Source organism: Amblyomma maculatum, chromosome 3, assembly GCF_055883805.1.
Source record: "Amblyomma maculatum isolate TAMU_Amacu chromosome 3, ASM5588380v1, whole genome shotgun sequence".
In the NCBI taxonomy this organism is placed as follows: Eukaryota; Metazoa; Arthropoda; class Arachnida; order Ixodida; family Ixodidae; genus Amblyomma; species Amblyomma maculatum.
In genome coordinates, this window is record NC_139346.1 from 28,497,995 (window position 1) to 28,570,083 (window position 72,089).

General features: G+C 46.1%; 1 protein-coding gene across 1 annotated transcript; it reads right to left on the reverse strand.

The window, feature by feature from the left end:
- Positions 1-29,611: 29,611 nt before the first annotated feature.
- LOC146194411 (uncharacterized) lies at positions 29,612-57,706 on the reverse strand. The gene is made up of 3 exons (XM_084597403.1): positions 57,223-57,706; positions 30,798-31,276; positions 29,612-30,166 (listed from the first exon to the last, which is right to left on the reverse strand). The coding sequence occupies exons 1-3, from the start codon at positions 57,239-57,241 to the stop codon at positions 29,696-29,698; spliced, it is 969 nt and encodes a 322-aa protein (XP_084453529.1). The 5' UTR covers positions 57,242-57,706; the 3' UTR covers positions 29,612-29,695.
- Between the last annotated feature and the right edge of the window lie 14,383 nt (positions 57,707-72,089).

The following is a 72,089-nucleotide window of genomic DNA, read 5'->3' on the forward strand; positions in this document are numbered from 1 at the left end:
AGGAGTAAGTCGCATTAGAGACCTGGGATAGGCAACAGCGTCGCGAATTTTGAAACGGATACCTAAGCGTCATCGCCGGTGTTACGTGGAGAGGCGAAACTAAATAGACCACAAGTGGCCCCTCTGCTCGGTCTGACGGCTACCAAATATCCGTCCGTGGCGAGGAGGAAAGGCGGGTCGACGCCGACGGAAAATGCTGTGCAAAAATTCTTGACGCTTATCGCACTACGGCCGCATTCGCGCTTTCGCAAAAGTTGCATGTGTTCGTGGTCGGGGTGTCTGGGCCGGCCCGCCCGAGACAAATATACCTTGGCCCGGGCCTGGCCCGAGCCCGAGCTAAAGGGCTTTCTAGCGAGCCCGTGCACAGCCCTATGTGGAGGTCGTAGCAATATAAGTTCGCGCGTGCGCTCAGATTACCGAGGGCAATGCGCTGCCAATTTAACTGCTTTTTAGCTAGATCTAGCTACTAATAAACCTTATTAGCTACCAAAAACTTAGATTAGCTACAAGTAACTGTTTTAGAAGCTTTCTTACAAATCTAGCTTCTAATCTAGCTATTTTAGTGATGCCTTGCATAAATCTGGCCACATTTTAGAATCACTATTCTGGTGTGAAAAGAACTTGCCACTCACTTGCTACAGATGATGGAACTGACGTCAGACATATAGCGATATCTAGTAGTTTTTAAATATGACGCAAGGCATGCCAAGATATACTGCGGGAAAGAAGCAAACACTTGAAAAGAGAGAGGAAGATGCAATACAAAGCAGACTGCCAACGGGTGTGCCCAGCGCCATTTAGGTGGTGTTGGTATGCCTCGATGCCTCTGCCTCAGCAGGCAAAAGAAAACAGCTCACAATGAAAAGCGAGGCGATGCGGCGGCGCAGCTTCTGACGCGTATCGCACTGCGCGGGGGCTCCGATGAGCTTTGAATTGGCGCTTTTGTACAGTGTGTACGCATGTGTCGGCATTCCTATTAATACTCACTTAACGTTCCCTGCTTGGCGACCCTAAGGCGACGGAAAACGTTTGAGGAATACTTGTTGTTGGGCTAGTTGTTAATTAGATTCCATGCTTGCAGGACTCGGCGCAGAAGTACAAGTACTCGATGGACGACAAAACGAAGCGCTTCTTAGTGTTTATGTGCTTCGTTTGTGTGCTCTGAATCGTGCAATTGCAGCGTGGAAAATGCTGCATACGAACTGCGCGTCCTTAGGTTACGTCACCATTTTGTTTGCCTGGCGCGAAAGATTGCACTCTGCTTCATTTTTCCATTGTAGTACTTACTAACAAGTACTTTGACCTTTTTGCATGTGTATAGTTAAATGTCAGTTAATAAAATCAACGTCCGAAACGCTTCTAAGTGACTTAGTAATGTTGTGTTCATCTCTCACAACCAGGCCAATGGCCATTAACCACGCCACTGCATGGTAATTTGCAAACAGGGCAACAAAATACATTATAAAAATGATAGCAATGGTTGGCGTAATGCCACAGAATAGGCACGAAAAATTACGTGCTAAACATCTTAGTTTTCGTGAGCTCTGCGATGTCAGCGCACGTTAAAGATCCCAAGGTGGTTGAAATTACTCCATAGCCCTCCACTACGGCCCACCTTTAAATCTTTCTACTTTCACTCCCACCTTCTTCCCTTCCCTTACGGCGTGGTTCAGGTGTCCACAGAGAAAGTCTGACGACATTGCGTTTTTCCCTTCCTGTGAACCAATTATTATTATTATTATTATTATTGTTATTGTCTCAGTTTCGATCTCATAGACCTCTGTGTACGCGCAAAAAAGGAGGTAATTCTTTACAGGTGGCGTCGCCTAGAACAGACGGCGGAACATCGAGCTCCGGAATTTACCGTCTTTTTGCCAGACCATCAACCCTGGGACCTCCATCGCCCAACTCACGTCATTCGGCAAGTACCTGGGATCATTCTGACTCCTCATGTGCTGAATTTGATAGCTTTTTGGCTAAGAACCGACCATATATAGGTTCCGATGATGCCCGAGGCTCGCTAAGCCTTGCCACGGATCTCGATTGTGTTACCATGGCAACGGCACCGCCGCCGCCACGTGCCGTCGATGAATTTCCTGGAGAAACACGTGGCCACGCTGCCGAAGCACGCGCCAATGCCTCAGACGCCAGAGAAGAACGCGCTCATACCTCTGAAGATTTCGATGCGTCTGACTGGATTACCGCAAAGAGGAAAGGCAAACAAAAGATTCCGGCGACCCATTTCTCAACGCTGAAAACTGTCGTAATCAGGGCACCAAGTACGCTCAATACCTCCCAGGTTAAATCCTACGAAATTCTTCAAGAAATTTCCTCAGCAGCAGACTTGACGCCACATGAGCGACAGGCTCTGACTCTACAAATCAAATACCACCAGAATGTCATCCTTCTGAAGACCACCAACGAATTGACCGCCCGAAAGGTAGCAGCACTTTCCTCGTTATCCATCCGAGTCAAAACTCATAACCTCCAATCTTACATGCCGGGGCGTAATTCATGGAATCGAGAAAGGTCTTTCAGAAACCGAACTTTTAGAAAGCCTTGAATTGTGGCATGCGACGATCCTGTCCGCTCGTATGATGGGACAGACCGAGTCTGTATTAATAACTTTTGAAGGCACCCATGTACCTCGACAAATTCTGTTCCGCCGCGTCTTGTACAGATGCAAGCCTGAAAGACCAAATGCTTTGAAGTGCAGCAGGTGCCGTGAATATGGTCATCGGCTGCTGAACTGCCCTCACTCTCCGACATATCAACGCTGCCCCACCTGCTCAGCCCAGCTCAGCCAACAAGAGGAACCACATCGTTGCTCCGCCTATTGCTTCCACTGTGGTGGAACCCACCCAACTTTTGACCTCACCTGCCCTGTACAGAAACAACAAGACCAAAAGAGCCACAAGGCTGCATATGACCGAAGGAAGAGTCTCAGGGAACAGCTGGAACCTTCTCTCCAAGAACAGAAAAAGCCATCTAATTCCCAGCGTCCCACTACAAAGCGACTATTGACTACGCGACAAAAAATGTCTAGTCACCCTGGAAAGAAGAATACGCCACCCCATCATCCTCCGACTCGCGAGGACTTCCCCCCTCTGTCACATGCAAATCAAGAGACGGCACCACCCCCTCGGACCTATGTCTGGCATCAAGAAGTCCATGAACTGCCAGCTGCCCCACGTCGCTTCTCAAGCCAGCTACGCTCTCACCACCGGGTAAGCCGAGCCTGCCACTTCCCATTTCCCCTCCCAAACCTTTCGATTGTACATCTTCCGATTCCACAGCAGTTATCACATCTAAGAATTATATGCGCCACATAAAAGATCGAAATGACCCTATTATCTGGTACCTTGCAGAAGAAATTTCCGCCATTCGCCAAGCATTCGAACTCATGCATACCCTACAATCTCCTGCAGGATGACGAACGCATGGATTTCCTAAATCATTCTCTTAAACGGCCCCGTCCTACTACATCCCCTGAAGCAACTGCTGCATCCTCTTCTGTCCCTCCCGAGAAGCGCGCTAACGTAGCTTAAGAATGGCAGGGAACAATCACATACACATTGTACAGTGGAATAGCAGAAACCTGCGTACCAATCGAACACTCTTTATCCAATGGCTCCTGACTTTACCCTCGCAGCCCCACGTCATTCTCATTCAAGAATCGCGTGCTCTTAAATGTATTCCGGGCTACCGTGCCCTGCATGCAGCGCATGACAGCGACTGTGCCCCATTAGTGATTAGTGAGCACTTATATTCGTCGGCACATCCAATTTGAGGCCATTGAAGTCCCCAGTCGTCTTGAACGTCACCTTATTGAATTTACACTGTATTCTGATCACTTATCTCGCCCTTTATCCATTCTAAATTTTTATAACCCTCCTACAGAGTACACGCTTTTCAAACCGCTAATGCACTTTACTTCAAGATTGTTTCGAGACTCCGACTTCTTGATAGGTGGGGATTTTAATGCCCCGCACGTTATCTGGGGTTACCCACACACCTTCCGACCTGGCCGTATACTCAACGACGCATTAAACGGAGCTCAATTAACTGTTTATAACACCCCAAACTCCATTACCCGGGAAGGTTACAGGAACCAACAATCCACCATGCCAGACCTCACAGTGGGCCGCGGACTGCGAGAGGTCACCTGGCAAGTTACAGATTAAAAATCGCTCAGCGACCATTACATTATTAACATCACTGTCCCTAGCCGTACCCGTCCGGGTAAACGTAAAATTTCCCACACAAACTGGAATACCTTTCGCACTATACGCGACACCTCTCATACTACTGGCTGTCTTCAGAGCTGGACAAAAGCACTCAAACATGCTCAGAAACAAGCTACGCAGGAGAGTTCCACTTCAGCCCCGTCAGATAATCCGGACCCTTACCTTGTACGCATCTGGAAGAGGCGGAAACGACTCTTGCGCACTCTTCGCACTCAGCCCAACAATGCTCGCCTCTTCGACTGAGTCACCGAATTGACGCGACAGGTTAAAGAACACTGCGTTACACTTGACATCAATCAATGGAACAAAATTTGTAACACCATTAACGGCACACTAAATCAAAAAAGAACCTGGCATTCACTCAGAGAACTACTCGGGCCTCAACCGGCGCCTGTTCCCTCTCTCGAGAAGCACTATTCTCAACTAGGCGCGGATGCCTTAACGGCCCAACTCCGCGATCTCTACATTCCTCCTCCCCTACCCAGCCTTTATACTCCGTACACTGGTGCTTCCAATGTAGAACTCGATCAGCCGTTTACCCTCTGGGATCTCGACTGGGCGCTAGAACAGCTAAAGCGGAAGTCAGTCCCAGGTGAAGACCAGATTACATACTCACTCATTCGAAATCTCTCTGACAAGGACAAAGAACATTTTCTGAGCATTATAAACTTACATTGGGAAGAAAGCACACTCCCAGCATCTTAGAAACAATCACTTATAACCCTACTTCCAAAGCCAGGCAAAAAACCTGCGCTTCAAAACCTCCGCCCAGTTTCTTTAACATCATGCCTGGGAAAAACCATGGAGCGGAAGGTGCTCAATCGGCTCGAGACTCATCTTGAATCCATAGATTTCTTTCCCCCTCAACAAATTGGCTTCCGAAAAGGTGTGTCTACTCAGGACCTATTTTTTCTCCTCATGCACGAATTTGACCCTCCGCCCACTTCCAAGATCCAAGCCATAGTGGCCCTTGATGTGCGAAAAGCTTTTGATAACCTTGCCCACGATCCTCTATTAAACATCCTTGCCTCTACTGGCTGTGGTCCAAAGATGTATGGCTAACTCACAGCATTTCTCCGCGACCGTACGGCCAAGTTCCGTCTCCCCGATTCGATATCTGATCCTTTCCCCCTCACACGTGGTACTCCTCAGGGCGCTATTCTGTCACCCACCCTTTTTAAACTTGCAATGGCTCCCCTATCTCGTACTTTAGCGTCTATCTCAAGCCTAAAACACACATTCTATGCAGACGACCTTACTCTTTGGTGCACTTCTGGGTCTCCTGGAGACCCAAAAGACCCTTCCGGGAGACCCTACAGCAAGGTAACGATGCAGTCGTTAGTTACCTTGATAAAGTAGGGCTATCTCCCGCACCTGAAAAATTCGAATTGCTGCTGATTGCAAAAACTCGCTATCAACGCCAACATAACCAGCTGATCAATCTCACAATGGCAGGTCACCCCATCCCTCGTGTATCATCCTGCCGGATCCTCGGACTTCATATCCATGAGTCAACCAATCAGGCCAATGTATCTACAACCGTTAAAGTTTGCAATCAGCTTACGGATCTAGTTCGCCGCATAATCAATAAGCACGCCGGGCTACGCGAGGGTCAAGTCAGGCAGCCTGTCCACGCACTAGTACTTAGCAAAATTTTATATACGATTCCTTACCTTACACTAACTTGTCGCCAAAGACATCAGGTTGAGGTTGCGCTTCACATATTGTACAAGGCCGCCCTTAACGTCCCTGTACATACGTCCACGGAGCGCCTATACTCTACGGGGCTGTTCTTGCCCCTGGGAGACCTCATACAACAACATCGCGACCGGCAAATGGCACGTCTTTCTAGCACCAAACAAGGACATTGGATACTACAGCAGGGTGCACTCAAACCTATAGACCTCCCTATAATTACCCTTCCTTCTTCGCTCCCGGATAAGCTCAGAATAATCCCCATTCCAAAAAACGTTGCACCCGACACTAACACAGGCAGACGTTCCGCTCGCGTTTCCAACCATGTTCACCCAAAAGATTCCACGATCATCTACACAGATGCATCACGAACTAACGTCGGAGCGGCTGCTTACTCAATTCAGAGCTGTAGCCATGTAGTGACGCATATCCTCGGTCCTTACGTAGATCCTCCTCCTACAGCGACTCTCGAGACCCTACCAATAGTTACCAGTATTCAAGACCTCGCACAAGCACCCCCTAACCGTTCAGGATATACCTTATACACTGATTCAATACAAGCTATACGCGCCATTCACACGGGTCGCATTCATGAAGAACTACACGATGATCTACACAGAGCTCTTACCAAACTACGTCCCCACACTGTAACACTGAGGTGGATTCCTGGCCACGCTGTAATCCCAGGCAATGAGGTAGTGCATATCGCCTCGCCCGCGAACTTCAACACCGGGCGCCTGGGATTCCCTGGCCTTATCCACCAACGTGGGACACTACTCTTCACTACAAAAAAGAAATCAACGTTCACTACGACAACATTAGAGAAACTCTCCGTACACTTCCTCTTCCTGATAAATCTCTCACTACCACGCAAATCCGCATTCTTAGACGCATACAACTAAATACACTGCTTACTCCTGCCCGATCTTTTCTATACAGAATCATACATTCCCCTGCATGCCCAAATTGCCCAGAACACTATGCAAACTTGGAGCATTGCATCTTTTCATGCCCTGTCGCCCTCCAATCTCCTCACTTTCCACACCCTCCTCCCCCAACGTGGCGGGCTTGGTTAGCCTCTGACCAGCTGCAAGATCAGTTGGCGTTGGTGACCCTGGCCCAGGACATTCTTAACGCTTAATGTAATGCGTTGTATAAAGTTGTTTCCTCCTCCTCCTCCTCCTCCTCCTCCTCCTCCTCTACACAGCAGTGATGCATTCGCAGCTCGTCTTTTCTTAGCGCGAAAGCCTTGGCGCTTTGCGAAAACTACGCCTGCCTTAATTATTTGAATAAAAAACTGAGCACATTTATCATTCGTTATTGGTTAACACTTGTTATGCGCAGTTGCTTCCAGGAAAACATGTCTTGATAGCTGTGTGTACTGTTTACGATAATACAGCTGGCAATAAATTGCGTTATATAGCCAAAATATAGAATAAATATTGTTACGCGAAGACGAAGACGAAGTGTTTTCCTCCCTTGCTTCACGGCAACATAGATGACGACGAAGTGGGACTGTTTTTCTGTGGTGCTGCTTGCTGCTATGCCAGTTGCAATCTTATAGATATACATTCTAAACAGCGCAAAAGAACAGGGAGCGCTGTTTTAGAATATATACATACCAACTCGCCCAGGCGTCTATTTTGGCTTATAGATATACTATGAATAGATTGTCTTCACGTAACATCTTGGTGGAGGTGCGGCAGTTGATCCTGGCGTCAGCCTCCGCACGACTCCACAGCGGCCGCCTGATTTCCTACCGGACGATGCCCCAGGGTACCGTCCCCACACCACCGGAGGCCTTGCCGTCGATTATCCTCACCCACCCGCGCGATCCTGGTTGTTGTACTGGTACGGGCACTGCTGACGTGGAAGAATGGATACGCAAGTATGAGCGTGTCAGCAAATATAATCGCTGGGACCCCACTCTCATGCTAGCCAATGTTTTTTACCTTAAGGGCACTGCGCTATCCTGGTACGAGACACACGAGCACGAAGAGCAGTTGACAAGTTGGGATGCTTACAAAGAGAAGCTCCGTGAACTCTGTGGAAAACTCCTTGGCTTAGAGCACAACGCACAGAGAACCCTTGAGACCCATGTCCAGACATCTATTGAATCGTACACGTGGCCTACATTCAGAATGTGCTCGCCCTCTGCCAGAAAATTGATCACAACATATTGGAGTCCAAAAACGTTGGTCATGACTTGAAGGGCATCGCAGACGATGCATTCAACTCGCTTGTATACAAAACCTGCCCCACAGTTGGTATCATCATAAAAGAATGCCGCCGTTTTGAAGGCGCCAAAAGCCATCGCATCGCACCGTCATTTGCTCGCCTTCCTATTACTGCTCGGACATCTTCGTGTCAAGATTTGCCACCCCAACACTTGCTCACGTCACCGAAAATGTGACCCGTATTGTCAGCCGCAAACTCGAGGCCATCTATCCCGCTACGTTGCCGCCACATTGCGCCGACGGCCATCACTCGGACGTTCCCCTAAATTAGGCCCACTGCCGCCGACTTTCAGGCCATTTATCGTGGTCGACCTACTTATGACGCCGACGTTTGCGCAGTTTATTCTGGCCGACCTGCCTATGTCGCCGCGCGGCGGCGTAATCCAGACCAATGGAGGACATCTGATAACCGGCCTATTTGTTTTGCTTGCTCCTGTGTCGGTCATATCGCCCCTTATTGCCGAAATCGATGGTTCCAGACACAAAGGTGCCGCCTGCAACCTTCTTTTATCTAAGATGACCGCTCTCGTCCCTTCTCACCTCGTTACGACCATTCAAGCACTGCTGTTGAACCTAAGCCCTCCCGCCTCAACCGATCGCTTTCCCCACACCGCCGTCAGTCGCGGTCGCCCCAAAGCCGCCGCCTTTTATCTCCCAATCACTATGGCCGTTTCCCGACAGAAAACTAGGTGCTGCAGTATCTAGAGATGAGGCTGCAGTAGAGACCACGACCACAAATCCTCGTCTAGCTCTTTGCGCGCGCCGTACCTTGCTCACTGTGCTCGTTGATGGAGCAGCCTTTCAAGTCTTGATTGGTACCTGTGCGCAAGTTTCTGTCATGAGCCGTGAACTGCGCGGTCGCTTGCGAATGTGCTGACCCCTGCCCCTATACAGATTGTGCGTGTCAAAAATGGCGCAACGTCAAAGGTCGTAGGCTTGTGCTCTGCCCGCATAACGATATCTGGCTGCTACAACACAGTCTTGTTCCCAGTTCTGCAGCGTTGCCCTCACGACGTCATTCTTGGGCTCGACTTCCGACCATGCAGCCATCATAGACTATGCTACAAGCACTGTTGATTTTAGTCTTTCCTCTCCTTTCGACCCACCCTCTTCTATTGTGCACCGCCTTTGCAGTGTTGACTTTGTCTGCCTGCCACCTAAAGCCGCAAATTACTTCGCCTTCTGCTTTATACCCCCTATTTCCGATGGACTCTATATCGTTACCCCAACCCTTGATGCTCCCCTAGCACGAAGTGTTGCTTACTCATACCGTCGTGACTACGATCGCGAACCAAACATACCTCCCTGTTCTGAACTTTGCGTTGCAAGGCCAGCCTCTCCCTCAAGGCACCACTCTGTGTTCTATAAATGAATGTGATCTTTCTCTTGTGATAATCGGTTTACCACCCTCTTCTGACTGCCCAATCTCTGATGTGTCTAGTCTCCAATATTGTGCTAAGATGATTGCTAGAGATCTTTCTCCTCCCCAAGCTCAAGCACTTTGCCATCTGCTGGTATCTTTCAGTGGCATTTTTGATTTTGATCAGTGCCCTTTGACTCGAACCGCTGTTGTGCAGCACCGCATACACACCGGCAACGCCGCTCTTATTTATCGCCGTCCTTATCGCACATCCGGTGCTGAACGCCAGGTGATCCAAAAGGAGGTTGACAAGATGCTCGCACAAGATATCATCGAACCCTCGACGAGCCTGTGGGCGTCCCCAGTAGTTTTGGTTAAAAATAAAAACGACAGCTGGCGCATCTGTTTCTATTACCGCCATCTCAACAGCATCGCTAAAGAAGCCGTGTACCCTTTTACCAGAATCGATGAAGCCATAGATTGCCTCGACGGAGCTAAATACGTTTCTTCCATCGATTTACGGTCAGGGTAATGGCAGATCGCTGTTGCCGAGCAGGACCGTGAAAAAGAGCTTTGTCACACCAGAAGGCTTGTACCAATTTAAAGTCATGCCGTTCGGCCTCTGCAATGCCTCAGCGACTTTTGAACGAATGATGGACTCCCTTTTTCGCGGATTTAAATGGATAACCTGTTTGTGCTACCTTGACGACGTCATAGCTTTCTCGCCGACCTTTGCACCTTGAACGCCTCACCAGTATGCGTACCGTGTTCCGTATCCAGATCAATTCATTTAAATGCCGTTTTGGTCGCCGTCAACTCATCATTCTTGGGCACATGTTTGACGCCTTCGTAGCACGAATCGGATCCGGCTAAAATTCAAGCCGTCAAAGACTTCTGCGTCCCCAGTCTTCGGAGGATGTGCTCAGCTTTGTTGGCCTCTGCTCCTATTTTCGCCGCTTTATCAAATGTTTTGCATGTGTCGCTCGTCTTCTGACGGATCTACTTAATACCGACACCATTTTCGCGTGGGGACCTGACTAGCAAGGAGCATTTCCAAAGCTTATCAGCTTACTGACGTCTCGCCCGGTCTTGGCTCATTTCGATCCCTCAGCTTCTACTGAAGTTCGAACAGATGCCTGCGAATATATGATCGATGCAGTGCTGGCCCAACAACACAACGGCGAAGACCGCGTCATCGCCTATGCTAGCCGCTCTCTCTCTAACGCCGAACGCAATTATTCAATTACTGAGCGCGAGTGTCTCGCCCTTGTATGTGCTGTCGCTATATTCCGGCATTTTTATTCGGCCATTATTTCTCAGTTGCAACTGACCATCACGCGCTTTGTTGGTGGTCATCCTTGAGAGATCCGTCCGGCAGCCTTGCTCGCTGGGCACTGGGCGTTTAAGAATACTCGTACAACGTGGTGCACAAGTCGGGGCGCCTTCAACAAGATGACTGTTTGTCTCGATATCCTGTAGAGCCCTTGATCTTGGTGACACAGATGTATCCCCTGCATATTCGCCCTCTCCATTCTCGCCAACATAGGAGATGAACATGCATTGGCCCATCTTTAAAACCAATCATTGAAAGCCTGACACCTGGAAGATCGGATTCTTCCCTCCAGCTTTTTGTTGTATAGGATGGTGTCCTCTATCCCCGTAACATTCATAATGACGATTCTCCAATACTGTTGGTGATTCCCAAACAGCTCCGCTCCTCTGTTATTAAAGAACTCCACGACCAGCCCACAGCTCTCCACCTCGGTGTGTCTCGCGCTTAAGACCGCGTCGCTTTTTTGACCTGGACTATACCGCACCATCCTGCGCTACATCGCAGCCTGTGACACGTTTCAGCATAAGAAAAAACCATCGATGCCATCAGCTGGCCTTCTCCAACATATTGACGTGCCCGTGGAACCGTTCTATCGTGTTGGGCTTGACCTTCTTGGCCCATTTTAAACCGTTAACAACTCGCCCAGTCGTCAACTTTCTTGGTCCGTTCCCGACGTCGATGTCAGGTCATAAATGGATCGCAGTGGCAACCGATTATGCGACATGCTACGCCATCACACAAGCTTTACCCACGAGCTGCGCTACGGATGTCGCTGATTTTATTTTACACAGCGTCATTCTGCATAACGGCCCACTTCGCCAATTAATCGCCGACCGCAGTCGCTACTTTTTGTCCCGAGGTATCGAAGACATCCTCCGTTTATGTTCTACGAAGCATACGCTTGCGACCGCTTACCATCCCCAAACCAACGGCCTTACCGAGCGTTTCAACCGGACACTCAAGGACATGTTATCTATGTATGTCTCGCCTAATCATCACGAATGGGACCTCGCGCTGCCATATGGGACCTCTGCCTATAATTCTTCCAGGCACGATACGACGGGTTATTCATCCTTCTTTCTGCTCTTTGGCAGGAACCAAGCCTTACCTTTGGACACGCTGATCCCGCCTGCTGGCCGCCCCATAGCCACTCGTTAATGACTGCGACATTGCAACTAGCGTGGAAAAACACAAAGGACAGCTACAAAAGGTGCTGACGGTTTGGACGCCCGTCTTGGCTGCGGAAGGTGGTCAGTTCGAAACCCGCCGCCGGACACCCACCGGTAAAATGGGTACAAGCATCCCCCGTCTCGGCGCCCGGCTCTCTCAGGGGTGTGCGTTTGGAAGACGCTCTGCTAACCTTGCTGTGCTCCTTCGAGGGCTTAAAGTTTCGAACAAACTAATGACCTGCAAAGGTCAGGACTTCCCAGAAGTTTGTCTAAGATAGGCGACATCGCCACGTATCTTATGACACTGGGCCCTTGGTTCTTCTATGGTCTCCTGCACGCCGCGCTGGCCTCTCGAAGAAACTTTGGTCCCCCTACAGTAGCCCTTATCGTGTGGTGCGCCAAGTCACCGAGGTGACGTACGAACTTGCTCCTCTTCCGGGTAGCCGTCGAGCCCCCGGAACACTGGGCATACGACGAGCGCCTGCAAAATTACGGGGAAATCATCGACCATTATAAATGGGACGTAGACTGGTGCCCCCCCCCCCCCCCCCCCCAAATGATAGCCTAAATAATAGAGAAGCTGTCGCGTGGAGGCGGCTACAAACTAATACGTTCATGAACCCAGTCTGGGCGTTTCACGCGCTACCAGACCTTAGGGACAATGATCTGTGCAAACACTGTGGGGCGAGAGGGACCCTCGACCACATAATTTAGCAGTGCCCACAATCTCCAGGGATTGGACAAAATATTACTAGTAGAGTAGCCTGGGATATCCTGCTGCGAAGCGCGGACCCTGCGATCCAGCACCGCACCGTCCACCTGGCAGAAGAGGCCGCAACAAGCCAAGGGCTACCTGCTAGCCTCTAATCCGCGGGTGCACGACTCCCCGTCTTCCCCGGCACGCGTGCCGAGGGCGGGCAAGATGACGCCCATTTCCGATGGAATTAAAAGTTTTACAACCAACCAGGCAAATCTTGTTCTGCGTCCATAGCCACCTCGCACGTGACGCCATTGCTAAAGCCAATGAAGAGCGCCAAGTAGTCCGTCTTCGGCTCCTCGCCTCTCAGATTTCCCTGAAGTTCGTCTAAGAAAGGCGACATCGCCACGTATCTTACGACCCTGGGTACTTGGTTCTTCTGTGGTCTCCTGCACGCCGCGTTTGCCTCTCGAAGAAACTTTGGTCCCCCTACAGTAGCCTTTTCGCGTGGTGCGCCAAGTCACCGATGGGACGTACGAACTTGCTCCTCTTGTGCAGCGTCCTCCTCCTTTCGCCCCGCTACTGACATTGTACATGTTTCCCGGCTTAAGCCATACCAACTCATCCCTTCGTTGGCAGTTTAGCGCCGGGAAGGCGCTTACACCGCCTGGGGTCACGTTACGCGAAGACGAAATGTTTTCCCCCCTTACCTCGCGGCAAGATAGATGACGATGAAGTGGGACTGTTTTTCCGTGGTGCTGCTCGCTGCTATGCAAGTTGCAATTTTGTAAATATACTGTAAATAGATTGAGGCTTCACGTAACAATATGTTCTGAAAATGTAGCTACTTTAGCTCCTTGCTGGATTTTTTAGCTACTTTCTCGCTGCCATCTAGCTATTTTTCCTTACCGACATTTGGCAACAGAGTTCAGAAGTTGAAGCCTTCAGGGCATCAGTAAATCCGTCAGGTGCACCAGAGGCACGCGGCACCAGGAGACCGGACTGAAACTCGCTGTAGACGAGGTAATTGAAGAGCCTAAAGCTTCGGGTTATGAAAACAGTGGTTCTAACGCGTAAAAAATAAGCAACGCGGCCGAATAGCGGCACTAGGCGCGATCCCGAATGGCGAGCAAGGCGACATCGCTGACGGTTTATTGACCGCAACCGCGCAAGTTAAGACCACCCGAACGAAACACAATATATTGAGTGCAAAAAATGTTATTGGCAGGACAGATATTTCAGTCACGATCGCGAACAGCGAGGAGAGAGCTGCGAGCGGAGCTGAATTAACTATCGTATGCGAACAGGACCCCGTGGAACAGGCGAAGTAACGAGCGCCTCATTCGAAGATGAGCTTTTAGCATGCTGCATATGTGGAAACCTACACAAGTCGTGTGCGACGCACCTGCTTAGCTCTAGCGAGTGTCGAGATCACACTGATTCGCCACTTAAGCCTGAGCAGCGTTGCGCCGGTGGGCGAGAGCCATCCAACTCGCCTGCGCGTGAAAGTGTGTGTGCTTGTTCGCAGAGAGTGAGGAGCGAAGTGTACAAAGAACCTTTTCCGGACAACGCGATCATGACGTGTGATGTATGCAGAACTTCGGGAACTGGGAACTGTCGCGAAAGTTGCGCACGCTGTGCAGGGAGTGGGTACAAGAAATGTGCATGTGAACATTGTGTAACAAGAACTGTGACCTGCTGTGAATGACCTGCATGTCCCGTTGTGTCCACGAAAAAGGATGGTGCATGTAGACTGCGTGGTAGCGGAAGAAAGGCTGCTTCCTCTACTCAGTGTTCGGCTTGCCTGGGCAGAAAAGCCCAGAAATCCTCTTATGGTGGGGCGTGTAAGGCCGCGATGGTGGTCTGTTTCCAAACATATCGGCGAGCATGCTGGAGAAGGCGGCCCAAATGAAAGGGCCCAGTAGCCACCAGATGGATGCGCGGCCGATTGCGCAATGCAGGCCACCGCGCTGCTCCCACGCATACATCCCACTGCGCGAACCTGGTCCTCCTCACTTCGTGTCCTTGAGGAGGCCACGCGTGCATTCCAAGAGTTCGAAAAATTTCCGGACTTTCACTAGTGAGCCGGAGGTGGAGCGCTCCGTCTGGCAGCGCTTCGCTGTTGGCGCTCCTTCTCGTCTAGAATATTCGGCGGCGGTGATTTGAGCGCGCGTCGCGCAGTACTATTCACAGCTTGTTTAGAGGAAGTATTCAGAGACTTGGAATGGGAGCAGTTAGGGATAAGGGTAGATGGAGAATACCTCAGTAATCTGCGATTTGCTGATGACATTGCCTTGCTAAGCAACTCGGGGGATGAACTGCAAATAATGATTGATGACCTAGACAGAAAAAGTAGAAAGGTAGGCTTGAAAATCAATATGCAGAAGACTAAGGTAATGTTCAGCAGCCTCGGGAAGGAACAGCAGTTTACATTAGGTAGCGAAATACTGGAAGTAGTAGGCGAATATGTCTACTTAGGACAGGTAGTAACCGCAGATCCGGACCGCGAAAGCGAAATAACAAGAAGAATAAGATTGGGATGGAGCGCATTTGGCAAGCACTCGCAGATTATGACAAGCAGCTTACCGGTATCGCTCAAGAGGAAAGTATATAACAGTTGCATCTTGCCTGTACTCACCTATGGGGCTGAAACGTGGAGGCTAACCAAGAGAGTTCTACTTAAGTTGAGCACAACCCAGAGGGCTATGGAACGAAAAATGGTAGGGGTAACATTAAGAGATAGAAAGCGTGCAGAGTGGGTCAGAGAAATAACTTAAGTTATCGACATTCTAGTAGAAATTAAGAAGAAGAAATGGAGATGGGCAGGACATGTAGTGCGAAGAGAGGATAACGGATGGTCGCTGAGGGTAACAAATTGGATTCCAAGGGAAGGAAAGCGTAGCAGGGGACGGCAGAAAGTTAGGTGGGCGGATGAGATTAAGAAGTTCGCAGGGGTCAAGTGGATGCAGCTAGCACAGAACCGGGTTAAGAGGAGAAATATGGGAGAGGCCTTCGCCCTGCAGTGGGTATAATCAGGCTGATGACGATGATGATGATGATGATTTGAGCGCGCGTCGCGCAGCGATCGCCGGTTCTGGTCTTCGACGAAGCTACAATAGCGGTAGCAGGCAGGCCCGGGCTTATAAGTCCTGAAAGCTATGGGCTCATGTTGCAGTTAGCTTTCCAGCTCGGTGAGCTGCACTTAGTTTTCGTTCAGTCTTTTGTCAAGTGTAGCCTCACTATCTTCTGTAAATAACGCTTCTGTACTTTGTGTTCTTACTGTTATATAAAGTTAAGTTTCGTCTCGTTTCTGCAAGTTAGTCGTCCTTCGTCTGTCTTTGTGTTTGTGAACTACACGTCACCTGCGAAATCGACGAACCCTTTGAAGAGGTGCGGAAGGACCGTAAAAGAAAACAACGAACCTGGGTTTTACTGAGCTTGCGACAGAAAAACAACCTTCCGACTGGAGGACAGCTGTTGTTTCTACTGTGAGAAGGAAGAAAATAAAATGGACGAGCCTGCGAACTGGCTTTATAGCTGAGTCACCACGACTGCCTCGTGCGTACGAAGAACTGAGAGAGATGAGACAGAAAAGAAAGCAAGAAAAAAAAACACGTGCGTCTAACGGTCCCAGTCCGTCACCGAAGCGGCTACGAGTGCAATGACGGCACGCACAGCAGATGCAGACCAATGGTGGCAAGAAGCTCCGCCGCAAAGGGCGAAAGTTCCTGATTTTCAGCCCCAGGCCTAGATGGCCGGGAGCAACCACCTGGCGTTGTGCCTGTGGCCAAAAAGGGCGACATGGCACATGCTGCTGAATATCGTCCCATTTCACGCAGTTACACGTGTTGTACATTGATTAGCATATTTTAGCTAATAATTTAATCAAATTTCTCCATGAGGATGATGTACTTTACTCTGTTCAACATTGTTTTGGGAAGGGTTTAATGACGCAACAAACAATCTGCTACTGTCAGCATTGCAACAGTCCTTAACCTTTAAGGGTAGGTAGATGACATTTTTTGTTTAGAGTTTCAAAACGCTTTTGATGCTTTATCACATTCTATAATAATATATAAATTTGAGTTATTTGTTCTTCCAAATTTGTAGTCAAATGGGTTTCGTCATACTGACTAACCGTTATTGTTAGCTAACACTGATGGTTTTCATTTAAATCTATTACCGGTTACTTCAGGTGTTCCACACGAAAATAGGCCTTTGGTTATTTCTAATACGTACCGTTACTGTTACATCTGAGCCTGTCCAATTTCGGCTGTTTGCTAGAGATTGCGTTTTATTCAACGAAATCAACAACCGTAGAAACAAAATTCACTGTAACTCCAACCTGCATAAAACTGACACCTGTTTCCATACACTCTCCCATCGCGAATTCCTGTAGAAGGTAAAAAATATAAATACCTCGGTGTTACCATATCTAACAGTCTACATAGGAGCACCCATATTGCCAATGCATGATTATCCTTCTATACAAAACTTGGTCATCTTCGCCACAAACTTAAAATATTTTTTCACGGTAAAGCAGTTAGTATACAACCACCAGATGAAACCTAATCTAGAGTTTGTTTGCGTGAGCTGGGACCATCTCACCAGGAGGAATAATGAGGCAATGGAGAGCATCCTGTGAAACGCGTGCGCTTGATCTTTCCAAAATATTGCCATTTTTGTCGCGAATTTAATGATAGAAAATTCTGCTCAATAACTACAAACAAGACGGAAAATCTAGAGACTTCAATTTCTACGTCTGCTAGAAAAAAATATAGAACAAACTGCGGCCGACATTACCACTGTGTTTGGTTTCATATTAGCACTTTCTGTTTCGTATCCTTCGTCGCATTCAATTTCATCTTCCACCTGCTCGTAAAACCTTCCTTTATGAATCAGCCAAAGCCACAATTATCTTCTAATATTTCAGTTAAAGAAAGCAAACACAATGAAAGACAGTCCTGAGATTTAAGAATAGGTCACATCCCTGACAATGAAGCAAGCATAATGCTATCGCTACGGCTTCTAATCTGTAATTTCGGCTCATAAAACGGCCCTTCCTCCGGGCAGCGGCGTAGTTGAATGATTGAAGCCACTACTTTCATTTTGTGCACGTCCAAAGAGGCACAGAGGTCTCGTTTGAGGGTCTCGTTTTCCACACCGCTCCCAGAAGTACGACAAACAGAAGTGCTCGCTACGCAGCACGAATTTGCCAAGAGAGTTTGTCGACCGGAACCTGTCGCAACCGCTGTCTGGTGCCTACAGCGTGAAATTATCAAGGGAAAATTATGAAAACGCCGCACGATTGCTGCGACGAAGCACTCGAAATGTATCGCACAAACAGTGGCGCGCACCCCGTTCGTTGTTGGACTAGCTGTCGGCACTGCCGAAGCGTGGCGTCGATTTTGTGAAACCTTCAAATACATTATACGGTATCATGCATATAATAAAGAATGCCGCTTCTTCGGCCCGCGTTTAGCTCCTTATATGTCTGTCATAGTTTCGCATCCTTTTTAATTTCACGTTCACCAGCTCGTAAAAACTTATGAAATGTACCCTTAACCTACACTCCTCAAATACCTCCCTTCTCTATGGCGAGTTCAGACATTCTCTTTGGTAGCTCTCAATTCTTTCGAGTCACCTGCAGAAAGTAGCATCTCTCTGGCGCACGTTGAAAGCCTGAAAAAGCAGGCATAGCAGAAATAAAATGCTGTATACCTTGTGGTACCTCGTATGCAAAATCAAAATTTCACCGGGTAAATCTAAAAAACGGTAGGTATGCGTGAAGTCTCGTCTTTTGACCTTCACCAGTCGATCTGAAGACCACATGAGAGAGCCGAATTGACAGGCTCGCCTCGCATTTCAGGTGCCAGGGAATGCAATCATCCAGGACAAGTGAACCCCACACTCTGCCCTTGGTTCGAACAGTTTGGTTATAAAGCAGGGCTTTGTATCTAAATCGGTCCTACCAACCGACCTCACCTGGACGGGCAGCAGGGACTTGTAGGGCGACAGAGACGATATATAACTGCAGTTGGGAACGGTGTTCTTTACCTGTCGTTTAGTGTTCTTTATTTTTCCGTCCTGCCTTACTAAATACGTACTGGTTAGTTTTCTGGTCCTTTTGTGCCACTGTGCGTCAATACACTTTCGGTATAAGTATTTAAACACTTAAGCCGTCCACCTGTTACAGCCCATTTTCCGGCAGGTGTTTTTGAACAATATTTTGCCCTGATACTCTCGTGCCGGAAATACTCCCAGCCAGCGTCTCCTCGTACGGCTCAGGTCGTATATTTGCCATGGGCTCCAATGCTAACCTTCCCACAAATCTCTGGTTTATTTATAACCCTAATTGAACTTTTGCCCTGAAGTACACATCCGCGTTTGCAAAGATATCGCTTTGTGCCACCATTACACCTTTCCAAATACCTTTAAGTACTTCTTATCTGTTGTACTTCCATAATGCCCTGTGCTTCATTATCGTGACATCTCTTCGTCTCTTTGTCCTGGTGGCCTGTTCATGTTTTTCTATGCACACTTTTCCTTCGTTTATCCATACCCCGAGATGTTTATATTCTGCCAGTTTGATATCTCACTCCTTTTTATTGTAAGCTTTTTGTCATTGAAATCATTGAATACCATCAGATCCATGTTAATTGCATAGAAGATAAAGCCTATTGCACCTCCCTCATATCCACATATATTAACCTGTGCTTGTAAATACTCCTGGATAAATTGGCTAATAGAACAATGTAGTCCGCATAGAGTAACCCTAGAAGCCTTTGTTCTACGCCCGTCCTACCTACCTTATTTGAGAAATTAAAACCAAAGCTGCTTTCTTGCAGACTCTTTGCATATTCTTCATATAAATGATGAAAAGTGGTGATAGCGGACATCCTTGCCTTAGTCCTTTGCGTACCTTGACAGTAAACATAACTCTTAACCCCTCCCATGCAATCTCAACTTTATTAGCTCTGCATGTTTCCTTTAGTAATTGAATTACTTCTCGACAGATGCTTTCATATTTGAGTCTGTTCCTCAGAAGTTACTTTTTTACGCTACTGTATGCACCGCCTATGTTCAGAAAGGCTAGATACAGCTATGGGTTCCACCCCGACTATTTCGGTGTATTGAGGTATTACGAAAATGACCCTTTCCAAACCCGTTCTGTGTTTCGCCCTCTACACCATTATTTTCTATCCATGCCTGCATTTTTGGTGTCACTGCATGCATTGCTAGCCTGTACGTAACTGTCGTTATTGTGACCGGTAATAAATTATTTGATGTTCTCGCTCGCCGCCGGCTATGAAGACCAATCTGCGGAATTCGAGCGCCATCGCCACCGAGTGGAACTATTCACCTCGAATCCGACACAGAAGAAGCCGCTTTCCTGTACTGTGCGATCAGCGGCTTTCTGTCAAATATAGAACCACCCCAAAGACATCTACCTTATCGCTATTAAGGCGTCCTAAGCGCCTCCTAGAAATGTATTGTACTTACACATTCCTAGCTATGCGTAAAGACATTGGGAAAGAATTGGAAGTATGGCCGGACATTTTACGTAAAGAATGGCTAAAATACAGCTTACAGGAACATTGCTTTGCAACGGCGGGTTTTTTAGAAGCGAGTAAGACGATTTGCTTCTTGTCTTCCAAACTGTGCTTGGGTTTGAAGCAAATATTGACGCCCCCCCCCCCCCCCCCATAGTGCGTTCTAAAAATATATCATAAAACAGCACAGGCACACGGGATTAAGACGCAGAAAAGACATTCTGCACTGAACTTGCAACTGCATTTATCTGAAATAACACACTGCGTTTTAAAGCAAGGCCTCAAGTATGTGCGCATGTATTTTGTCAGAAGTGCACTTGTCATGTAGTTCAATGATGTTCGCATGTGTGAACATCGACGTTCACCCCTGTTTAACATGCCTATTTCATTAGTTGATAAGGCTACTGACTGCGGGCTGACACATTGGTTTTACATTTATGTGATATGATATGCCGCGGCTACATCTTATGTAAATCAAAGAGTTTAGCGCGGGAACGAAAATGGGGACGATGAAAAGACAGGAAAAGCGCTATCAGACAGCCACGTGCTACGCCAAGAATCAAGCTCCTTGCTTGGCAGTGCAACAGACGCCTTGCTGAAACATTTATCTTCTGCTCAAGCTATCTCCAGTGCTTCCATTATCTCCCTTGTCAGCTCGTTACGATGTCGATACACGATGATTGTCGTTTCAAACAAGGGATGACAAGGTGGTTTCACATCACACCTTCTGCAGTGCGCAGCCAGACGGCCGTCTGTAGCAATGCTGCCAACTTTTTTATTGTGCTCCAGAAGACGCACGTTTAAACATCTGCCAGTCTGGCCGACGTAGTATTTTCCACATGAAAGTGGAATTTTATAAACAACCCCCTTCCTGCAGGGCACGCAAGGATGTCTGTGTTTAATTGGACACTCAGGCTTCCGCGTTCGCATAGGACATGTTTTTCTGCACACATTCAAAAGCTTTTTTGGTGCAGTAAACAGGACCTTCACATCAGAACGTTGCCCCACCTTCCTTAGGTTATGAGAAACCTTATGCAGGTAGGAAATGACTACCTTTTCTTTCTTCCTTCTTTCCTCCTCCCTTTTCATCTCTTCCGCTCGCTGTTATTCGCTCGTCAAATGTGTTAGCAAGGCGTCTGTTGCACTATCAAGCAAAGAGCTTGAATTCTTGGCGTAGCACTTGGCTGTCTGATAGTTAGCGCTTGTCCTGTCTTGTAATCGTCCTCGTTTTTGTTCCCGCGCTATGCTCTTTGATTTACAATGTCTAACGAACACGCCCAGTCTTATTCGCTTATGAAGTACATCTCATATACCACGATCCTTATGAGTGGTCAAAACTTACACTGACGCTCGACACAATGCTTAGACAAGTTTGTTGAACGCTTCGCTAAATCTTTTTGGGGCTCCAAAAGCCGTAAGTTGAGGTATCGGCCTGTCTGGCCGATCTACGTAAGCCCACAGTCTAGAGGAATTTGGTAAACCACAGACCCCAACAACCTTACACGGGAAGAACGTGTTTTCAAAAGTAATTTTACAACATGGTTTCTTGCCTATTCCATCTTCCTTCATTTTTACCGCTGCTCCAATCTTGCCGACCTTATTCGGAGCCGAGAACACAACGTTGACACCATATTTGGCCCCCGATTTCTTAAATCTCTATGAAAAAGAATGAACATATGGCATCACAGGTGTATTTTTGCTTCTTTCATTTGGACTGACGCGCTGCTGCGAGTCACGTTCAGAGGGTTCCATTTTTTAAAAAGATTTTTCCAACAGTACGGTTAACGGCGTGTACTGTCCGCGCTCTGGAAGAAAATACAGCTAGCCGTATTGCGTTGCGTACTGATCATTCAAAAGGCACTTGCCAATAAGCCAATGAACAAAGATATTGTGAGCTCTCCACGGATCTTGTTTCATTTTTGCATACCATGATCTTCTTCCTCTTGTACATACCATCATCATCGTCCCGCGGTGCCGGCTCCGGCGCGCGCTTGGGTTTTCGTCGCGTGCAACATCTTCGCCACTTCGACCAGCAACAACTGTTCCTGTCCGTAATTCGGAAAACTAAGCGATGCAGTTTACGGAGGTGAAACTGCACTTCGAGAACTTACAAAAAGTCCTCCTCATCGCCCGTATAATATGATTTCCGTTTTAGCTGAAGGATTACCGGTCGAAGCTTTCATTGACACAGGAGCTGCACTTTCTGTTATTCATGCTGATTTGTGCCACCGTTTGCGGAAAGTAACGACACCATATGATGGACCTGAACTTCGTGGAGCAAATGGCATCCCTCTGCACCCTTCAGCAAAGTGTACAGTTCGAGTTGTTATAGACGGCGTCCGCCACCATGTGCAGTTTGCTGTGCTTTCACCGTGTGCGCATTTGATGATTTTTGAATGGGATTTTTTGTCAACCACTTCAGCGTTAATTTCTTGTGGCGACCGTGTCATCCATATGACAGACAGTGATTTTTCATCTGACATTTCTGCAAGGCATCATTCTCTCATTGCCGCAGCTGATACTGTATTGCCTCCACAGTGCGAAACACTTATTACCGTTAGCTAGAATAGCAGCTTGGGCATGTTGGTTATGCATCTTGAGGTAAAAGCGCGGAACACAGGACGGGAGCACAAGATTAGAGGACGACACAACGAGCGCTGACTTTCAACAACGTTTATTTTGGAAAACCCTTAACTTCTTATACCCTAACGCCACAGATCGCGTACAAATGACTTGCACATTTCAGCATAGTTATAATAAAAAAAACAAAAACAAAACAAAACATAATAATAGATAAATAAATACACGTGCCGCATAACCTTCTCTTGCACACAGCGTGGTGCACTCTTTGAACGCTCATGGAGAAGATTGCACATTCAGCAGTTCGATTTATTTTTGTGTTAGCAGCAGGGAAGGTTTGCTTAAACATCGTTCCTGCAGTCTAGCTATCTCAGCGGCTTCAATTATCTCACGAACCGGCGGCTCATTATGTTTTGCTAGCACTTTACATTGTGTGAATTGCACAGAGCAAGGTTTTGACGCGCAGTCTCTTACATGGATCCCCAAATGCCTGCTTTTTTGTTCGACGTTGTTTTTGTGTTCTTTCAGCCTGTCATTTGTGCACCTTCCAGTCTGTCCTACGTATTCCTTCCCACACTTCAAGAATATGGAATAAACAACGCCTTCCGCGCACTCCACAAATCGACTCTTGTGGTTTGTTACGCACCCCGTCTGCCTTTGCGATCCATCAGCGTTTACACGTCGGCAGATGCTTTTCAATTTATCAGGAGCAGTAAGCACAACATTAACGCCTGCTCTACGACCGATCTTTTTTAAGCGATGGAAAATGTTGTGCACATATGGTATGGCCACAATCCTGCGCTTGTTTGTTGTCTCCCTGTTCTCGTCACCTAGTTGGGCACCGACACGCTCGAGTCTTAACTTCTTGTTCAAATGTTCCGCAACAGAAACAAGCAAATGTGATGGGTACCCAGCTCCTGTAAGGCGGTCAACCTGGCGATGAAAACTGGCCTCCATAGTGTGAGTGCATGACTTCTTGAGAGCATTTGACAAACAAAGGTTTGCAACTGCTCTTTTCACAAGTTTGGAATGAGCCGAGTAGAAAGGGAGTGGCGCCTTGTCACCTCTGGGTTCATAAGCCCAGCAGACCTTCCCCTGCCCGAAATCAAGTTTGAGATCTAGAAATCTCATAGACCCCTGTACCGGGACTTCGTGGGTAATCGTGAGCGGCTGAAGAACGTGGTTAAAGCACGCCACTACTTCCTGAGCTGCGTCTTGGGTGTTGTGCCGCGGCCATCACAGAGCGGAAGGTATTCATCGACGTACCTAAACACTTTGCGGACGTTTGTGCCGGTGAGGGCGTTCAGAAGGATTCTGTCTTTCTGGGCGAGGTGCAAGTCACTGAGGATTGTTGCAATACAAGAACCTATGCTCATGCCGCTTTTTTGGAGATACATGTTACCCTCCCAGAGGAAATGGGTAGACTTCAAATAGACAGCCAGCAGCTCCAAGAACCCACCTGTCGACACACCGCAGGCATTTTGGAAAGTGATTGCACCGTACGTATCTATGCAAGTTTCCACACAATCTAGGAGATCATCTTGGGGAATCGAATAGTACAGATCTTTTACATCTACCGAGCATGCTGCAAAGTCAGTGCTAGAATTGTCATTTAAAAACATTATTACATCGTCTGATGATTTCACCTGGAAAGGGTCACCTGGGTGGTCAAGTTTAATGTTTTTGCATAGCTTCTTAGCATTTGACTTCGCTTTTCTTAGCACCATTTAAGTTCTGTTTTTAATAGACACGCAATGTCGGTGCTAAAAAAAGCGAAGTCAAATGCTAAGAAGCTATGCAAAAACCTTAAACTTGACCACCTAGTGCGCAGCATTGTAACCAGTAAAAAATCGTCTCTTGACATGTTTTTCACTGTGAAAATGCGCAAACCTGACTGGCCCCTAAGGGTTATAGTTTCTGAGAATTGGACCTGGCAAAAAATGATCGCCAAGTTCTTACAGGAAAAACTAAAATTACTAGACTGTGACGACCCTTTCCAGGTGAAATCATCAGACGATTTAATAATGTTTTTAAATGACAATTCTAGCACTGACTTTGCCGCATGCTCGGTAGATGTAAAAGATCTGTACTATTCGATTCCCCAAGATGATCTCCTAGATTGTGTGGAAACTTGCATAGATACGTACGGTGCAATCACTTTCCAAAATGCCTGCGGTGTGTCGACAGGTGGGTTCTTGGAGCTGCTGGCTGTCTATTTGAAGTCTACTCATTTCCTCTGGGAGGGTAACATGTATCTCCAAAAAAGCGGCATGAGCATAGGTTCTTGTATTGCAACAATCCTCAGTGATTGTTGCAATCACTGAGGATTGCACCAACAAGCCCATGGTCCTCCCCAATAGTATTAGTTAAAAAAAAGGACGGATCGGTACGATTTTGTGTTGATTATCGCGCACTCATCAAAATTACCGGCAAAGACGTCTACCCAATGCTGCGTTTTGATGACGCCCTTGACTCTCTCCAAGGTGCCGAATATTTCTCGACCTTGGACTTCCGCTCAGGTTATTGGTAAATACCTATGCACGAGGACGACAAAGAAAAAACCGCTTTCGCAACTCCCGACGGACTTTACGAGTTTAATGTTATGCCCTTCGGCCTTTGTGACGCACCCGCAACATTTGAAAGAATGATCGATACTGTACTTCGTGGCCTGAAAGGGAGAACTTGTTTATGTTACTTGGATGACATTGTTATCTTTTCGTCAACTTTTACCGACCATCTCACGCGCCTGAATGAAGTCCTCGCGTGTCTTGCTTCAGCAGGCCTTCAGCTCAATACCAAGAAGTGCCACTTTGCAGAGAAGGAAATTAAAATATTGGGACATCTGGTTAGCCATGACGGCATTCGCCCAGGCCCTGAAAAAATAATCGCGGTCTTGAACTTTCCTCGTCCGCAACGGACTACAGATTTTCGCAGTTTCCTCGGCCTGGCGTCCTATTTCCGGCGATTTATAAGACATTTTGCAACTATTGCTGCGCCACTTCATGAACTGCTTAAAGCGCGCAGCCCTTTCGTGTGGACTGAACAGTGCAACACTGCTTTTAACGACCTAAAGCACTCCCTCACATCAGATCCAGTTCTTGGCTACTTCAGCGACAGCGCTCTTATCATCCTGCACACTGATGCCAGTGGTCACGCTCTTGGCGCTGTACTTCTGCAGCGCTATGCAACTTCACGTGAGAAAGTGATTGCCTTCGCCAGTCGGACCATGACTCCAGCTGAGAAAAACTACACCATTACCGAATAGGAATGTCTTGCCGTCGTCTGGGCTGTTCAAAAGTTTCGCCCTTACCTATATCGTCGGCATTTCACAGTTATGATCGATCACCATGCTCTTTGCTGGTTATCTTCCCTGAAAAATTTGGCAGGCGGACTTGGCTGTTGGATTCTACGCCTGCAAGAATACCATTTCGACGTCGTTTATAAATCGGGTCGCCAACTCCAAGACGCCGACGCTCTTTCTCGCTGCCCGGTTTCGGAATCAGCCTGCTGTTATTCTTCACAGTGCATTTCCACCTCTGACCACAGCCGATCATCGCTTCCACCGTCGCATATCACTGCAGTTTCTTTTGACGGCTCTGAGAACAAGCACGCTCTCCGCTCACAGCAATTAGCTGATGCCTACTGTCGGCCCATCATCGACCGCCTTATCGGCGCTTCGATCCAGCCCAACGCTAGGCTTCGCCGACAGCTTCGAAATTTCAAGCTTGAAGATGGCATACTACGCCGCTACGTGTATTATTCTGATGGAACTCGCTGGCTCCCAGTCGTACCGCGTGTGCTTCGCCCACGTATACTAGCGGCTTTCCACGATGACGCTACTGCAGGTCACCTTGGTTTTAACAAAACATACGACCGCGTGAAAAGACGATTCTTTTGGCCTGGCCTGTCTACCACCGTAGCTAAATACGTTGCTTCCTGCCACCTGTGCCAACGTCGCAAGCGGCCGACTTCTTCCCCCGCTGGTCTCCTGCAGCCCCTTCCCTGTCCCGCCACACCATTCGACGTAGCCGGCATCGACGTATATGGTCCCCTACCTCTCTCCAATGGGGGTAACCATTGGATTATAACAGCTGTCGACCACCTTACACGCTATGCTGAGACGGCCCCTGTACCGACTGGTTCCACTGAAGAGGTAGCTAATTTCTTTTTGCGGTCAATTGTATTGCGTCATGGCGCTCCTCGGGTGCGTCTAAGTGACCTCGGGACGGCCTTCTTATCGACAGTCGTATCTTCGTGCGTCATTCACCCTCCATAAGACAACCTCAAGCTACCATCCCCAGACTAACGGTCTGACTGAGCGATTTCACCGCACCCTATCGGACATGATATCCATGTACATCACACCGGATCATCTAAATTGGGATACTGTTCTACCATTCGTCACATTCGCCTATAATACTGCAGTACAGCGAACTACCGGTTACTAACCATCTTTCCTCGTTTTCGGCCGTCCTCCCACTACAATCCTCGACACTTCCTTCTTCTCGACGCCCGACTACTGCTCATCTTTACCAGCCCAGTTCTTATCCCGTGTGGCCAGATGGCGTCATCTTGCCCGCCTCAACACAGAAGCGTGCCAGCAAGACCGCAAGAGTCGCTACGATTCAAAGCATCGCGTGGTCTCTTTTCGTCCTGGTGACGAACTAGTGCTCTATACACCACTGCGCACCCCTGGACTTAGTGATCAATTTCAGCGCCGCTATCTTGGTCCCTACAAGGTAATCAACCAAACTTCCCCAGTAAACTATCAAGTCACACCTGTTAATCCCCCAGCTGACCGACGCCACCGTGGAACTGAAATTGTTCATGTATCTCGCTTGAAGCCGTTTGTGCGCCGCGGTACATCGGTTGGTTAGGAGCGGCCAGGCTGGCCGCTTCCGACCCCCCTGGCAGATTGTGTGAGCCCTCCACGGATCTTCTTTCATTTGTACATACCATGATCTTTTTCTTCCTCTTGTACATTCCATCATCATCGTCCCGCGGCGCCGGCTCCGGCAGGCGCTTGGGATTTCTCCATCAGATTAAACGCTGACATGGCATACCTTGCCTTGCCTTCACGACCTTGCCTTTTGGACGTGGCCTTCTTTCACAATATTCATATCCCCTTCCGTGGAACTATGCTTAAACAAGAGAAGCAAAAAGTTTTGGGAGTATGGTTCCAGGAAAACTTGTCTTGGAAGACCAACATTGACAGTCTCGCTCTAGAACTAAGTAGAACTCTCGGGTGCCTATATAGAATAGGTTCACTTATACCTTTGTGGCTGAAAATCTGCCTCTATTATACTCTCTTTTATTCCAGACTTTCGCACTGTATTTTGGTTTCGGGTACAACTAGTACAAATTACCTCCTGCTACTAAAATTACAGAAGTGCGTACTTCGGTTACCTGAAAGGTATCTTGGACACCCACAAGACTTGTCAACTGGTCCCCTGTTTGCGAAGTACTTTTTGCTGAGAGCTGATGAAATTTATTATTTCAGGTTACTTCAGTATGTGTAAAAACATAAACTCCCCGTAACTGGTAATCCTGCCGATACATACACGCTCACCCTTCGCAGTAAAGTGCATAGAAAGCCTCGAACGCGCACAAATTACGCTAAACAACATTTACATTACCAAATTCCACTCCTTTTGAATTAACAGCCACATGATGTCGTTTTGAGCAAACGAATGTAGAAACAAAACTCTAAAAACACTGGTTATAGAGAAAAAATACGACACGGGTGACTTTTACTTGCAATTCTTGCATCGCCTTTGTAAAACCGTGATTTTTGCTCCTGAGTTTCGATGTTACCTTTTTTTACTTTTTTTTTATCTGACCACATATCTGTCCAAATGTCTGAGCTTTGCGTCTGTGTTCATACTTTTGTTGTTTTTTCTTTTTGACACCTGTACGGCAATAAGTCTTGTATGTATTTGTATTATACCCATGACAAAAGTATGCATGACAGAGAAGTGTTTTTGATTGTATTTTAAATGTGTCTCACTGTAATGCTGCCAAAACTGTATGCGGAGGGAAGGCCTCGTCAGGCTAGCAACCTTTAGGCTTCCCTTCACTTTTTCCTGTATAGGAAAGAAACAAAATAAACTATCAAACTAAATAATTCAGAACATCTTTATTCGTTACAATTAAATTTGATAATTTTAAACTAACCTTAAATGGCTTGTGGGGTTTGACGTCCCAAAGCGACTGAGGCTAAGCTAACCTTAAATTTCATTCTGCTGGCGTTGTATACTGCTTAATATTTTCATACATAGATATGATTTTGCGGTTTTAAAAGGCTCTTTCGTAGGTTGGCCCAAATGCTTCGGATTCCGTTTTTTATCTTTCCTAAGTTCAGCACTGCTTTTTAGTTGGTAATCAGTTGTCGATGAGCCGAACACGCTGCGTTTCCAATGTTGAAGTTAGACTGCTCCAGGATCCACTTCCCTTTTCCTTCCACCCTACATGATATCGGGAGCATCTCTTGTCACTTTACAATTTTATTGGCAGAAACCACGTTGTTATAGAGGTCGTGGTATCTCGTTATTAGATTCCCCGCGTTTACTTTCAGGCAACGCAGGGTGCTGTCCGAATCAACTGCTCGTGTTTTGGTGTGGGACACCACGTGCAGAATATGTTGGTAAGAGTCGATCGCTGGAGGACGGCATTAAAATGTTCGCTGGGCGGGAAGGCTACCCAGGTAAACAACTGAGCCTTAACCGTGTCCATCATGCTAAAGAGACAAAAGCTAACAAAAGGCATTGCTCTGCCAAATGGCTTTATTACCCGTAGCCGACACTGCTCCCTGGCGCCGGTCTCGGTTACGTTGAGAAGTGTCGCCCATCGACGGCTGGTCCAGAACTTGTTTGCGGCGTTCCGGCCCCACAGACCACAGGAGCCCTGTAGGGCGCCTCGAAGAAGTCGCTGTGCTGTGGCAGCTGCGGCGCAGTTACGTGCCCTAAGTAACCGTCGTGCTGGTGCTGTATAGCGCTGTGCGGCGGCTGTTGCAGGAACTGCTGGTGGTAGCCCAGGAACGCATCCGGCTGAGACTGGCGCACGGGTGAAAAGGGGCCAGCTTGGTGTACAGGAGTGTAGGGCAGCCTGGGTGATACCGCGGTGTACGCAGTAGAGGCGCCCAGAACACTGGAAGCACCGGTGAATGCCGCGGCCGGTCTCGGGCAGCGGTTCATGCGCCGGCGACGATGGTAGTTGCCGTCCTTGAACATGTCCTTGTAGGCCGGGTGCAGACACCAGTAGTTGCCCTTGCCATCGGACGAGTCCTGACGTGCAACCTACGGTGGGAAAGAAACTACTTCGCATTTGCCCATTCTTTGGTGCTCAACTAACACCCATTCCACCACGTTTCTTTTTCGTCTTGCAGAGCTCTCGATCAGTAACCAACGACCCGCGTGAAGCATGCACTTATGACGAGGCAGTTTGTTTTTCGGATGGCTATCATTGGACATTAGAAAGCAGGAAAGGAATGGGAGTATCTAGAACATAACGCAAAATAGCCGTCGAGTCCTAATTAATGTAGAACCGCGCACATCAGACTATTATTACGCTTGCCTCCACTTCTGTGCAAGGGGCTTTTCATCGTCGCTGCATTTTGTGCGTCTTTTTTTGGGCACCCTGATAAGTATATTTAACCGGCAATTGCCTTTTTGATAGGAAATGAATGATGATATGAACTTTATTTTTAAATGAGGCACAGATTAAACCTGAATAAGCCTACCAAATATAATGGTGTTATTTCGTGCCCCGTTTTCTTTCAGGTATTCTGCGCAATTGGAAATTATTACATTTGTTAAGTTGGAGTTGTCGTTTGCTAGATACGCTAAAATAGTATAAGATGAAACAGCGCAAAAGAAGGTCTCACAATCATATCATTCACCCAAGCAAAGGTCTGGAGCGTGTGTGTACCTTGACGAAACACTCGTTGAGGCTGAGGTTGTGTCGGATGGAGTTCTGCCAGCCGCGCTGCTCTTTCTTGTAGTAGGGAAAGCGCGCCATGATGGCCTTGTAGATGTCGCTGAGCGTCAGCTTGCCTCCGGGAGCATCCTTGAGCACCATGTCAATGAGCGCCACGTACGAGTAGGGCGGTTTAGTCGGCTCGCCGCTGTCACGTCCTGGCCACAACGTGCACTTTCCTTGCGGTGACGCTGAAGACTCCACAATAGCCATCATGGCTGCCTTTTCGAGACCCGCAGACCCACAGGGACCCGCTGAAGGCTGTGCGCATGAACGCGGAGTTGCGCTGGCAGCGGCTTGGAAGGCAGTGCTGCTGGGAGACACATCGTGGCTCACTGCTTTGTTGCTGTTATTCCCCGAAGCGATTGCTTCCAGACAAGGTTTTTCTTGCTCGACTGGCTGTGGCGTCAGCCAGACGTCCCTGTATAGTTCTGCAAAAAAAAAAAAAAAGCATTGGTACATTAGTGGGCTATAGCTCTCCTACGGCATGACCAGCTGTTAATAAAGCACAGGAAGGGTTGTGTTTTGCTGAAAATAGCACTCAAACATGGCGAGGAGGAGAGACACATGCCAAAAGGAGGAAGGGAGCACTCCAGAGCGCTTGTGACGCATTTCTTTGCCCTGCCGCTCCTGCCCTTAGCTGTATGACACCACAAATGACCCCCACTGCTTCTTAATCATCCAAAAGACGCCAGCTCCTTGAGCGTAACAGTCGCTCCTGCTTCGATATAAACATTCTTGACGGCAACTCCGTATAAGCTTTGAGTTGAACAAAAATTGGTGGTTGGTGCCCTGTGTCTTTGTCAGCACTTATTCGGTATCAGGAGAGACCCATTTATCACTTTAGAATACCGGAATTAAGAGTCACTGGCTTTTATTTTTGCCCATACGTAAATCTTTATGATGTCACTTTCGAGAGGTCGTTTGTCCTATAGATCTGCTGCCTTTCAACATTCACCGTCAGCATACACCGGCAGCCGCTGGGACGTCACGGGGTAGCTTTAAATATCGCTTTACTTTGTACTTCCGTCCCTTCTCCTTTCTTGCGCACTTCTGCAAATAGCTGCTGTCTTTTTTTTTCGCTGTTTGTCGTTTCTTCGCGATCACAACTAAGTTTTCCCGTTACCTGCGAGCACTCATGTGATAGGAGAGCATTAAACTTCGTTACAATTCAAGCAAAGGGCCGATTATACAATTCTTGCACTTTCGCGCCTTTTCGGAGCAGTGAAGAACTATTTTATGAAAACCTTCCGCAAATAAAGACAAGGACGACACAGAAGTAGACAGGACGGCCGCTAACTTGCAACTATATCCTGAAAAATAAATATCACATCGAATATTATCACTCCAGAATATAAGTTAGTGTCCGTCCTGTCTACTTCTGTGTCGTCCTTGTCTTTATTTGCGCTATGTGTTCAAGCAAGTGCTATCAACTAGCCCAAACCAAACATCTTTTCCATCAAAAAACTATTCACGCATTTTTATTTTGTGTGTGTGTGACCAGACCAGACCCAGTTCTCCGGTGTATATTACACTCTGAAATGGAACGAGGCCGAAAAACAAACCATGCATGCTCTCAAAGTGAAGGTTTGAACGTGAACAAAACGCAAAGAGGAGACAGAATATTTACTGCTTACATCGCAGCGAATGCTGTTCAGACAGGACAGTTGCCTTGAGATACAGTATCCGTCAAACAGCGCAGATAGATGGCCGTGGAATAGACTCGCGCAGTACTGGCGACGCCTGGTAATGATGCTACACCTGTTTGGCGCTGCAACTTCAGTCCAGATGAAGTACTAGACATTTAGTGTCGGCGAAGGCACTGCACTGAACATGCAGCTGCATTTAGGAAGGCTTCGCCAGAGGGTGCTATACCGTAGTTGCCACACGAGAGCGTTGCCATTGCTCTATGGGTCGCCATTTTCGCCGGACGATAATTGTTTTCTGCTCAGCGCACAAAATTTATAACAAAGGCCATTTTTTTGTTCTCCATTATAAACCGTTCTGTTGCCCTTCTCCGCCAAACTTGTAATCGCCTTAATCTTGCCACACGAGAGCGAATGTTGGGGCTGCGTTGGCTGTAAATCCCAGCGCACAGGTGGAGACCTCATACAGAGAGAGCGGGACTATATATACCTTGCACTATATATCCTATATATCGCTGTTTCATCTTTTCGGTCTTCTATGTCGTAGATGAAAATGTCGCTCGTGGTGGGAATGATTTGCCAAAAGCATTTCGTCCTCAAGGACTCAGCCCTGGTGACGAAATGTAACTTTGAAATGTGCTCTGTGTTCTGTCCAAACCGCGCGTAGCCACCTTGTAGCTTTCGCCAAATAAAAAAAAGTTAAATTTTCACTTCGCTACAAGGCATTCCACATTGGTGCTAAGCGTTGTATGTACGAGATCCCATCGCAGACCGTTCAAGAGAAACCATAGCGGTCACCTCCCCCAAAAGTAAGCAATACCCGTCCCCGTACTTTACCAAATAATCATCTTGCGTTCTCTGTAACCTTCACTAATATTCGCAGTTTTATGCCGAAACAAGAACGCGTGTCTAGCTTAGTCACATCATCTAACAGCAGTTCAGTTCAGTTCAGTTCAGGCGTTCAGTCGTGTCCGACTCTTCGTGACCCTATGGACCATGCCACGCCACGCTTTCCGGTCTCTCACTATCTTCTTAACATCACATAGCTTCATCTGCAATGCCTCGAGAATGCCGTCTAACCATCGCGTTCGCTGCCTACCCCTTCTCCGGCGACCCTCAACCTTTCCCAACATCAAATCTTTCTCCAGCGACTCCTCTCTTCTCATCAGATGACCAAAGTAGCTGAGCTTTAACTTTAGAATTTGACCCTCCAATGAGCAGTCAGGGTTTATGGTCGACAATATCGACTGATTTGATCTTCTGGCAGTCCAAGGAACTCTTAAGAGTCTTCGCCAGCACCACAATTCAAACGCGTCAATTCTTCGGCGGTCAGCCTTTCTAACAGCAGTATGCTCTTAGTAAGCCAGGTTTCAGTTAACAAGAGCATCTAACAGCAGTATGCTCTTGTTAACTGAAACCTGGCTTACTAATGATATCACTGAGGCTGAAGTTATTGCCGATTTGCCAAAATGTTCTCTTTATCGAAAGTACCGCAGAGATTCTCGAGGAGGTGGTGTACTGATCGCTGCTGTGCCGGAATTATCTTGTTCAGCCATCCGCCTACCACCTAACTTAGAGATACTATGGCTTTTGTGCCATACTTCACCGCACTCAGTCATAATCGGCGTGTGTTATAGGCCTCCGCATGCAAGCCCAAACTTTTCCCGCGAACTCAACAATATGCTCAACCAGCTCATGACCGCTTATCCGAACGCGCATATTCTTCTATTTGGTGATTTTAATTATCCAGGAATAAACTGGCTCAACCGCTGTCATTCGGAGCCAATGAGTGCAGTATCAAGAGATTTTCTAAATGTTTGCTTGAACTTTAATCTTTACCAACTAGTAACCAGCCCAACACGTATCGCAGGTGATTCGAGCAACATTTTAGATTGATACTAAGCTGTCATCCTGACAGTTTGTCATCCATTACATACTTAGAGCCCATTAGCGACCATAAAGACATTCAAGCAGATTCCTTCCGCACCGAGCGCCATGAAATACAAAAGAGAACAATCACCCTCTATGACAAGGGTAACTACAATGCCATTAATCATGAACTGAGCATTTTTTCCCACTCTTCGAAGCCGGTTATAACCAATACCGTAGCAGTCTGGGTGTGTTGGGTATTCATGATGGAAAAATACAGCCATTTCTGTCCATGTCCCTGAACAACTCAGCTTGCCTCAAGATGTACAGAAGGTGCTCGCACTAGGACCGATGTTCGCAGTCGAAGAGAGAAGGACAGCCCCGGAGCTCGTCACCCTCGTTCGACAAGTGTCTCGGCGGGCCTCCGCTGAGGATTCCCTGCGCTGTGTGTCGGACGGCATGGATGCGTTGCATCCCTGCAAACAGCCTGTATCGAAGGTACCAGTTAAGCGCGTTTTGTCCTTTTTGAAAGATCGCGCTCTTTGCGTTCTACCTGCCGACAAGGAGGGGGCTTCGCTGTGCTGACTCACGGGTTTTTTAATGTCAAAGCCTTAGAGGCTGTTTCGAGTTCTTTTACTCCTCGCAAGAACATAAGCGTATCGAGGGTAAAAACTCAAGCAAAAAAGCTCTGTATCAGGCTGAAGCTAGAAAATGTTGTTAAGAGCATAGAAGCTTGTCACAGAGATTATCTAGAGGTCTTTTTTAGCGTCCAAACGCACAAGGCTGACACCCCCTTCAGGACAATTGTCTCAGAAGACGGCACTTGGCAAAAATCCATTGTCCTTTTTCTTCAGAAAAAGCTCAACCTTTAGCGCATTGACGACCCTTTCCTAGTTAAGCATTCTGACGCCGTTTTGAATTATCTAGAGTGTTTTCCGCATAAAAATCTCAGAGCGTTCGCAGTAGACATTAAGGATCTGTTCTACTCGTTGCCTCAGTCAAGTTTGCTCTCTTGTGTCCAGGACTGCATCCATACATTTGAAAATGTAGCTTTTATGAATGAGACCGGGATGTCCAGCAGTGGCTTCTTAGAACTCCTTAGTTTTTATCTCCGGTCAACCTTTATCCAGTGGGAGGGGCAACCTTATCTGCAGAAGGAAGGAATTTGCATTGGTTTCCGTATAGCCCCAAATCTTAGTGATTTATTTTTAGCTGATCTTGACAGAGCCCTTTGTAGCCGTCTACCAAATTTTAACATAACCAAGTTCCTTAGGTATGTTGACGATTTCCTAATTTTCCTTGACTGCAGTTCGGACTCATTTGAAGAACTAGCTGCTAACACATTAACTTTTTTACGTGCAGGTTTTTCACCTCTAGAATTAACGCATGAGATGCCTTCCGACGACAGCATTTGATTTTTGGATATCAGGCTTTTATTCCGTAACGCACTGGAAGTATGAACCACGCTCCAATAAGCCACTGCTCCCATTTAGGTCTGCACATTCCAAACTTGTAAAGAGGGACATTGCGGGACTGTGCTTAAGAAATTCCCTGTGTATATCTTGTCCTGAACTTATGGCTGCCAGCTTCAGTGCATAGATCCTTCGTCTCCTAGCTGCGGGGTATTCTACCCCTGTCATTATCAGTGTCGCCGAAACCCTACTTAAGCGCTTCTGCTCAAAAGAACATTCATGGCCTGTCTCATCGCCTGAAAAAGATCGGTGAAGGGGGAATGTGAAAGTTATCTTTTCTGCCCCCGATAAGCTGCAGAAGTTGTGCAGATTGACAAGGCCCGGTGGTTCAAGAAACCCTAATGGCAAGAAGAACCACTGTACAAAGTTTGTAGAATGTTCGCCTTCAGTGGTGTACAGCATCCCTTTGAAATGTGGGAAAAGCTATGTAGGGCAAAGCGGTAGGTGCTTGAACGACTGCCTCCGGGAACATTGTAACAATGTGTCCGAAAAGCGAGGAGGGGTTTTGGATGTACACTGCAGGAAATGCAAACTAAACTGTAATGACGAAAATGTAAACCAACACGATCCAGATGAAATGTCCGTGTGCCATCCTGACTATTAACAATGCCATGTAATCGCGAAAAACCGATGTCAACTGACTCGTGAGATTATAGAAGCCGAAATGATAGATCGGTTGGGTGGGTCTTGCGTAGCCAAGCCTTCTATCGCTCTTACTCGTAAGGAGTTGATATACTTAAGACGAGATATGAATGTATCGCCTACTGCGCATGTATGATGTTTTCATCTGTATAATAAGGCTCTGAGGCTCGAAATAAACTGTTGCAAGTCAGAGCTCGTGTGTCCTATGTGTCTTCATTTTGTCCTCGTCCTTCTCTTCGCTGTATTTTTCCATCGGTTATAACCAGAGATCTGTTAACGAGAATTGGCTAATATTTAAAGATAAACTCCACGAACTAACACAAAAAATTATCCCTAGAATAACTTTTTGCGAAAATCGCTCTGAACACTGGTTTTCTAAGACACTAAAAAGACTCGAGAATAAAAACAAGCGGCTTTTTCGCGCTGCCAAATTGAAAAGCAGTTCTGAAGCGTGGGATAAATACTTTTCAGCCGAAAAAGAAGACTTGAATTCTGTCACCAATGCTAAGCACGCATTTTTTAACAGCGACCTAACGCGCAGGCTATGCGATAACCCCCAAAAATTTTGGCGCGTTACCAATCCCGCACCATCACACTCAATAACCCTCACTCATGAATCCGTTATTCAAGCCTCCGACACAGACTGCGCTGACATCTTCAATACGGCGTTCTCGTCAGTTTTCACCCAGGAGCGCCACCCGCCTCCAAGATACCTCCTACTAATGCCACCTCGTCGATGGACGCAATAACTTTTTCTTCAACTGGCATCTCGTCTTTAATTGAGAAAATGAAACTTTCCTCGTCAGCCGGCCTCGAAGAGATAAACACTAATATAATAAAAAGCACGAAGTGCATTAGTGCAGTGTATCTAGAATTAATGTTCTCGCAATCAGTCTCTACAGGTCTCATTCCGGAAAACTGCAAACTTGGAAAGGTCGTTCCACTCTGCAAATCAGGTGACGAAAATTTCTCCCTAAATTACCGTGCTATTTCTCTAACTAGCGTCCCCTGAAAGATCATAGAGCATGTCATATACTCTCATGTAGTGGACTTCTTAGACTCTAACAATTTCTTCCATCCATCCCAACACGGTTTCCGCAAGGGGTATTCATGCGAAACACAACTAGCCATGTTCCTCAACAACACACATGCTGACCAGGACGCTAATCTTCAAGTTGACGCCATCTTTATGGATTACGCTAAAGCATTTGATAAAGTTCCACATCAGCGATTAATACAAAAACTTTCTATTCTAAACTTAAATCCTTACGTGCTGAACTGGATCAAGGCCTTCTTAACAAATCGTTTTCAGTCAGTCATTGTAAACAACCACTCTTCCAATCCTCTCCCTGTAACATCCGGCGTCCCACAAGGCTCCGTTCTTGCGCCTCTACTGTTTTTAATATATATTAACGATCTCCCACAGTATGTATCCTGCCAAATTCGAATGTTCGCTGACGACTGCGTAATTTACCGCCAAGTAACAAACATAACTAATCAAGAAGCCCTCCAGCAGGACCTTAATCAAATTGAACAGTGGTGCGAAAATTGGCTTATGACCCTGAACCCAAGCAAATGCAAGCCTCTTTCCATTACCCGTCTCAAAAAGAGTCATGCCTTCCATTACAAAAATCGCTAACTAGTCCATAGAATCTGTATCATCTTTCAAGTACTTCGTCACATTATCTAATGACCTAACATGTAATGCACATGTTGCTAACGTGATACCATCTGCTAACCAAACTCTGGGATTTTTTAAACGTCACCTTCGTCTCAACTCGCATCACGTGAAATTGCTCGCCTACAAATCACTCATTAGACCTAAACTTGAATATGCATCCGCCATATGGGACCCGCATCATATTAACTTCATAAACGATCTAGAAGCCGTTCATAACCGCGCTACAAGGTTCATTCATTCTTCTTACTCGTACGACGTCAGTGCTGCAGCCCTAAAAGCTAAATCAGCACTGTCGCCTCTTTCCGTTCGTCTTCGCATAGCCACGCTATCACTGTACCACAAGTTCTTTCACTCATCACTTAACCGTGCCCCCTACATAACGCCAGCATCTTACATTTCCCACCGCACTAGCCACACGCTTCGTTTTTCGCCCACGTGCCCGAACTGTTACTTTTTCAGCCTCCATCTTCCCACATGCAGCTAAAGATAGGAACGGCCTTCCCCAGCCCATCGTCGACATCACCTGCCCTTTATCGTTTGCTAGCGACCTAAACATTTTTGTACATGATCACATATTGTATTGTCTTGTACCTTTTCTGCTTATCCCACCCCTTATGTAATACCCCGCGAGGTGTAATTAAGGTAATGAAATGAAATGAAAACGTGCGCTCGAGGAATGATCGCGGTGAGTACTGCCTTCTTTCTTTTTATGTGCCGTTTTGCACTGTATATTAAAAAATAATGCTGATTCAGCTTTATAAGAAACAAAAGCGTCGCTGCCAAGCGCAGGAAACAGCTATAATGATTTGTTTTGCTTTGAGGAGTAGATAAACAGTTGTGTACTTTGCAGAGTACAATGGGCCTTCGCGAGAGCTTACATGCGTTTCTGGTTGTAGGTTGCCTCGGGATGGAACCACGTATTTTCTTTGGACGAAGACCGTTTTGTCGGTTGTCTGAGGCTCTAGAGGCGGCTGCCCATGTCGCTTTGGATGTCCATATTGTCCCCCCTGACCCTAGCGTGGACACTGATAAGGAGAATGGAAACGACGACGGTACGACAGATACGGTCGTAAACAACCTCTCGGGTGAGTACAGAGATACGTACTGACATTGTACCTATCTTGATTTAAATTTTAGATGAACATAAGTCTTTATAATGTTTTGTAGGCACATTGGAGTTACATTGGAACGGATGTGGTGAATCTCCTGACAATGCAAGGCCTTGCACCAAAAAAGCAAAAGTCCAGCGCCCACCTTGGTAGTCAACGTCACCTGCTCTGCGATTCTGCGACTGTTTCCTGTTGCCTGACCCACTGCGGCTTGGTCCTCTGCCTGTCTTGGACTCTTCTGATTGTGAACTGGTGAGGCCGTTCCATGAGTGAAGGATTTTTCCAGGTTTCCCCTTTATGGTTTAGGTTTCATACCTAGCTAGGGCTACGACCATGACATTGCCTTCCCCGGGCTCAGGTCCGGCAAACTGGTTCGCCAGTTTGCCGGAATAATTAAATAAATTAATTAAAATAAAAAATCCTCCCCTAATCCAAGATCAACTGGAAGCTGCAACCAGCCGATACCTGCAGATTTCGGAGGTGCGAGAATTTGGTAGAAGAGGTTTATTATGCAAATATGATGACTTGGACTGCGTTGCTGACTTACTGCATTACACTTCATTTGCCTCATTACTTGTGAAGGCATTTATTCCAGAACAGCTTGCATGCGTGAAGAGAATAATCCGCGGGGTTGATTCCTCCGCTACGCCAGCAGAAATTCTTGAGAACCTTCATGAGGCCGGTGTTGGTATCATGTCAGTGTACCGCTGTAGCAGACAGGCTGGAGGCTCACGCGTACCAACGGAGTCAGTAACTGCCACATTTTCAGGGTCCTCTTGCCCAAGTGAAATTAAAGTTTGGCCAATTATATGCCGTGTTGACCCTTTGCATCCTCGGCCATTACAATGCAAAAATTGCTGGCGTTTTGGGCACAGTGCAAAGCGTGCAAGTCGGCAACGCGCTGCCGCGTTTGCAGTGGTGATCATGCTTCAGATCACTGCACTTCTGAGTCTATTAACTGCTGCCTTTACCAATGCAGTCACACAGCTGATTATCTCACTTGTCCAAAGAGGGCCGATGAGCAGAGTGTCCTAGACATTATTCAACTCGAGAGGTGCTCGCGCGCAGAAGCTTGTGCCCTAGTAGCAAAAAAACAGAGTGCATACGCAAAGGTTGTCCGCACCTAAACTCTTGGTGTTGAAGCAAGCTTACCAAAGTAGGTTGTTGCTGTAGTAGAGAAGGCTGTTGCTGGGGCACTTGATCGCTTGATTAATACATTCAGCGATGCTTTGCAGCAAGCAATTTTCGCGCAGGCTGCATCGTCGTCCTTACATACTGTAACCCCGTCTACCTGCTTTATTTCCTATAAAACAATAGATAACATTCAACCTACCTCCTCTTCTGCGTCCACGCCTGTGGATGCCAACGATACTGACCCAATCCCTATTTCTACCGCATGCCAGTCAGATGTTGAGATGGCCGGCCCATCTCAGAAGCGTCGTGCTTCCTCTTCTCCTAATAAATCGGACCATCCGCATGTAAAATCTAAGAAAGTATTCAAGGAATTGCAAAGAAAACGGGTGTGTTGAAAGAGGCTGTTGCTGCATCATTTTTAAAGCAGTAATCATGGCGGGAATCTGTGTATTCCAGTGGAATGGTCGCTCTATCTTATCTTCTTTCGACGACCTGCAGCACCTTATTCTTAAAAGTATCATTACTGCAAGAAACTTGGCTCTCTCCTAATCGTCCTTTCACAGATAAAAATTACCTTGTTTTTAGAGCTAATCGCCCACACGGCAGGGGCGGAGACTTGTTAACATTGATTTCAACAAATCTAGTTCATCGTGCTAAAGTGGTTCATGAATTTATTGGCCCTGATTGTGAGATACTTGCCGTTGAGTTAATTGTCCCGCAGTGTGTCCCGGTCATAATTGTAAATATCTACTTTCCAGCAGGCGTCCGTAGGACAAATTGTTTAGAAGCTTTGCTGACAATTAATTCAAATGTAGTTTTGGCTGGGGAATTCAATTCCCATCATGTCGTATGGAGTATCAGAAAAGGCTATAGTGGGCAGTTACTCTGGTCTTGGTTGTCTAGAAAGGATGTTCAATGTTATAATAGTCGCGCCTATACTTATATGAGAGCACATTCTCATTCAGCTATTGATTTAACATTAGCTACAAATGGTATTGCAGTATCATCGAGGTCTACGATAGACTTCGGTACGTCAAGTGACTACTACCCTATCCCTTTCAACATTGCATGTAAGCCGATTAAGTCAACTGGTGCATCATGTAAATTTGTCAACATTACTGTTCAAGAAATGTCTAGGAGAGGCCTTCAGGTCATCTGCCCCTTCTCATTAATCGAATCGCGGTCCTGAAGTATTGCCTTTAGTTTTAGACGCAACTCGACGATCTGAGTTTACTGTTCAGTCTGCCATCGAGCTGGTGGAATGAAGAATGCGAAAAAGCCTATCGTTTCAGGAGAGGCGCATGGAAGCGCTTAGCCCATAATCTGTGCCCAAACAACTGGATTAATTACAAATTATTTGCAGCTTCGTTTAAAAGAACAATGTCCGAGGCTAAGGAGAAATATAAGGCGAATCTGAACACCCATTTGTCTAACCCAGTCAACCGGAAATCTCGCTATAGATGCATGGAACGTACAAAAATTTTCCCTCCTCTTATACCCCCAGTCCACTGTTTTGTCTAAAAAAGATGATTTAGATCAATTGGAATCAATTGCACGAGGCCTTGCGGCGCGCTTTCAAGCTTGCACTATCTTTTCTTCATGCAGACCGATTGCAGTTTGGTACAAACTTCCTGGAGTTGCTAGCCCCATATTTACTTTGATCCCATCATACTTCTTTGATAATATTTGGCCTAGCTTTAAGCTCCCTCAGGTTGTGTTTACTAATTCCTCGCTGTCGAAACTTTCATTAATATCTGAATTAATGTCTGTAGTTTTTTACCTGAAATGCCATGCTGAAAATACTGTTGAAAATCTTTGCCTTGGACCTATTGCAGGTTTTGAACTGGTCTTTAGAAAAAGCTTGGATTCCACAAGCTTGGAAAACATCGAAAATAATTTTACTACTGAAAGACCAGGGGAAAGGGTTTGATCTCGATAACATTCGGCCGATTGCTGTCACTTCAAATTTAGTTAAGCTTATAGAACGTATAGTCTGCTCTAGTCTCACGGATCATGTTCTGTCGTTCCAAGGATTTAGCGAGGGTCAGATTGGAGTCCGACAGAGATGCTCGATTTGGAGCGCACAGGTAGACTTGTAGAGTCGTATTAGGGTTGCCGTGAGGCAAAAAGAGGTTTCAGCTCTAGTTACTTTAGATATTGCCAAGGCCTACGACAGCGTAGAATACAGCATTTTGCTTCATAAGCTAGCTGGTCTACATCCTCCGTTATACACCTTTGAGTGGATTAGGGTATTTTTAAAGGATAGATTATTCTTCTGCCCAAAGGATGCATTAAATTCTAACACTTACACCAAGTCAAGAGGTGTACCTCAGGGAGCAGTTCTGTCGCCGTTATTGTTCAGTATACTAATGCGTGACATTACTATTCACCCGGCCATCAAAGTTAGTGTATGCAGACGCTATTGCTTTTTTGTGCTACTGTCACAAATATTCACAACCTATATCATTTGTTGCAGGATTGTCTAAATGCCCTGGAGGTCTTGCTGGACAGCCTAAGGCTAACTTTAAATTTCAACAAATGTGCCGTCCTAGTATTCCCACAGACAACCCCCTTAACATTTCCATGTCTTACCATTCTGTCCTAATCCCGCAGGTTGATTCTATTAAATATTTGGGTATATTATACGACCCACAGTTAGACTGGAGGCCTCAAATTAGAAGCCTTGTGCTTAAAGGTGAACGTGTCTTTGGCCGGTTGATAAGAATCAGCAATAAGAAATATGGTATGCGTCGGGACACTCTGCTCTTGCTTTAAAAAACGTACGTACGACCAATACTTGAATTCGGTCCATTCTCTTTTCTGGGTACCCTAGGTGCAAGCTTGAATCCCTGTTTGTTTTGGAACGCCGAGCTCTGCGCCTTTGTTTTGGTCTGCCGAAATCAGTGGCCAATGCTTTGCTATACTTGGAAGCTCAAATACCTAATCTAAATTCGCGGTTTCAGCTGTGCGAACATATTTAAGGTCTTTGGTGCCTGTCCCTGGAGTTGCTAGCCCCATATTTACTTTGATCCCATCATACTTCTTTGATAATATTTGGCCTAGCTTTAAGCTCCCTCAGGTTGTGTTTACTAATTCCTCGCTGTCGAAACTTTCATTATCAATAACTTCTTTAGTACAAGTTAACCACCGGTGGCTTGATACTATAATCTCATTTCATGACACCCTCCCAGGGAATGCTAAGCTTTGTTTGCCAATGTATTAAATGCCCTTATAGAAAATTACCTAGACAATTTTGAGCCATATTGCCATATTTGCAGATGCGTTTCAGCAGGATGAAAAAGCAGCTATTGGCATATACTCCCAGGCTCTTGACGGGAATTACTCATTTCGGGTCCCAGACTATACGCCAATTTTCGCTGCTGAGTTTCTGGCCATTGAGTTGGCCTTGACTAAAATCCCTAGTAATATTTCTAAGATTATTTTTCTTTCTGACAGCCTATCCGTGCTGTCATCGCTCGAAAATTTGAAGGACACTCTGCTTTGCCGTTCCCTTTATTTTTTTTCTTCCTCCTCACATTTCAGATTTTCGTTTCCAATGGGTCCCTGGCCACTGTGGTATTACATATAATGAAAGGGCAGATTTTTTAGCAAAATTCGCGCTTAGTGGACCTCTTGTTCCATTCCTACCTAATACCGTTTACTTTACTTTAGCACGATTTCAAAATTTTCAACGTCTCCATCACCTCAGTAACGAGCCTCTGCTTTCTGCACCAGATTACCAACATTACAGATGGCCTTGGTGGTGGTGGTGGTGAAAAACTTTATATTCGGGAGCCTTAAGTGATTACATGCTAATGACGAGTCGGCTATTGGCTCCGTGTTGTGGCCGGAAGCTGGTGCTTCCCAGCGACACCCAAAGCCCAGTCAGTCAGCCGCTTTTGAACGGCCGGGTCAGAGCTGGACACCGCAGCCTCCCATCGCTCGAGGTCAGAGAGTTGCCAAGTGGCTGGAGGGTGGAATGCCGAACATTTGATCACAATGTGCTCAAAATCAGCTTTAGGTGCCCCACACAAGGTGCACTGCGGCGAGAACAGTCCTGTATGGATCAAAGCTAAGAAAGCAGGGGATGGGAATGTACGGGACTGAAGCTGGCGCCACGTCACCTGTTGTAGCTTAGTCATAGATTTATGAGGAGTAGGGTAAATGGTTCGTTGATCACGGTAATGGAGAGAGATTTCGTGATAGGATACCATGCGCTCGCGAGCATCTCCCCAGGCAGTGGCAGTCCTTGCTCGGCTGACGTATCCTCGAGCAAAGGAGTGAGCTGCTTCGTTACCTTGGCGTGGCCGGAGGTGTATTTCAAGGCTATGTGAAGTGTCTATGACTCTCTTGCGCTGCAGATTACCGAAAGTAAATATTTATTTATGTCGTTCGGGGCTGTCCGCTATTAACCTCAGTGAGTCTTGCAAAGAAATTGAATCCATAGATCATTTTTTCCCCTTCTGCCGGAGATTCGCATCTCTCCGCAAAATTTACTTAGAAACTCCCCTTTCGAGATTAGTCCTTCCACTAACCATTCCAGTTCTCCTCTCCTTCGGGGCAAGCGTCAAGGGATATGCCTTAAAACCAGTATGCGATTCTATTCATGATTACATAATTTCAACAGGTGGCCTCCTATGCTAGGTACGATTTCATTACCTCTTCTTTCCTATTTTATTTTTTTTTTCCAAATTCTAGTTAAACATCCATATTTATCTGAATACTTCAGTCCTTGAACATATATATTTACAATCTACAATGCACCCTGGCCAATCACCCGCCGTGGGTATGTGCCATTTGTCTTAGGTCATCGTTATCATCTTGGCAGAAGAGCCAGCCAGAGTACCACTGGGCTACTTCAGTTAATGGTGCTGAGGAGAGGAAGTTGAAGCTAAAATTATTGCTTTCTGAAAAATCTCCAAATGAAAAGCACAGTGCTTGATGAAGAAATTCTCACTGACATTCTGATACAAACCGGAAGATATGCGAAGCAAAACAATGAACACGGTTTTGTGATCAACATAGATGACGTGAAGAAATTCATTGGAATTCACTTGCTTAGTGGCTATCACAAGCTCCCTAGTCAGTGTATGTATTGGTTTTTCGGACGCTGGGGTTTCCTGTGTTGCAAACTGCATGAGCCGACAGCGATTGGTGGACATAAAGCGCTTTTTCCACCTTGCCGACAATGATTTGATTCAGGGCACAGATGACAATGTTCAAGGTGAGACCGCTGATCGAGCTCCTGAACAACAGGTTCAGACAGCACGGCATTGTGCATGAAATCCTGTCGGTAGACGAATCAATCATAAAATATTTTGGACATCACTCCTGCAAGCATTTTATAAGAGGGAAGCCGATACGCTTCGGCTACAAAAACTGGATGTTGTTCAGTGCCGATGGGTACTGTTATGCTTTCGATACATACTGTGGCAAGTCTGCAACACCTGACACAAGGCCACTGGGATCTCGTGTCATCATTTCTCTTCTCGAAGTCGTACCAGCATCCAGCGACCATGCTGTATTTTGTGACAATTTGTTTACAAGTCACAGCCTTCTCGTGTCTTTATGCAAACTAGGATTTCGAGCAACAGAACCGTCTGAACGGATGCCCTCTGAGGTCGAAAAAGAGCGAAAGGAACAGGGAGAATACTGCCTTTGTTTTCATCCCGAAAACAAGGTTGTTTTCGTAAAGTGGAAAGGCAAAAGTATAATCATGTAACACAGTTGTAATGTCGCAGTCATTAACGAGGACAACAGTATAGTGACCATGGCGACAAACTACGACACCATCGAACCACTATGCCATGTAAACCGATGGTCCTCGTCCGAGAAAAAAAGAGTAAAGGTGGCGCAACCGAACCTCTTCAGCAACTACAACGGTGGCATGGGAGGTCTGGATTTGCACGATCAAACTGTGAACAACTAGAAAATTAGGTTCCGAGGGAAAACGTGGTGGTGGTCCTTATTTACCTAGATGATAAACATGGCCGTAGTCAACACATGGAGAATTTATCAACTTGTTGGAGATTCACAGCTTGACCATTCACCCGCATCATAGCGAGACATTACCTGCGGATCGGTGTACCAACCGATTCATCAAGAGGTCTTCCGCCTCAGTTGTGCCTGCTGTTGTTCTCGATCAGCATGAACTTTTTCACAAGAAGCTCGAAAAACAGTTGCGCTGCATAGCCTGCCACAAAAGGTCGAAATGGTGTTGGGAAAAGTGCAATGTTGCGCTTTGCATAAAGCATGGCTGCCCCAATATATTTCACGCATCGCGCTAACTTCCGCGTTGCTATGGGAAGCGCCCAGCGTACTTTCTAAAGTACAGTGTCATAAGTTCTGAACCAATAAAGGCAAAGCTACAAAACATTGGAAATGGTGTTATTTACTTTAGTTAATAAAATATGCAAAAGTTAGTAGAAATCGTATGACTAGGTTTCGCATGGGCCTGAATGGGTTAATAAGGTAATCGCTATAAAAATCAAGCTAACCTTAGACTTCGACCAACCAAAAGATAATAATAATAATAAATAATAATAAATCTTTATTTCCATCAGGTGCTATACAGATGGAGGGCTACGGGAAAAAAGCTGCCACTTGGCGGCTTGAAGAGTCCGCAGCCCCATATATAAGGCAGCGTCTAGGCAACACCAGAGAATCAACACGCGATAAACAAATCAACACTTAGTCAATGCGGAATAAAAGAAAAGGTCCTGAGCCAGGTAAAACAAGCACCGTCAGCACAAAAAGTAAACAAAGCGATAAGCATAGCAAGACACTTGTTCTATGCAGAAGAAAAGAAATGCTAGATAAATCAACATGGTGTTCGGAAAGGATATTCTCCTATCGATCATATCCATACTATCAACCAGGTGGCAGCAAAATGCTTGGAATATAAGAAGAATGGTATAGTTAACTGATCTAAAACAATAATAAAGATGTAGGGGGAAAAAACGAGCGTGATAGCAACTGCTACCAGCCCGTTTCAAAGGGAGGCTCTTATATAACCAACTTCTATACATAGCATTCATTGATTACGAAAAAGCACTTGAATCAGTCGAAACATCGGCAGTAATGCAGGCATTGCAAAATCAGGGTATAGGTGAAATCACGAAGAGGTTTATAGTGGCTGCACAGCCACCACCACCACCACCATCATAATCATCATCAGCCGGGCTATACCCACTGCAGGGCGGAGGCCTCTGCCATATTCCTCCAATTAACCCCGTCCTGTGCTAGCTGCATCCACTTCACCCCTGCGAACGTCTTAACCTCATCCGCCCACCTAATGTTATGCCGCCCCTTGCTACGCTTTCCTCGCCTTAGAATCCAGTTTGTTACCCTAATCGACCATCGGTTGTCCTCTCTTCGCACTACAGGTCCTGCCCATGCCCATTTCTTCTTGATTTCCACTAGAGTGTCAGGAACTTGAGTTATTACTCTAACCCACTCTGCGCGCTTCCCATATAATAACGTTAACCCTATCATTTTTCGTTCAATAACCGTCTGCGTTGTCCTCAACTTATGTAGAACCCTTTTCGTTAGCCTCAAAATATCAGCCCCGTAGCACAGGTAATATTCAACTGTTGTATACTTTCCTCTTGAGCGATACCGGTAAGCTTGTTGTCATATTCTACGAGTACTTCTGCATAAAGAAAGAAAATTCTCATGAGGAAATGTGTTGGGCATGGCCACGCAATCCCCCCGTACCATTCACAGCTTCTTGAGATGAAGTATTTGGAGTGGGGGCAGTTAGGGTGAATGGTTGATGGAGGATACCTCAGTAATATGGGATTTAATGACGACATTGTCTTGCTAGGTGACTCAGAGGATAAACGGCTGAGAATAGTTGATGACCTAAACAGGAAAAGCAGAAAGGGAGGCCTAAAACTTGAAAACAATACGGCGTAAAACATGACAAACAAGAAGAAATACGACACCACATGCACACGCTACCAACATGTTCATTTGAAGAAAAGGGACAGATGTTTAAATCTGTCGACCACGTATGTGTGCAGAGCTTAACCGCTCTCAGCCCTGCCGGTAACAAAGGGGCAAATGACACGACGAAGCGCATATAACTAAAGAGTTACGACAAATGTTACAAATCGTCAACAAAACTAGTCTTAGCAATATCAGAGTCAGTCAATCGTAGCAAAAGCCGTGTCAAGTATTACAAGCAGTAGCAGTGAAAACCTCAAACGTAAGAGAAAAAAAAAAGCAAGACAAAATAAAAACACAGTTAACTAAGGTTTTTTTTTGTTTTTTTTTTTTTTAGTTTCATGGATTTGTTGGAAGTCTATCATGTATTTAGGCTTTCTGTGTATACTTTTCTGGAGCTCTGATATGGCTTCCAAATGTCGGTCACTCATGTGTCGAATCCTGTGCTGTGCGAATCATGTGTGCTGTGCTGTGCGATTGCGCTACAGGTTCAACGTAGCGGATGCACCCAAATCATCGGAACAATATGTAACCATCGCCCGAAGTGCTCTTTATTTTTCCCCCGGCTGTTTTCCTTACATTTTATTTGATTCGCCAATACGCAATTTTCACTGCTATAGGTGTCGGATTCCTCCTCTATTACGCATTTCACTCTCTATGAAATATAAATATAAAATCCAAATACAATTTCCAACCCAATATTCTCAGTGCTGTTAGGTATTAATCTAAGGAGCATCGAAACACATTCAAGAAGGACAAAAAAGGGAGTTGGGAGCCTGCAGTCAGACGTGTCTAGGAACATAACTGAAGAGAGTGCGAAAGTACTTCGCGTCGGTCGACACAAGTTGTAACGTCCGATTGTGGCTACAGCTTATCATCCGACAAGAAACATATGATGCCCGTAAAAACGCTATACAATTCAGGGGATTCGACGGCAAAGCGGATGAAGATTATGCACCCCAAACACGAGATATCCGGAAACGATTTTATAAATATGCGAAAGTACAGATAACGGGCAGCAAATGCAAAGTGAAACTAAGTTTCGACATTGTGGATGGTAGAGCCTTCACCTCGAAGAAAGAAAAGCAGGAAGTTGTTACACTCTTAGGGAAGTGGAACCCTGTTAGTAGGATGGCCCCTGCCGAATACACTCTGATAGCCCTTCTTGTAAACTGTAAAAGTATTGGTAACGAAGTAGACGAATTCGCGAGCCTCATTGATTCTTGTAAGGCTGAGGTTGTGTTTGGAACAGACGTGTAGCTGATTCCATCCATCGTTGATAGCGAGGTGTTTCGTAAGCACTTCGCCGCTTATCGTAATGATATCGCATGAATGAGTGGAGGGGTTTTCTAGTTAGTTCATTCCTCTTTACGGTTAACTTTGTTATAGATATTGGGTACGGTGAATAATTCAGTGAGGAGCAAAATCACCCTTACTGGTAAATCCTTATTTATTTCAGGAGCATTTAAATTATCCCTCACTAAACTCTGATGAAACTACGTTGCGCGAGATTGTCCCGAGAATATGGGATCAGATAATTATTTCGGACGGTTGTAACCAACCGGGCTTTAAATGGTCTAATCGAACCTGTACAACAATGATCGGCTGTCGCAAAAATTTGGAATATAAAAACAGTGTTGGCACATTCGGATTCATTGAGTAAGGGAGTTCGTCTGCACGCAATAACATTTTAGGTCCGTTTCTTTGTAAATGACACAATGTTGCAGATCCTGCGTCGCGTATCCCCGGTATACAAGTGGTCATCTCGCTGTCGTGGCTGGCATAAAGGGCGCGATAAAATTAACCAACCAAGACACGCCAATCTGAGAAGGTGTATGTTTATTTAAATGTGTTGTTGGGCAATTTCTCGGGAGTTGTTCATTCATTTGTCTCGTTTGGATTGTATTCGCGAAACTTCAGACGTTTTACAACTGTGGTCCCCGTTTAGAAGAAAAGTGATAGAAATGACGGAAAACTGTGTGTCTAATACTGCCTTAACAAGGCTAAAAAAGTGCAAAAATGAATAAATGACGTCTAATATTTGAGACTTATGATGAAAAGAAGAATAGTATATACCTAACATTTAAAAGAGCGTAAAGTAGTCATCAGTTCAACAGGTTAGTCGAAGTAACCTATGAATACAAAATAAAAATACATAGTTCAAAAAACGACTAACTTCAGGTTACTCAGCGACAATATGAAAAAAACCGAAAACCTTTTTATTAAATACGTGAATGAATGTGCGTCTGTCTGTACTCGAATGAAGGAAATTAGTTGCAACAATAAGGTCTCAATTATCGGATGATGTAGGTGAGGCAACTTAATTTATTTTTTCATTGGGAGCTTTTGCTTAAAATGAGCTTTGAAAAGTTGTGCGTGCGTGCGTGCGCGCGCGCGCGCGCGCGTGTGTGTGTGTGTGTGTGTGTGTGTGTGTGTGTGTGTGTGTGTGTGTGTGTGTGTGTGTGTGTGTGTGTGTGTGTGTGTGTGTGTGTGTGTGTGCGTGCGTGCGTGTGCATGCGTGTATTTGTGTATGCGTCCGTGCGTGCCGCCGAATCGAATCCCTGCCGCCGCGGCCGGGATTCGATCCCGCATATTTGGGCGCAGTAGTCGTGCGCCCTAACCACTGCCCCACCACGACTGGGCGCGCGCGCGCTTGTGTGTGTGTGTGTGTGTGTGTGTGTGTGTGTGTGTGTGTGTGTGTGTGTGTGTGTGTGTGCGTGCGCTGAGCTATGCCAGCCGAGCAAGTCAACGTCAGCGGTATCGAATCATTGTTAAAAAACGGTCCAGGTGGCAATTCTTCTCACATATTAAAACTTTGTGCCTGGCTAGTCGCACCTTACTTTTATCTGATAAACTCCAAGTCACTTTCTGCAACGTTGCTTTCTATTGCCGTGCTACTCGATGACTGAAAATGGGGCAGGTAGTTACGACTCATAAGAGAAGTCGAGACGACGTAAAAAAATCATGGGCATATGTCTTCAGAGTATAGTAATGTAATATTTATTACAACGCACAATATTATTGAAAATCAATACGGTTTTATTAAAGGACTGTTCTGTACTACACAGCTGATTGAGGTCTATCTCGAGTGTATCTGAGGTCAATAAAAATGGGAAAACAGACAGTTTTTTTTCTTCAGATTTTAGGAAGGCCTTCTACTGCTTCTTTTCAAGCATTAATGGAAAAATTTAGGGAGGAGATACTGAAATGGATCGCCATTTCCTGGTCGCAGCGACGACCTGATATACGGAACGGTTGTACTTCAGCCCTTGGGTTGAGGCTCACTCCCAAGGTTGATATTATCATTGGGAATGCATTTCTAGGCTATGTCAGCAATGTCGTGTTTACAAAACGTGTGTACAGACTTGTGTCCTCCTTGTAAGAGTTAGGACTAAACGCTTGGTTGTAATCGAAAAAAGATGGTGTAAGGATGCTAAACAAAATAATTATCAATAGGATGATTAGTTAATTAATTGGATCCATCAACCAGCAACTTTTTGTTGTATCATGACACAACCGTGGAATGGAGATAGAACTCCAGAAGCTCTAAAAATCTATCCTGGCTTATTCCGGTAGAGTTCTGGAAGTCGATGGGGCCTTCCAGAACGTAGAGAACCCTAGCGGAATAAGCCAGGATAGGATTTTAGACATTCTGGAGTTCTACTTCCATTCCACGGTTGTGTCATGATACAATAAAGAGTTGCGGTTACAAAAGTCAGGGATCTGCATTGGTTCATCTGTCGCTCCAGTGCTCTCAGATATTTTTTTGACAGCCATGGATAAGGACGTTCAAGAAGGCCTAAATGATAAGCGCATTATAAAGATATATCGTTATGTGAATGATTACGTAGTTGTTATAGACAGTTCCGCGGCCAGCGCTATGTTTCAAACAGTCTGTGACGTTAAGGTATTTAAAACCTGTTCAAGATGGTCTTAGCTTCACGTGGCAAATACCAAACGAAAACCGCATACAGTTTCTCGATCTTTTGCTTGTGTTTAATGGCGCCCATGCTGGCTGGTTATACAATGTGAGATCGAAGAAAGCCTTGCTGCCTTATGACAGCGCGCATTCTAAGCTAGTTAAGCGGGCAGTTGTCGCCGGTTCGCTTCGGGCTGCCCTCACTAAGAGTTGCGAGCGCTTGGCTGAGTCTAGCCTTAATCGCCAGATTAAGACTTCACTCGACTGGCTATTCGCCATCTCTTATTTCAGGATTGTGCGAAGCGCTTTTTACAGAAGGTTAAGCAAAGTGCAATACGTCTACAGCCTAAGGAAAAGAAACCTGTGGCAGTTGTTCCATACATACGTAAACTGTCACATAATATCAAGAGGGTAGTGGGAAGGTGCGGTGTGAATGTTGTGTTTTCTGCCCATAATAAGTTGGGATAGTCCCGATGGTGAACCGACAGAGAAGGGCGAGTTGTGACGTAAAGCATGTGACGCAGTAGACCGAATGCCGGCTAGGAGTGGTACACCAGATTCCACTAACGTGCGGCAAAGTCTAGATTGGTCAGACGGGGCGATGTTTTAACGAAAGAGCTGTAGAACACGCCCTAAACGTAAAAGATAGGACTGGGAGCCACATGGCACAGCACTGCAGTCAAACCCACCATCAATGTCGGCCTTTGTTATCCGATACAAAATTTCTCGCGACCGCAAGAAGCAAAATAAAAAGAGAGGTGATTGAAGGTTTTTTCATTCAAAAGGCTGCGGACGCGTGCATCAGCGCCCCTTCAGTTTAACTTCAGGAGAAAGAAGGGACGTTCTTGGGGAGTGCTAGGATCCTACATTTTAACTCAGTTAAGCATTTCAGTGTACGTGTATGGCATTTTTGTTTGCATGTGTCTGTCTATGTTATTTAATTGTTCCTGTTTGTGTAGGTTTCTTGTGGTGCATTGGAGGCACGGTTAGGTAATATGTGTTTTTTATGTCACCCGTTTTTCTTTTTTTTTGTCTGTTAATGGTTTTAGCTGTTTAGCCGTGTTGATGTTTTGGCGTTGGTTAACGTTTTTTTTCTTTTTTTTTTAGCATTTGACTGGCTGACAATGACAATGATGCTGTCTTTGCTTTTTAAGATTTTTAGCAATTGACTAGCCTTTTGCCTGAAAATGTTGTTTTAGACTCACTACAAGCACCAATTGTTTTTTATTTTTTAAATAATTTTTGTCATTTAACTGTTTAGCCGTGTTAATGTTTTGGCGTTGGTTAACGTTTTTTTTCTTTTTTTTTAGCATTTGACTGGCTGACAATGACAATGATGCTGTCTTTGCTTTTTAAGATTTTTAGCAATTGACTAGCCTTTTGCCTCAAAATGTTGTTTTAGACTCATTACAAGCACCAATTGTTTTTTATTTTTTAAATAATTTTTGTCATCCGTCTCTATTGTGTTTTGTTGGTCCTGATTTTGGGGACAGATGCAGTTTCATTCACATCGTGCCTTGTCGCCTATCTGATATTGTATGCACCTCTGGGTGTATGTTTGAGTGCAGCTTCGCTTGCAAACATTTTACTCTGGTGTGCTTTGATTGTATCTTCCATGTTGCAGTGCGTACGGCATCATGTCAATATCCAATTTGATAAGCAAACCAGTTACGAAAGTGTTCACTCTAACTGCAGTAGGTGATTGCACCCACGTGGTCTTTGTGGCAGCTATAAAACGGGCTTCGGCTGTACATGCAATAAAGTTGGTAGCCAGCGCCAGTTCCATCTTGTATGTGTGTTCTTCCTGTGTCCTTTCTTCACGCTGTGTTTATTTTTTGAAAACAACGTTGTTTGTCTTCCTTGTGCGTGTTTTTCCGTTAGGCTGTAGTTTAACCTGTGTCGCCAGAGTCTTCAATGCGGCGTAAGCGCTTAGAAAAAACCGCTATTCGTGCAACAGAAGCTTTGCCTTGGTGGCTAGTCACGATCGGTTGTGGTGGTAGATGGGCCTTTTAATACTCGGCAGTTTTTTTCCCTGAACCGCAGACGCAGCGCCGACTGATTGTAAGAGGCCTCCTGTTGATGGCGCAGTGACAGGGGCCTCTGCGATCTGACCTGGTACCACACGATTCGGCACTAGTAGATTGTTGATGCGTCCTGAAACTTCCTCCGTTGAAGCCAGTCGTCTTTATTTTGAGGATAAATCAGACTTAAGTCATGCGGGGCGTAGAAAACTGGGCAAAAGAATTGCCTATGCTGCCACCCTATCGTTTTTTTAGCAAGCCTTTAGATCGTGCACCATCTATAAATAACAAAAATAATAATAATTTTTTTATTATCCTCAGTTGACAAAATACATGCTCCAGCCCGCTTAAGCGCTATAGCTTGTGTGCGAAGCTGGGCAGCGGGGGTCAACAGCGAAAAGTAGAACATGGAAAGAGAAAACACAAATGAAATTCAGACACTAAACTTGCTTGTCTTACACGAACAAACCAAGAATAAAAAATGTGCTACACAACAAAAATCTTCAGCCTTGCGCAGTTTCACAGAAGAGATAAAAACATAAAGTACATGGCAAAGAATATTGGATCAGTCAATATTGTCATCAAACTACAATCGAAGAAACATATTTAGTTGTTTTATTTCGTTAATGGACGACTCTTGTCGCATTTTATTAAAGCAGTAAGGATAATAATAAATATGGGTTTTTCGCCCATAGTTACTGAAAATGCGGAGTACGACATATTTTTCCGACTGACTGAGAGAACGGGCTTTAAAATTCTTTACTTTAAAGGCTGCAAAGAAATTCTTGTGGTATTTATCAAAGATAAGTTGCTTGTGGAAAGGTAAGATGTCAGAATATTCCATACAAGCTGGTGCCGGTTTGCTGCGATAGTTGGTACCGTAGACGAGATTACTTGCGATCCTGTGCAGCTGTGTAGACCTTTTCATGACCCTGGGAGAAACCGGTTTGACTGGGCTGTGAAGCAGGCGCGAGGGGAGAATCCGCAGCTTTTTCCTGTGCTATGAGCACAGCCCAGTCTCCAATACAGCATCGCCCTTTGGCCAATTTCGAAAAGGTCTATAGCTGCACAGGAATCCTGTATACAATTATGCAGATATGTTAACACCTGTTCGTCACCAAAAGACGGGAGTGTTGCACTGAAAGTACAATTTGGAAATAGAACATCTTTCCCGTCGTTACGTTCAAATTAGTGACATTATCGAAACTCCATAATCAGCGGATAATGTTAACTGCAGTGCTCTGCAAGCTAGCCCGAGAGTTTGTTACGCGGACGTTACCGCTCAGTGTTCTTTTGATGACCTGGAAATTGAGGCAGTACCTGCATCCTAAATGTTGCCCACCTTTTCTAGGCTATGATAACTCAGTTTAGAGTAAAGGTAACCCCTGCATGATTAGGAAAAGGTAACCAATCGATATTGCACTCCACATTCAGACAGTTGTTAAACGACCATTTAAAGAGTGCATTATCCATTTCTTCTCGCGCTTTTTCTGCAACTATGCTGCTCTGCAATCCGATATTCCTCCCTTACACATGCCTAGTCCCTTTTGTGCCGAATGCATCTTTACGGGTTATCAAAAGGTGATACCGATGATGATGCCGATCTGGGCAGACAAATCACAAGACATGATCTTCCATACTCGGTCGCCCGTGTCCGCATACCTACGTGCGGGAGATCATGCACTACTTGCGTCGAAATGCTTCTGTCCCTCCGGGGACTTTAAACGAGTCAACTTTCGCGCAGTAGCTGATGGCCAGCTGCCATTAGGTAATGATAAGCAACTCCAACAAGGAGTGGTGTAATCACTACCAGCAAAGACGGTCAGTTCTGTACGTATTCTCGTCCTTTTTTATTTCTACTAGTTCATCATCATCATCATCATCAACCAGACTATACCCACTACAGTGCGAAGGCCTCTCCTATATTTCTACAATTCACCCTACCAGCTATCAGTTTCTGGTCACATGGTTTGATCGTGAGCCGCATTACGATTTTTTTTCTTCAGAAATTTGGGAGTCCAACAGGTCTTAGAAGAAAAGATAACGAGGAGGGCTCTCATCACCCTGCAGGTGTCTAGAGCTTCAATCCTTTCACCGAAGGTGTACATGACGTAGTGGGTGTTGCCGACATTTTGTGGATACACAAGTACAATTTTCCTGTGCTCGTAGCGTGGCGTGCTTGCAGGTATAAAGTAGATGGCGCCTAGCAAGAAAAAAAAAATAATAGGGCAGATGTTCGCAGGAACCTTGACGACATTTTCTCAAATTTTTCAGGTGCCCAGAAGTGCGCGGTTGTAAGCAAGCTTAAGCAGGCTCGCGCAGTAGTTGTCGCAGTCATCGAGACCCGCAGCTTTTGATGTGTAGACCATACCAAACCGGAAAAAATAAGCAGCCGAAGCACTAACAGAGAAACCGAAGTGACAGATGCGTGTCCAAATCGCAGGGAATGGTAAGCTCCAAATGCCCTAAGCGCAATAATGAGACGAGATATACATTAAGAAAGTTTGTTCAACTTTATTTTTTAAATCGTGTTACACTCGAAGCCATAGAACAGTGCACCTTTGGATGAATTGACCGCGATGTCGGCAGCGCGCTGCAGCAGCGCGCTGCCGCAAGAGGCACGTGACTAAGGATTTATGCGCCATATTTCGTTATATGCCGAAGTCATCGTTTCAGCCATGAAGCTGTTTTGCATTGAACTCTGTTATGCATTGCCAACTGTGTTTGTGTCGGAGAGTAACGGGACCTTGAACGCAAACAGCACGCGCTATGGCCGCACGCATTCGTGCGTAAATACACATTCTGCCACATGTATCGGTCATCGGTAAAGAGCAGCACGTGCACAATAACTAGCGCGCGCGCAGACGACACAGACATTTTTGCTGTTTTCGCACATGCAGACAAAATATCCGCAACTTGGGCAAACAGGGTATTTACCTTGGCCGGGAGCCTCCATGACGAGCACTGCGGATGGGCGTAGTAGAGTCGACGGCGTGGGCACCGAAGCTTCGCTCTAGGATCAAGTAGCCGCGGCTGCCTGGCGCGTAGCTCAACTGTGGGCAAACAGCCAGTACGTCAACCACAAGCACTGCCTTGGGGGTAACGTCCACCGCCGAAGCGTTGTAGGAGAGCTGCTATGAGGGCGCTGCAGTCTAATCCCCGGTTGGGACAATTCACTGGTCTTAGCACTCTCACTCAGATCTTCTTGGTTCATTGAAGCGATATTGGTGTATGAATCGAAAAAGTTGCATCATGTCCTCAAACGTGTTTTTTTGGTTCATTACAGACGTGTAAAGGGTTAAGCATGGTTATGCCGATACCAGCGCCACCCTTCAGCTTTCTCCATCAGTTATCGTGTACGAGTAGTTGAGGATGACACACTGAGACCAGAATCGCGATGTCGCAGTGGTCCGTAAACGGCGTCAGCCATTGGCCGGTTTGTATCCAGCCGTACCCGTGGGAATTCATCGTGGTTGCCTTTGTAGCCGGAGGTCTCCGCATGCTATGGTACAAGGGGCAGCCTCGAACGCCACTGTTACGTTCGCTGCTGCTGTTCGGCAGCGAGAAGGTTTCGCGTAACCTGCTACTGTGTATACGAACAACCGCGGCGCAAAATGCCGAGACGTGTCACATTCAACGTTGCCGCACTGTGTCCTGTTTACGCTTCGCGCGCCGAGTGTATCTACGTCGCAGCGACGCCGCAGCAGCCGTTGGCGTAGTCCTGGCATCGAGTTCAAGCTTTGCTCCCACGCCCTTGCGAACGCGTTGGTCAGCTTGGCTGTCGTATGGAATGTTGCGAGGCTTTCTTTTTTCGACCTAGGCAAAGAGAGAATACAGGATTCAATTAGGAGGTGTCGTTGGCAAGGCAACGAGCACGGAAGGATGAGAAAAGGAGCTAGCTTTTATAAAGGGCATGAAACACGGTTTGCCAAGATCCTGGGACGAAGCAGAGGTTTTCATTTCATTTATTTTCTCCTTAAGACCCGAGGGCATTACATAAGGGGGGAACAAACTCAATATACAATGCAAACAAGAACAGGGAAGCATTGAAACGACAAGAAAACAGAAACTAGATACGGAATGCATTGGTTGAACGAAACATATGAAAAACAAAAATAGTAATATATCGTAAGTAAATGACGCCGAAAAGGTTATACAAATCTACGTGATAGCACGAACAAAAAAACGCTTTCACGAAACTGGTTGAACTTGAGCCGGTTGGTACGGTATCGATGGTAATGTAAGCAGAAATACTAACACCCGTAAAAAAGTCAAGACAAGGTAAGCGCAGCCCCCCCCCTCTGCGCCCACAATTCTATTGATGTCACCATCGATGCTTTGACAAAAGATGGTCGTTTAGTTTTACCCTGAATAATTTGCGATCAGTGAATGATTCGATGGTGTTTAGCAGGGCATTCCTCAGTACTACTGCGTCAGGAAAAAATGAAGAATTTAGTGCTAAGGTGCGATAGTGGATACGTGCAATGCTATGATTATGGTTTAGACGGCTAGACGTCCTGTAGGGGGGGGGGGGGGGGTTGTAGTTTTGCGTGTCTCGTGCGGGATGTAGGACACAGAGGCGAGATATGATGCAGTGTGATATGAGCGATGGAATGGCGATGGACTGTTTCAGTGCTGTGATAGCGTTTTGTTTTTATTTTTCAATAGCAAGATGGTCGCTTAGGGCCACAAACTGCATGGATTGCAAGTGAAGGAAAGCGTAGCAGGAAGCGGCAGAAAATTAGGTGGGCGGATGAGAATAAGAAGTTCGCAAGGGTAAAGTAGATGCAGCTCGCACAGGACTGGGTTAATTGGAGGGATATGAGAGAGGCCTTCACCCTACAGTGGGTATAGTCAGGCTGAGGATGATGTTGATGATGTTATAAATCGGATGGCGCTATTCTCTAAGGCTTCAAAGCCGGTGGCGAGATACATTTGTTGTGGGTGCCAAACGGATAACGCATATTCGAGTTTGGGGCGAATGAAAGTTGTATAGGCTATTTCTTTTATTTCCGAGGATGCGGCCTTCAAGTTGCGTCGCAGGTAACCAAGCGTGCGTGAGGATTCAGCGCAAATGTTTTGAATGTGGGTTACTCATGATAGTCATGGTGTTAGGTGGAGGCCAAGATATCTGTAGGATAATACAGGGGTAGTGACAAGTGAGCTAATACTATACTGATGCGGATTCACAGTGTGTTTTCTCGTGAAAGTCATGGATTTGCACTTGCCGGTGTTCAAGGGAAGGTGGAACTTGTTACACCAATAGACGAGTGTGTTAAGATCAAATTGAAGCAAACATGAGTCGTTGGTCTCCCTGATTTCTCTGTATATGACGCAGTTATCCGCAAAAAGATGTAATTCTGATTTTATATTACAAGGGAGATCATTGATTTAAATTAGGAATAGTAGCGGTGACAGTCTGGCGCCTTGTGGGACTCCCGATGTTACATTCGTGAGAGGTGAGTGGTTATCATCTGCGGAAGGGAACTGCTTGCGTTCTGAAAGAAAATTTTCAATCCAGTGGATTAGGTTGGCGGGAATTCCTAGTGATGAGAGCTTCTGATGTAAATGACTGTGGGGAACGCGATCAAATACTTTGGAGTAATCGAGCAATAGAGCATCTATTTGGAGGTTATTGTCCATGGGTTCTAGTAAGTCGTGTATGAACTCAGCAAGCTGTATTTCACATGAGGGATGATTTCTAAAACCATGCTGTTGAGGATAAAAGAAGTCGTTAGATTCGAGGTGTGCCATTAAAGTTGTGGATATAATGTGCTCGATAAGTTTGGATAGGACAAATTAGATGCTGATTTGCGGTCACCTGTTTTAAAGACGAACGATTTGAGTGAATTTCCAATTGTCCGGTATTTCTTCCGATTGTAACAACTGGGTGAGGATTAATTGTAATATCTGTGACGAGGTTTCGGATGTGTTTTTTAGTAGTTTGCTATTGATATGGTGAGATCCTGCTGATGAAGACAATTTTAGAAAATCAATGAGGTTACTGATACCGTTTGCATTAATCTGTATCTAAGGCATCATGACTGGTGGTGACTCTGATGAAGGCTGGGTCATACATTTGTGTACGGAGGTGAAAATCGAGACGAAATAACGGTTGAAGACGGTGGCACACTGTTCTGGTTCCACTGGTTCACAATCAGTTCCCATGACGGCTATTTGGTTTGGCCGAGACCTAGGGGATAGAATACGCTAGAAAATGTTGGGGTTTGATTGTGTTGCGATCTACCGGCCAAAGGCCGGCAGCTACGCGATGAAAACCAGGCAGATTTGCAGAGCGAAAAGACCACGCTTTATTTCCGGCTCGGAAATATATAGAGAAGGAAAGAAAGGAGGGGAAGAAGGAAAGAGAGACTATCTACGCATGCGCTGGTTATCTGCAGCATTGTTATCAGCAGCAGATTGCAAGATTCCATGTAGGTCGATTGAAAAGAATTTATCCTTTGCCGCCGATACGCTTTCAATATGTTTTTGCAGACTGTTGATATCGGTACTACGTAGCACGGCTGTTGGATGACTTTGCTGATCGATATAGGCGTTTTTTACTGTTTCCGACGGTAAACCAGTCATTGTTATGATCGGAGATTATATTAATTTTTGAGATGTATTTGCTTCTTATGTTTATCAATGTTGTTTTGTATAGTTCCCAGTTATGATTAACCGTTCTTGAAAAGTAGGGCTCGCAAAAGTACGTGTGAACTGTGCAATTTCGTCTTTCATAAAGCGCATTTGGCAAGCACTCGCAGATTATGACTAGCAGCTTACCGGTATCACCCAAGAGGAAAGTATACAAAAGTTGCATCTTGCCTGTACTCACCTATGGGGCTGAAACGTGGAGGCTAACCAAGAGAGTTCTACTTAAGTTGAGGACAATCCAGAGGGCTATGGAACGAAAAATGGTAGGGGTAACATTTAGAGATAGAAAGCGTGCAGAGTGGGTCAGAGAAATAACTCAAGTTACCGACATTCTAGTGGAAATTAAGAAGAAGAAATGGACATGGGCAGGACATGTAGTGCGAAGAGAGGATAACCGATGGTCACTGAGGGTAACTGGATTCCAAGGGAAGGAAAGCGTAGCAGGGGGCGGCAGAAAGTTAGGTGGGCGGATGAGATTAAGAAGTTCGCAGAGGTCAAGTGCATGAAGCTAGCACTAGACTAGGATAATTTGAGGAAAGTAGGAGTCGTCTTCACCCTGCAGTGGGTATAGTCTTGCTAATGATGAAGCCCAACACAGGGTCATTACAGCAGTGGATGAACAAAAAAGATGCAATATCTTGCTGTGACTGGTTATGTACCTAGACGCAGGCACAGCACAATGATACTATTACGCATAATTAAAAATCTACATGTGCTGAAAAGGAACACTGGCTTCATGCACTCTACAAAAATAAATGTATCCGAAGACACTGGATTATCAAGAAAGATAAGAGTTACCATACCAAACAGCCTGTCAAAGTGGTTACGGAGGAAAACAGTTCAGTGTGGTCATGAACTACCTGTGGTGATGAATACGTATAAATAATTTAAATCTGCGAAATTGGTCCGAAGTTCATAGGGGTAACATCTGCACGCCTTTGCGATTGAATTGAAAAATGAACACGCTATTTATTGAATATGAATATTGAAGCTAGACGGTGAACTCTCTCCCTTTGTCAAACGACTAGTTGCTGTCTGCATATTCGATAATTGGCCACGCTAGTATTTTATATGGGAAGCTATTAATTTTAGGGGCCACACTTTACTGTCTTTGCCCAGAGCCCCACAGAAGCTGCATTTGCCGTACTGCACACCTCATTTATGCGCGCCTCATCTGGAGTAAACAAACCGAAATAGTTTTGTTCTGTTACTCCTTTTAACTCATGTGCACCAATGTAGTATCTATAATGCACGATTGCTTTCCTTCTGCTCGTCGCCATGCAAGCCGAATTTATAGGGTTCATATCTCTCTTCCAATATTACATCACGTGTTAACGTTTATTTTTTGTAAATTGGAGTTAAGGTCCAAATGATCCTTTATAGATTTAGTCTAAGACGCAGTCATCTCGAAATGACCTTAGAAAAACAGTAATATCAGTAAGAAAATAATGGCTAAGAGAAATATATATTCATTTTTTTTCTTTTTTCTTTTTTGACGTTATTACTCTCAATGCCGGCTAAGGGTTACATATAGGAGTGGGGTGGGGAACAAACAAACATTGATAGATTAAAAGAGGGATTATATAAGACGACGACAAACAGCATACTTGAATTTGTGAGGATCTTTAATGAAACCATTGAGGATTGCAGGTGGTTCCTGTTTGATACAGTTTTGGGGGCGAAAGAATATATATGCTGGTTAGTCCGGCCCTGTGGGACAAAATATAATAATCTGGGCAGGAGGAACAGTACACTGGAGCAAAAAAATAGGGATTGCTTAAGGCTACTGCCAATGAAGAGTACTGAGGAAATGCGACGTCGAATGAAAAGCCCAGGAAAACAGACTACTTTTCATTTCTGAAACACTAGAATAATGGGAGCAATTAGACTATATAAACCTTTCAGAATGCTTCTGGATGGATTCAGGTAAAGCAAAGAGCGAGTCTGCATGTTGGTCCCGCATAGAAGCAGCGTATTTGACGTGTTGAAGTTTTATACAAGAAAAAAGTTTAACGAGGCTGAGGTAAGCGAAAAGTTGCGGCGGATGGAACCAAGCATGCGGTTAGCGTCATTAGTGATGTGTTCAATGTGTTTTTTCCATGAGAGATCACTAGTAAATTGGACACCGGTATACTTATATTTGTAAACGTGGGTCTCATTAAGTATGAAAATTGTGTGGTTTGCTTACATTCGCGTAATTTGCTACATTTGCTAACATTGAGTTTAATATGACTGGTACACACCAAGTTTCAATGTTGTTAAAATCATTTTGAAGAGTGCAAAAATCGCTTAGGTTAGTAATTAGTAATTTCTCGACACAAATCGCAATCACCGAAAAGCCACAATTGTAAAGAAGACAAGGAACGGAAAACGCTGCGGCATCGCCATCACCATCGCTTGGCTCCGGCGCCCATCTCTCGTGCTTGAAGCTGTGCCCTGCGGCTGACAATTCGACCCTGCTGTGCCCGAATTACTGGCAGCGCTAGACGTTCAAACGAACTATTAAATCCACATTTCACTTGGTGGAGGTCAATCTGAGGTTCCCTGTACCCATCTCGCCCTAGAACTTCGCAGCAGAACGTTGACTGCCCCAATGACGGAGCCGACTTCATTGCACCTACCTCCGCCCGTCACCTGCACAGGTGCGATTCGTCAACGGGACCCCGCTACCTTCAGTGGAAGCAGCGATGACGACGTCGACGATTGGCTGACCACTTACGAACGGTTCAGCCGTCACAATAACTGGGACGACAACCGTAAGCTCAACAATGTCATCTTTTACTTGAGCGACGTCGCTAATCTGTGGTTTAGAAACCACGAGTCGGACTTTACTACCTGGGCGAGTTTCAAGACGAAATTTTCTGATGTCTTTGGCCGCCCCGCCGTCCGAAAACTCCGCGCGGAACAGCGTCTTCGGTCGCGACTGCAGCTGCCCGGTGAAACGTTCACCAGTTACATTGAGGACATTGTTGATATGTGTCGTCGCGTTGACCCGACCATGACCGAGGCCGTTAAGATACGTCATGTCCTCATAGGAATTGATGACGGCGCTTTCAACATGCTCGTCGCCAAAGGCCCCACGACAGTCAAGGAAATCTATGACCTCTGTCAAAGCTACGACGAACTTCGCAAGGAGCGTGTTTTGATTCGCCAGCCTCAAGCATCACTTGCTGGACTTGCCGCGGAGAGGAAGTCATCTAGCTTCTCTGAAGACATCAAGGCTTTTGTACGTCAGGAGGTCGCGCGACAACTGTCCCTGCAGCCATATGTTAAGGAGTCGTCACCAACTGGCCTTGTTCCGGAGCTTCGCCGTGCAATCCAGCAGCATGTATCTGAAGTCCTTCTTAATTCTGTTCCTCAATCAGCTCCGGTCGCACCCTCAATGCCGTTCCCCACGACCACAATTTCATCGCCCGGCGTTGCGCCACTGAGCTACGCTCCAGCATTCGCGCCGGCTCCTCCTCATGTATTGCGTCGCACGTATGCCGAAGTTACCTCAAGTCCACCTCCTGAGCCAGCATATGCCTATGCTTCGCCCCCTGTGCGTTCGGCACCAACAGCGTTTGCTCCCCCCTTGCGTCAGACACCATCTCCATGACGCACTGCAGACAACAGGCCTATTTGCTACCACTGCGGCATCCCTGGGCACACTACACGCTACTGCCGGCGCCGAATAAATATGGCCTTTGCTGTGCGGCCTGCGCCACCTTATTTGGCCCCCCAGTTCCCCGTCCCATCGGGTCCTCCAACAGCACCCCCTGACTCTCCGGACTTCCTGCCTCGTCGTTCGCCATCACCACGTCGCCGCTCCACTTCGCCAATGCGCCGACGACCCGCTACTCAGCCGGAAAACTAACCGCCGCAGTTCGCGAGGCACGAACTGCGTATTCGACAGAATTTCAAAGTCCTCGTCTTAATCCCGCGAATGTTACTGCTGTCAGCGTGAAGGTGTTCATACTCTTGCGCTCGTCGACACCGGTGCCGCTGTATCAGTTATCAGCCAAAAACTCTGCCGCTCCCTCCGAAAAGTGACTACGCCTCTTGAGGGACTATCGCTTCGTACCGCATCCGCTCACAGTATACAGCCGACAGCTATCTGCACTGCTCGCGTCGTCATTGCTGCAGCCTTGTACATCATCGAATTCGTCGTTCTCTCCACATGTTCTCATGACGTCATTCTCGGCTGGGATTTCCTGTCCCAGCATCATGCTATCATTGACTGCGCCAGTCCTCAAGTAGAGCTCATTGAATCGAGTGATGCACCGTCTGATGCCCTGCTCCACGAGCCGTGTCCTCGTTTTGCGACCAAACTCCTCGTAGCTCATGACACAACCATCCCACCCGTTAGCGCTGTTCTGGTTCCCCTCACTGCCTCTTTTACCACCGCCGCGACAGTCCTCTTTGTGCCCTCTGACGTTGTCTACCGCCGCCGCTACTTACCGCTGCCGTTTGCCGTCATTGACATGAACAACGGCGCTAGCACACTTCTGGTAGCCAATCCTCTTGCGTCTCCCACTATGTTGATCGAAGGGGAGTGCTTGGCCGCATCGAGCCCGTGGACCTTCTGTTCGCCTTTGATGATGAGTCATTCCCTGTTGGCCAAGTTGACGCCTTGACCCCAACTCGTGTGGCTTCCGATCCGCTACAACGGGACCTTTTTGACCATTCTGTGGACAGCGCTCTAGAGCCGCGCCACCGCGAGCAACTTTTTGACCTTCTACACCAATTCCGCTCCTCCTTCGACATCCCGCAATCTTACTTGGGCCGCACGACGACCATTTCCCACCTCATTGACACTGGCGCTCATCCACCTCTCCATCAGCGGCCGTATCGTGTGTCCCCGACTGAGCGCCGTGTTATTGCCCAACAAGTCGACGACATGCTCCAACGCGGAGTAATTAGAGAATCCTGTAGCCCATGGTCGTCTCCTGTGGTCCTAGTTAAAAAGAAGGATGGCTCCATACGATTTTGTGTTGATTATCGCCGTCTCAACAAAATCACTCGTCGTGATGTGTACCCCCTCCCACGAATCGACGATGCCCTAGACTGCTTGCAAGGCGCAGAATTCTTTTCCTCACTCGATTTACGCTCCGGGTACTGGCAGGTGCCCATGGCAGAGGCGGATTGTCCTAAGACCGCCTTTATTACTCCAGACGGGCTATACGAATTTAATGTTATGCCATTCGGACTCTGTAACGCCCCAGCCACATTTGAAAGAATGATGGACACTGTACTGCGCGGCCTGAAATGGAACATCTGTTTATGCTACCTTGATATCGTCGTCTTTTCAACCGACTTACCGACCCATCTTACTCGACTTCGCCAGGTCTTCACCTGCCTAACCCGCGCCGGTCTTCAACTGAACCTCAAAAAGTGCCGCTTTGGTGCCCGCCAGCTCACAATACTCGGACATGTTGTGTGTAAAGATGGAGTTCTGCCTGATCCTGAGAAGCTGCGCGCCGTCGCTGACTTTCCGAAACCGACCACTTTGAAACAACTGCGAAGCTTCGTGGGCCTCTGCTCGTACGTTCGTCGTTTTGTTCGGAATTTCGCAACCATCATAGCCCCCCTTACACAGCTCTTGAAAGGCACCCCTAACCTCTCCTCTTGGTCGCCAGCCTGCGATGATGCATTCGCGACACTGCGCAATCTTCTGACGTCACCGCCAATCCTTCGCCATTACGACCCTACTGCACCTACAGAACTTCACACCGATGCCAGTGGTGTCGGCCTCGGCGCCGTCCTCGCCCAGCGCCTTAGCCGCCTCAAGCCATATTACAACCCTCTGGTCGTGTCTTCTCCCTGAGTCGCCAGGATGGCGACTTCTTCACGTGGGGGAAATGTAAAGAAGACAAGGAACGGAAAACGCTGCGGCATCGCCATCACCATCGCTTGGCTCCGGCGCCCATCTCTCGTGCTTGAAGCTGAGCCCTGCGGCTGACAATTCGACCCTGCTGTGCCCGAATTACTGGCAGCGCTAGACGTTCAAACGAACTATTAAATCCACATTTCACAATTTGTATCAAATTGAGGACAAAATGAAATCAATATAAGTGAGAAAACATAGAAGGCCTAATGCAGGACCTTGTGGAATACCAGATGTTACAAAGAAAAAGGTAGATTAGTGGTCATTAGCAGCTACAAATTGGTGCCAATTATTTAAGGAACAGTCAATCAATTTGAGGATGGTACTATTAATTTTATGTTTACTTAGTTTTAGAGGTAGCAGTTGATGTGACACGTTGTCAGTGTCAAAGGCTTTCGCAGTCAATAAAATACAGTTAGTTAATGAAGAACTATCGATTGGAGAAATCAAATCATTTGTAAATGCAAATAACTGTGTTTAGCAGGAATGCTTGCGAAAACTAAGCTGCGAGTCATTAAAATGAATTCGATTCCAGATAATCAACAAGGTTGGAATAAATAAAAAGTTCAAGAATATTTCGCGGAATTGATTTTTATTATTTAGTCTTATATTTCTTAGAAGTATCAAAGTCACCAGATATGTGGACAGGAATCACTTTGCTGATTCTCCAGTCGTCAGTTTTTATTGGCAGTCCCAGCGCTGTCTTGTACGCCTTCCTGAGGATCGCTTCCACTTGCTCTTTCTCCGTCGGGCTCAGGTGTTGATAGGGGAGACTGTACGTGGCTCTGCTTGCCACAAGCGCCCGTATTAACTTGAGCGTGTCTTCCTCCTTCATTCCCTTTCTTTTATGGGTCACTCGCCTAATCATTTTCGTTATCTGGGCCGGAGATCCAGATAGCAATCTGATCGTGTGGTCCGACCTCTGATTGGACTGAATTCACATTCCCAACACTCTCAGCACGTGCACTTCTGGTTGGTATGCGAGCCCCGGCGAGCATAACGGTAGCGTCAACTTTACTGTCGTACTGCCGTATGTGGCCTATATACTCTGAGAATTTCAGACTTTTCGGGCGAACACAAAAGTCCCCTAGCCACTTCGCAGCTGTCGACACAGTCGGCAAGTGCTTGTAGCCTCCGTGAGACCTAGCGAGTCCTCCGTCCAAATCGTTAGCTCATCAGCGTACATTGCGTGCCGAATGCCATCTATGGCGTTCAACTTCTCCGCCAAACTAACCATAGCAATGTTGAAGACAAGGGGCGAGATTACCCTTGCTAGGCATCCTGATCTTGTCCGATCGCAAATCGCCAATGCCTATAGTCGCGTTCCTATCAGTAAGGAAGGCCTTGACGTAACCATGAATATTTCGCCCGCAATGTAGATTGCTGAGACCCGATAGTATGGCTTCATGACTAACATTTTCGAACGCCCCCTTGAGGTCGAGAGCCATGATCACATGCTCTTCATGCTTTGGCACGTTGTTAAGAACCTCTTCTTTGAGGAGAAGAAGGACGTCTTGCGTCGACAGCTTAGGCCGGAAACCAAATATTGTGTTTGGCATGATATCTTTATCTTCCAAATAGTTCGGAAATCTGATCATAACGATCCTTTCATACAGTTTCCCTATGCATGAGGTCAGTGATATAGGCCGCAGATTCTCCAAACATGGTTTCTTGCCTGCCGGAGCAGTGGGAGGCTGCGCTGCCCATTTCGGAATCGACAGACCAGCTTTGGCTGATTGAACCGGCCAGCCGGGCAGCAAAGGCCGCGGAAGCCCTGGAATGAGGACCCATCCGCGGGAGCTCTACATTATAATTGTTTTTTCACTATTATAAAATTTTCTCTCTCTCTCTCTCTCTCCTGGCGTCAGTTAACAATAGTTCGCACAGAGACTGTGTAAAAATTTCGGACAGCATTAGTGATGAACATAAGCATGTAGAATTAAAAAAATAATAATGACCACTCATGCAACTGAAAACGTTTTTCTTTCTGAATATTTGCAGCCCCTTTCTCCGTGATAGTAACTGACTCCATCGGAAGAAATCTTATATCTACCGTGCTGGGTAAGCTACGACACCGCAGTATTACTAACGATGAGGAAAATGTATCCTTTCAAACAACACAGAACTCGTGGGTTGGAACCAAAAAATCATCTTGAGCATGAAGCTCAATGTTCTTTTAGCTTGCGCCGGCCTCGAAGTACCCCAGACAAAACTGGCTTGGAACTCGATTTACTTACCTTATTTCGACACACTGCTGACGAGAGTGGAGGCATTAAATGATATTAGCTTCCCAAAATGTTTACTGCTCTCATAAAAGGGAAAATGCCAAAAACGCAGAAAATAACAACTCTAGTGTAAACCTCGTGCGGCACCTTGCCTTGTGTGACAACACGTTTAGGCCAATGTTTGAGAAGGTAATTCTGGCAAGAATGGCAATAATAAGGCTAGGCTTCTGTTAGAGGCTTATCACATCTGAAATTTGCCCGGTCATTGCGTAAGTGATACATTTGTACATCTGCATTCTGCTGAGTGTCCTTTTTGGATTCGATTTTCTTGTTGATTGACTTCAGTGCCATTTCTGCATTCTGTTCGCGCATGCTCGCCTTTTCCTTCTTACATTCCCTGCACGCGTCATGAATGAACAGTTGGTAATAGCGCTCGTTAACGTCCTGCATGTCCTGGCTTTTGTCATTCGACTGTTTTTTTCACTGACTGCTATAGTTCGTACAACACCAACTAGCCCAACAGCCATACTCTTGAATTTTATCGAATGTTTTCGCAGTGTTCAAAAAGGAGACCAACTTTTCTTGGCAATTTAATGTTTCTGAAATATCATAAATTTTGCGACTAAGCTATGTTGCGATGGACATGTCCTTACGTGTCCTTACAATATATGGTAAGTTTAACGATAATTTGAAAGACATTTACTGACGCCATGCTCCAGTAGATTGGAGCACGTTCTCTTTAAGAGAAATGTACCTATGGTTACATACATGACATGTGCTACCGTTTCAGTGAACTGGATTTGACTTGCTTAGAGGCTCTAGGAAATGTGCCTTGAGTATGTCATAGAAATATTTAGGAGAGATATTTAGCTACCAACTCGGCATACCTGTAATTCCTCGGGAGGCTGTCTGGAATGGGAGCGTTCTTAATCGTAATGCGCAGAAGAAGTTTCGCGACTACGTTCTCATAGATCGCAGATGCTCATATGCGATTCGAGGAGCCACAAAAACTGGAAAGTACGCCATTATCCGTGCTGAAAACAGAGAAGAAAAGGACGCTGAAAATTTCAGCGCGATCTTGTGTTTAATCCTCAGTTTTGAAAACTTTGCCCGATGCTTCACGAAGAGTATTTTTCAATGCTTCGATTTCTTCATAACACATTTTAATTCTTTCCTGATGTCCTGAAGTGCTGTCAGTTTCTCGCCACTTCGATCTCGAGAAGGCGATTTCGCCTCCTCCTAATGCCTCAGTTAATATGAATTATTCTTTTGGTAAATACTGAGACTTTCCTTTTGCCTTTTTGAGACCGTGGATATAATGAATAGCGTGCTTCAATGCATCGCCGCCTTGGCAAATAAGGAAATGTTATTTCATAAACAAGACATTAATTCAAAAAGGTTGTCAAAACTCGGTTGGGAAAATATGATTGCATATAAACTTGTAAATTCATTGCACACGCCTCAGAACAAGTAACAGCCGTGTCCATGCACGTAGGAATCCTAATCAATAACCAGGGAGTATAAATCACCTAATAACAAAACAAGCTCTTGCTCCTTTACATTACTGTCCATGAGCGGTCTCAGCATCGATATGTATACTACTGAAGAAATGGGAGCCCTTTACACCTCTCTCTCTCTCTCTCTCTCTCTCTCTCTCTATATATATATATATATATATATATATATATATATATATATATATATATATATATATACGGTGCGGTTATTTATTTTCGTACTAACCGAAGCAACCTCTATGTCACCTGGAACCTCTTGCAGCATGAAATTTATGATTTTACTCTTCATCAGAAGAGCCACACCTCCGTCTCCCATCTCGGCCTCTTCTAACCAACGTATACCCATAAAGCGCGATTTCATTATCGGATATGTTTTATTGCGAAAGCAATGCTACTCTACGTGTCAAGCCTTCAGCGTGGCGTGGCCGCACCCACGTGACACTAGGGTGAGAGCTGGGCTAACAACTCAAGCGGTCGGCGTAGCGCGGCCGCATCCACGTGACGCTGTAATGCCACACACCACGTGACACTTGGGTGAGAGCTGGGAACGTTTCATACGGCTTGGTAAAAGCGGGGCTTTATATGTGGGCTCGCAGGAGCTGCCAACTTGGGTTTCTCATTTCACATGGGGTGGTTATGTGAAAATCAGCCTGCTAGTACCCTGGCATTCACGTTACCCCTATAAGGCACTAAGGCATGCTCATCATCATCATCATCATCCTCCTCCTCAGCCTGACGACACCCACTGCATGGCGAAGGCCTCTCCCATATTTCTCCAATTAACCCGGTCCTGTGCGAGCTGCATCCACTTGACCCATGCGAACTTCTTAACCTCATCCGCCCACCTAATTTTCTGCCGCCCCCTGCCACGCTTTCTTTCCCTTGGAATCCAGTTTGTTGCCCTAAGCGACCATCGGGTATCCTCTCTTCGCACTGCATGTCCTGCCCATGCCCATTTCTTCTTCTTAAGTTCCACTAAAATGTCGGTAACTTGAGTTATTCCTCTGACTCAATCTGCACGCTTCCTGTCTCTTAACGTTATCCCTACTATTTTTCGTTCCATAGCCCTCTGCGTTCTCCTCAACTTAAACCCTCTTTGTTAGGTTCTACGTTTTAGTCCTATAAGTAAGTACAGGTAAGATGCCATTGTTGTATACTTTCCTCTTGAGCGATACCGGTAAGCTAGTATTCACAATCTGGGAGTGCTTTCCAAATGCGCTGCAACCCAGTCTTATTCTCTTTGTTTTCCCTTTCATGGTCTGGATCTGCAGTTACTACCTGTCCTAAATACATATATTTGCTTTGTACTTCCACGTTCATACTAGTTGGTTAAAGCGGGGCTTTATATATGGGCTGAGGAAAAAGAAAAAGAGGAGAAGAAGAATGCTCGGCAACCCGAAGCTAATGCATTCGCTCAATATTTGGTTCAGCTGCTTTGAACCCTTGTAATTTTCATGCTACCGAGTTTCTGTAATCACGTATAAGTCAGACTCATGATCTATAACTGTAGCTTCATGATCCAAAATTTTATACCTACTGAAT

Coding starts and splice junctions, on each gene's coding strand:
- LOC146194411 (XM_084597403.1), bottom strand. Junction 30,167..30,797: donor TCAACGAGTGTTTCGTCAAG/GTACACACACGC, acceptor TTCCCACCGTAG/GTTGCACGTCAGGACTCGTC.